General features: G+C 31.9%; 2 protein-coding genes and 1 long non-coding RNA gene across 3 annotated transcripts; all 3 read left to right on the top strand.

The window, feature by feature from the left end:
• Nucleotides 1-26,351: 26,351 nt before the first annotated feature.
• On the top strand, nucleotides 26,352-28,217 carry LOC149492049 (uncharacterized). The gene is made up of 3 exons (XR_016319162.1): nucleotides 26,352-26,958; nucleotides 27,041-27,074; nucleotides 27,866-28,217. It is a non-coding gene; the product is annotated as an uncharacterized LOC149492049 (long non-coding RNA).
• A 198-nt stretch (nucleotides 28,218-28,415) lies between these two features.
• LOC149492050 (uncharacterized) lies at nucleotides 28,416-31,919 on the top strand. The gene is made up of 4 exons (XM_089716905.1): nucleotides 28,416-28,549; nucleotides 29,191-29,293; nucleotides 30,404-30,633; nucleotides 31,312-31,919. Exons 1-4 carry the CDS (start codon nucleotides 28,416-28,418, stop codon nucleotides 31,526-31,528), a joined length of 684 nt encoding a protein of 227 aa, XP_089573031.1. The 3' UTR covers nucleotides 31,529-31,919.
• Nucleotides 31,920-45,551: 13,632 nt separating this feature from the next.
• LOC149492051 (cytochrome P450 76A1-like) lies at nucleotides 45,552-47,603 on the top strand. Its single transcript, XM_089716904.1, has 2 exons — nucleotides 45,552-46,470; nucleotides 46,972-47,603. The coding sequence occupies exons 1-2, from the start codon at nucleotides 45,571-45,573 to the stop codon at nucleotides 47,587-47,589; spliced, it is 1,518 nt and encodes a 505-aa protein (XP_089573030.1). The 5' UTR covers nucleotides 45,552-45,570; the 3' UTR covers nucleotides 47,590-47,603.
• The last annotated feature ends 5,291 nt before the right edge of the window (nucleotides 47,604-52,894 follow it).

A 52,894-nucleotide genomic window follows, 5' to 3' on the forward strand; every position in this document is an offset into this window, starting at 1 on the left:
CAAACTACTTTATGATGAAAGCTATTGTAATTAGAACTTCCTCATAAGTTTAGAAAATTAATTAGAAACTCAAGCAGTGAAATATATTGTGAATAGAAGAACATTAGAACTTGGTATATTCACTTATCAGAATTCCAGAGTTCTAATATTCAGAAGATAAGACTTATTCCAGTTTTTAGAACATTTGAATCATTAACAATTTTAGCATTTCTAAAGTATAAACGAAGTGTAATAAAGCATATCAAGCAAACTTCAGAAATTAAAAGATCAACACAGTGATTTATAGTGGTTCGCACTAACTCGCCTACATCCACTCCCCAAGACTCATCATGAGATCCTCAACTATGCTATCTCTTTTCAAGGGTAAGAGAAACCAACAGTACAAGCATAGATCAACACCGATGATCTACCCTTTATCCCACTAGATTTTCCAAAGGTTCTAGTTAACCTCAACCCTTTTTGTTTTTTGCAGAGTACAGAAACTCAATTCAAGACATTAGAATCTCACACAAGGAGAACGTCGCTTGATAACCTCTTTCACAATAGCTTCTAACCTAAGCTATTACACATAAGTTTAATCAAATAAAAACATGTCTACTATAGATTACAGAATCTAACTAGACAGAAAGAAATGCACATAGGCACAGGAAAAACAGTTTATTCAGATTAGAAAATCGTTTAGAACACAGAACCGTTTTTCAAAAGTAGTTAACAAAATTCTTTTCTCTTTAAAGATAAAAACGTGAAGTGTAAAGATGAAAAGAAAAAGAGGGTAGAGAGTAAGTTTTGAGAGATAAGATGTGATCAATGAAGAATGCTCTTAAAACGAAAACTCTTACTTTACCACCGTTCCAAAGTGAAACCTCCTTTATATAGAGAGCTTCGTGTCTCTTGCTTTTGGAAAGTGGATATTTCATTTTGAAATCAGAATATTTGCTTTCCTATTTAGAAGATACGAAAATCTTATTTTCCAAAAGTTTTATTTTATCGTTTTGGTAAGAAAATAAAAGGCGATTTTACTTTCCTTTAAACAAAAGATTTTCGGCAGCATTTTATTTTGAAAAATATTTTACGAAAAGATGTTCTACTAAAAACGAAAAGATTCTTCCTTCGTTTTAAGGTAAGAGAATAAATGAAGTACTTTTAGATCTTCAAAGAAATTTTCGAAAAAAGATAAGTATGATTATTACCAAAATCATTTAAGATAAAATCTCTTTAATTTTAGGTAATTGAATCATTTTAACTTTAAGAATATTTTTCGAAAACAAATAAAAGAATTTATTTTGAAAAATCTAAATTTCCGAAAAATATTTTTGATGAGAGAAAAGAAAAAAAAAATTTATGTGCTTATATATAATTCTCTCTCTATCCAACAATGTATCCTAAGTACCTAACCACTAGGGTCTTCGAATATCTTCACACACTATGTAGGACTTGCCTTGTACGATTTCTTTCCATAAGAATTTTGCATAAAATAATATTAGCACAAATAATATAATTCAAATTTATTTGTTTTGTTTTAATCATCAAAATCCGAGATTAGAAATGGACCCTTGAGCCAACAAATAGAGATAACTTCTTGCACTATAATAATATTATAAGTAATATGTCTACCTAGAAGAAATCTCGTTTAAATAAGGCCTATTACTTGAGGAGAAAAGCTTTAATTCTATCAACACTACCTTGGTAATTATTTTATATACAACTGAACAAAGTCTAATAGACCTAAATTGAGAAATTGTTGTTGTAGTAGCCACCTTAGGGATAAGACTAAGGTAGTGCAATTAAGAAGGATAAATCACATTCAATTAAAGATATTATGCACTTTGAGTAAACATCAAGTGCAATAATATTATAATATTTTTGAAAAAAGCCAATATGTAAACCATCAAGAACATGAGACTTTCATAGTTTCATGCTAAAAGAGCATCTCAAACTTCAATATCAAAAATAGGCTCAAATAAAGCATGTAAAAGAGAAGGAGATATAGTTAGGTACATACACAATAGGAAAAGAAAGAGAAACCAAAACCTCTTTAGCATATAAAGTCAAGAAAATCAACAATAATCTATTACATAGCCGTAATAGTAACACAATTGCTATTCTCGTCTTATAACATTTCAATAAAATTTTTCTTTCTACGCTTTAGAGTTTTAATTGGAAAATAAGTTGTATTCCTATCCCCACTCCACTGCAACCAATCTACTATAGATTTCTTAAACGATTAATTCCTCTTTTAAAGAACTTTTATCTAATTTCAGCTAAGAGAAAATTCCAAGTTTGAAAGTTGCTAAGAAAATCGAGTTTCATGATGCATGCCCACAATCTAAGCTAAAAGAACTGTGTTTCTATGAAAGACATTCCCAAAGTTATTTTAATTTCATAGCTTGAGATGAATGTAAACTAGTGTAATAGACATATGATTAGAATTCGATCTCTAGAAAGACCAAACAAAAGGATCAAATCCTCATATAAGAGCCAAGCAGCATGGAAAAAAAAACTACACCAATTAGGATTAGGGATATTTATACCTTCAAATTAATAAGAAAGGACCTATGATCCGAATGTCTATGAGACAAACATAACACCTCGCCTCAGGAAAGCAATATGTCAAGAACCATTACACAATGCATGATCAAAACCTTGATCAAGAGTTTCCCAATTCCAAGACCAAGGACCTTTAAAACCAAATCAAGCAGGCAACAATCACTAAAACAAGAAATAAAGCTTATGTAAATACCAAGCCTATTTCAAGAACCACTCTGCCATTCAAAACAAAAAGAAGAGAATTAAAATCTCTTACAATGAGCCAAGGAAGAGCTGTCATTATTAAGAAACTTGAAATGAGACCATAAGACATTGCATAAGCTTTCAATAGGATATATACTTGTAATGAAATTGCAAATATCACAAAAAAATCTGCCACCTACATCTTGAAAATCCAATAAACATAGACATAAAGGAAGCAAAAGAGAGGCTAATCTCTTAGATAGAAATCTCTCCCAGCGTCCTCAAAACTAGATAGTCCTTAGTCTCATCATCCATATAATCGAAATATTTATCAATTGCAACTCTGATTCTAGAATCGCTTTCATATTTCCCCCTAAAGTAGATGACGTATCTATACAAAGATATTCGTAGTTGTAATCTTTGGCAATTGTTGATGATTATCATAATTAACCAACAAGAGGAAGGACGAGTGTGTGGTGGAGTACTATTGCACAGCAGTTGTTCTTGCATATTTACACCTCCAGATTTACCTAACTCAATTTGAGTAACTGTATGACAATTAAGGTTAAAATCGGTACTCTTGCAACATTCTATTGTTCCTTAAAATGAAAAAAAAGAGGTAACCATTAGTTAAGGGTTATTTTCATTTCACTATTCGTAGGTCAAACTGAGTAGCATGCAAAGCCTCATAACCTCCATTAGATTATGTATAGTGGAAGTAACCTCAAAAACATCATTATTAGGTAATTAAGGAGGACAGATGATCAATTCATTTAGTTCTCTCCTCAGTATCATCAACTAAAACAGTATCGATTCTAAGAGTTTCTTGCACCTTACCCTTCCTTGGAATAGGTCTCCTATCACGTCTTATAGCAACCATCCAAGGACCATATATGGGAGCTGCATTATTATTATTTCCTATTCAAGATGATCATGAACTTGATTCTAAGGTCTACCAAGAAGTTGATATTTGTGTTCAATTTCATTAGAGAATTTAATCATAAAGTCATTACCCAGTTTCCAAACTTGGGAATACTATGGTTCCAAAGTGATTGAATCCAAGAACACAAAGCCCTAATCTAATCGACTGTCCCATTAATGAACCACTATAGTCTTCTTCCATCTCATTGATAACTGTTTAGTTAAACGAGAAGAAATCATGATCTTAAGAACATCCTCCTCGTTAGAAACAGTAATATCACCCTTCAAAACTTCAAAGCATCATCATCAAAATTTATATCAATATCTTCATTAAGGCCAATGCACACTTTGTCCCGAAAGGAAATATGAGAATAGATACTAAGTTCATCCTCCGGATGATGGCGTACCTTTGTTACTTGGTCAGATGCCAAAGGTGACATGGGGCTTTAACAGTCGAATAGTATCAAACGTCAAATCCTATCAAAGCCTTTTTTTCCCATTTATAAATTCTACATTTCATCATTTAGTTTGAAAATAGAATATACTAATTTAAAGGATATTTTAGAATAGAATTAATTTATTTAAATTTACTTATTAATGAAAAATGAGGAAATTAGTAAAGTTTACATTAAAGTTGGAGTGAAGTCATAATAGAATTTAAATTTTCACTTAAATTTCATAAACTCAAACACTCTATGACAATCATATATAATCTAGTCATAATAGAAAACTTTGACATCGTGTTTTTTCTATTTTACTAAAATTTTATTAATTTAACAAGAGTTATAAAAAAATTTTCCTTAATGTTTGCTATTTTAATCCATTTAAGTTTTAATAAATTAAAAATGAAAAAGAAGGGTTGATTGGTTGTCCAGGTATGCTATTACTATGCTTATGGATTTTTCGTAGGTTTTTGACTCTCTTATAATTAGTATTTTGTCTTGGCTTGCTCATGATATTTCGGGCATTGCTTACACTAGTTCTTGTGTTAGTTTTCTTTAATTTTTTTTTTTAAAAAAAAACGAAAAAACAAGTATATGAACATAAAAGTGGAAATCAAACCTTTTTTTTTTTTAGTTATGCATGTATTTTCACTCAAAAAAAAAAAAAAAAAAAGTACGTTTGCTTTGTTCTAATGATAATCGAGCAAAAGAGGGGAAAAAGTTAAGGATGGCAGCATATAAAATATTAGTCAAATTTTGATATGGCCATGATCTATCCTATCTTTTCCTTTTCTTTCTGTCTTGGGGAGGTGACAGATTTGGGTTGGGCGGGAATGGAGATATATATATAATATATAATATATATTATCTAATTATTTTTAAGATAAAAAATATAAATATTAAAAAAGCGTTATATATATAATTTGCAGATAATATATGTACCAAAAGGATATTATGCTTATTTTAACTAAAACTTATTATAGTAATCCTAAAAAAAAACATATAGTAAATTGTTATTATCTATTAATATACTTAAAATTTAATAATATTAAAATCATAAAGTCAAATATCAATCAAAAGCATGACTAAATAGGCATCCTCAATAGGGAGAGGGGAAAAAAAATATTCTAATGTTTCATCATGGAAATATGATGCTTAAAATTCTTTAAAATAATAATATGATGCTTAAACTAAGCTATCTTACAAAGCCTTTCCATTGATTAATTAAGGAGAGAAAGAAGTCTACGCGTTTTAATGTTATGATTTGCTTTTGCATTTCATTATTATCAATAAAAAGGGCACTAAATCATGCTTCACAAACCCCACTAAAAAAAAAAAAAAAAAAAAAAAGACGCTGCTCCAAATTATTGCACTGAACTTTGGCATATACGTGCTTTTTTTATTATTTTTTATAAAAAGAATTATATAATAAAGATATTTTCTTTCTCTGCTGACTTGGCTACTGCTAAGATTTAAACTCATATTTTATAGTATTAAAAATGTCATAATATTATTAAATCATTTTTATACTCTTGAAAGTTATTCAAATGATCATAGAAAATTCATATTTTCAATTTTAAGTAGTCACAAAATGTAAATATTTTCATTTTTTTCTTAATAAAAATCATATATTTTGGGTCAGTTTTTTGCATATAGAGATTTTTTTTTTTTTTTTTTTTTTTTTTGCCTTTTCAAAATAAACCTAATTATATGAGAGATGAATATTGGGTCCATTCTAATTAAATCAAATTGAATCGGTGTAAATTGTACAAATTAAATTTCTATAAAAAAAATCAAATCAAACCGAGTTGTTTATAAACTTAATCAAATGAATCGATTCTATTCGCTTTGATTTTTAATTCTAACTCTTTTTTTTTTTTTTTGTATTAATAACTAAATCAAATAGAAAATTCCAAATTTTTTTCTATTAAAACCAAAATCATTGAATTTCTCAAAGTAATATGAATCCAACAAACTAATGGGTTTTGTTCAATTCAATTTGGTTTTTTAGAATTGTACTCACGGCTGCGCTCTAAATATATATATAGTCCTTGGTTACATGAGCATTTAAGAATTTCTACTTGGTGATTTCACTCACTCAAATTTTAAGTGGATATAAACTTGTCAGTTTATTGCTATAATTATGAGTTAACCAAATTAATGAATTAGACTATGCACTCGTAAATTAAATTAATAAAAATACGAATATAAAAAAAAGAAATTAAAAAAATTTTATTTAAATATTATGCTCAATGCAAGTACAAAAAACGTGCCTAAAAAATTATTTTGATGCGCACCTAAAAAATTATTGTTGGCTCCCTGTCCTAGATTTTGGCTCCGCCGAGGTGTAATAGTATGATCTTGGCTTCTTAATGCTCGGTCAGAGGAAATAGTGACAGTGTTTTCTTCATGGCATCTAGCTACGAGGCGTGCAAAGATTTGCAGAATGGATAAAATTATCCGCAAAATTTTGAAACTCAGCGCATTATTGTCGATCGTTGACAGCGGAATAATTTTATTGCACTGTGTTATGTAAGTATTTTTATATAACCTAAAACTTGTCGCATTTTAAATTTTACATTTTTTAAAAAAATTATTAAATTTATTTAAGTTATAATAAATTACTGAGTAAATTAACTATTTTATTTTTAATTTAATGCTAAAAAAGTTATTAAATTAAAATAATAATTATTGGTCAGGGTAAACATAGAAAAAAATATTTATTACTCCTTGAAACCACAAATGTGATAAGTATTTTGGAAAAAATTATTTTCTCAAACGTGAAAAATATTATGAAATGGAGGTAGTAAAAGTCTAATATAAAGACGTTTTAGTGTGTTATAAAGTCAAAAAACTAATGCTCCGTTTGTTATAAATGAATTTAAAATATGGGATTCATTTGTAAATAAATTCAAACTATAGAATTCATTTGTAAATGAATTCTAGTAGAATTCATTTGTGAATGAATAATTCATTTTTGATATGATTAATTTAAAATATGTAATTCAATTGAATTCCACATAATTATGTAGAAATAGATTTATAATTGAAAATTCATTTGCTTTTGTTTCCTAAAATATCTTTAAAATAGTAATTTCATAATAATAAATACCAATTATATTTATGTCACACTAAATGATTTTTTTATATTTTTATTAAAATAACTAAATAAAATAATATAATATTAGTAAAATTGTTGCATTCATTTTAGTGATAAATGGATATTTTGAATCTCTCTTATCAATAGTACAAATGCTAAAAAATGTTAAAATAAAAGATGAAAAATATTAAAATAAAAACATAATAATAAATAAAATTTTAATTGATAAAATTTTAAAAGGTTTTGGCCAAGTTTCATAAAATAAATAATTTAAATAATTAAAAAAAGTGAAAACTTGACTTCATATATAGAAAACGGTAGTTTTGTCAAAAAAAAATGGATTTCTAATGAATTCTACAAAATTTTTTGAAATTAATTTATTGCGAATAAGGGGTAAATCATTAATTACAGTAAATCTCAGGAATGAAATAGTAATTAAGGCAAATTACAATCGCAAGGTGTTTGGTTTAATTGATTTTTTTTCTTTCACTGATGCTTAAATTGTGCAGTAAAACTCTCATGTCCGAGTTTTCCACTTACTAATACGTGTTTGGCATTTAGTTTGAACTATTTTTGACAACCACAGTTGTGCTTGCAATACTTAATGTTAATCATCATTTAAAAAACAAAGAAAAAATCAAACAATTTTTTAAAATAATTTTTAAAATAAAAAATAAAAATAAATATTTTTTAAATTTAATTATGAACGAAACCTTAATGCAGTAAGAATGTTTGTTTTTATGGTGCGTTTCGTGAGATTGGGAGACTTGACTGTTACATTTTATCCTACTATCCATGGACTGGACATATCTATAATATACCCTATTAAAAAAATTTAAAAACAAATGCTCATAAATAAATCAATAATAGAAACAATGACAAGGAAAAAGACATTAGTCTCATGTCCTTTTCACTTATGAAACGTTAATCAAAACTCAATTTGCCTGTTATAGAAGATGAAATTGTTAAATATTCTTATAATTAATTATTGAATTCTTATTATATACTAAAACTTCTAATTAAAATGGAACAGTTGAAACTTTTCCTCCCTTAATCAAAGATCTCAAATGCAAGTGTTGGAATGAAAATTATCACACCGGGAGAATTGCTTTATATAGACTGCAATATTCGAGCCAGATGTAATCAAAGCTAACCGCTTTCAAATATAGGTGGCTACAGGAAAAAAAAATCAATAAGTATTGATTGATATATATATTTTTAGTATTAGATAATTGCACCATTGAAATATGTTTTAAATGATTAAAAATAATTAAGCTATTAAATGATTAAAATATGCAACATTTACGATTAGTCACGTACACATATATGTAGAATTAATACTTTGCTAATAAATTTAGCTTTAAAACTCAATAATTTTAATGGTTTAATTGGATTATTCTGATGTATGGATGACTCATATTTTTTTTTGACATTCGATATTATTTATAATAAATTTTCTACTTGAAAGCCATAATCAAAGAGTATAATTCATTATAAGCCCATCATGTACAATACAACCCACTAAATAAAAAATAGAAATAGAAATTAAATATTACATTGTTAGGAATTGAACTCCGACCTCAAATTATTAATTATGGCTAAAAAGAAAATCAATCTTTAAATTGGTACTGAATTTTAAAATTTATTTGACAGGAAAGAGGCTTTCTTTATATAAGTTATTAGTGAGTAAAAAAAAAAAAGTTAATCAGATGGTGATTTGGTTGGTCTTTTCATTCACGTGAAAAGTGAGAGATTTCGAATTCGAATATTCTAAATCACACTTATTTTCATTAATTTAGTGATTTCTTAATATTTTGGCACAATGAAAGTTTTGAATGAATTAAAAAATAAATGAAATGTTAAGAAAAGACAAGCATATAAACATGTGATCCCCACACTTGCACAAAAAGAAACACTTTCGGTTGGAGTAGTTTCAATTTTGGGATGAGAGTTTGGAATTACCAAATGAGAGCACATGTGAGTGTAGGCCCCACCATACTGTTTTTTCCTCATACCACATGTGAGTTTCAGTGACGCCATCTCCATCTATCATTCCCAAATATTACTGTACTGATCTGCTGAGCTGCTCTTTTCATTCTAGGTTACGTGTCCTTAGATAGAGGACCATCGGAGTTTAGAGGGCACTCCATTTGATTCGTAACAACTTTAGGGTATGTTCGTTGCATCAAATTAGATAAATAATTAAATTTTATTTCCACATTTATTGTTTACTTGTATAGATGGCGGAGGGTATGAATAAGAAGAGAATGGACTTGAAATAGGACGCATAATTTTAATTAATTAGCTCATTTTCATAACATTTTTTTTTCATTTCACACCTTATTTTATTAAATTTCGTGTACCAAATTTAGCACTAGGGTTATTTTCAATTATTTAAAATGTAATTTAAATATTTGATTAATATATATTTAAAAGTAATTTAATATATTAAAATGATAAAGAAAATTTAGATTAATTTAAGTTTCATTTGTTTTCATAAAATAGCTTGTAGGAAAATATTTTTTATAATTTTTTATTATTTGGGGCGTTTAAGAAAATAAGTTAACGATATATATTTTTAAGGACAAAAAAACTAAGTATTTATGAGGAAAATAATTTCCCATTTTCAAAAAAGGAGAACATTTTTTGAATATTGACAAATTTATTAAATTTTATAAATACATATTTTTTAATTTATTAATTATCGTTGATCACCGACGATTTTTATAAATTATCATTTTTTTCATATTTAACACACTACAAAAAAAACGCCATTTTGCGACCGACAATCGGTCGCAAAATGGCCAATATCGGTCGCTAATTTCATGTAGCGACCGATTTAAATACTGGTCGCAAAATAATTTTGCGACCGATGAGACAATCGGTCGCAAATTAGATACCGATAAATCGGTCGCAAAATTGAATAATCGGTCGCAATTTTTGGTCGTGGTTTAATTGGAAATTCAGTCGCAAATTTGGTCGCAGAATATCGGTCGCAATTTTTTTAAATCGGTCGCAAATCGGTCGCAAATAAATTTAATTTTACTTTTGGTATCAAATCGGTCGCAAATCGGTCGCAAAAATGAAAAAAAATAAAAAAATTAAATATTATTTTGAAACCAAAATTTCTGCACCTGTGAAAGTTGACATAAATGCATATATATCACACAACCATTCAAGAACAGTATAAAAATGTAACTTTTATTGTTCTGAACAAATTAAAATATGAAAATACAAATGAAAAAATAAAATCCAAAATCAAATCTATATATGCTGCTGCTCATCTGCAGGATCCGATGTCGGATCTCCCGATGTCGGATCGCCGGGAGGAGTACCTGCTGGATGTGATGTAGCGCCAGGAGGGGTGACCAAGGTATCGTCTGCAGCATCGGGATCAGGAGCCGATAGTGGCTGCTGAGACGTCGAAACATGTCGGTCTGTAGCAGGCGCAGGATCAGAGGAGAAGTACCAGCACGGTGCTCACCGGACAGCCGCATCACATGCGCTCTAAGCTCTGCAATCTGTCTCTGCTGATCAGCAAGCTGAGCCCGTATATCATCATCACAGTGCGAGTCAGTGCTCCGGCTGTCGTGCTGCGCTGGCTGTAGAAGCGTGAGCTGCTGAGCCAGTGTAAAACTGTGATGCCTGAGACCCGATGCCGTATACCTTCCTCTTCTTCTCGCCCCCTACAGCCTCGAGATAAAGCGCTACCTCGTCAATTCTTGACTCAGCTTCGGATTCATCGGTCTGAGAAGTAACAATACGCTCCCGAGCTGTAGTATAGTTCTCCTGAAAACAAAAATTAATTAATCAATGCAATTGCAAGCTTTATTATATTCAACTTTGTACATCTTCGCAATGATTAGAGGGTAAATGTAAATATTATTCATTGTTACTTACATTGACGCTCAGCGCACGTCTGTCGACAAAGGTATTACGATCGTGGTCCTTCGTGTGAGTGTATGTAAACACCTCCATCGGTGTGGGCTCACGACCTAATTCTTTAGCCTGTAATGAATTTTTATGCATGATATATTAATATATATAGTGTCCTTTCATTAAACATCAGTTTCTTGTAAAGGGACTAGTTCACTTACTAATAATCGAGCTGTCTCTATAGCAGATATAGATCCGCCTGTGTGTCGCGAAGGTCCTGCTCCATCACCGCCAGTCTCACTGCGCCTGTTTTGTGCAAATATCTCCCGCTTTCTCTTGAATGCAGGATCCTCCCAAGCCTTTTGCCAGCTCTCCCATATCTCCTGAGACACGCACTGCTGCTTCTTACCGCTTTTTCTCATCCTATAGGTGAAGTCAGCGTATCGATCGGCGCATATCTTCTCCCAGGCTACTTTCAGCATAGCCGTAATGGCCTCGTCCCATATGAAATGTTTCTGCAAAAAAATGAAATATAGCGTTTAAACACTAAGGATATATCTTGAATTGTAAACATTGAATGATGATATAACTTAAACCAAAGAGTACCTGGAACTCCTCCCAATAAAAGTCTCTCGCCTCTTGTGGTACGGCATCCCATGTGTATCCTTCTTTATGCAGCTGTAGCTTGATTATCTTCAAAATTTGCCTCGCTGCTCGAGAATGGATATATGCTGAAAAAAAAAACAGAAGTGAAATATAATTACACGAAAGCATCACAGTTATGAATAAGTACAAAATATAATTACAAAATATGCCTGCAGAAAATTTGAATAAGTACTTACTGTCCCGCTACCAAACTGAGGGTGATACGTGGATCTGATGAAGCTGCAAAAGAAATGACAAATGTTATAAATTTTTAGATAATTAATATATAATTAAAATGACAGTTATGACATTTATGATTACCTTGCACAGTAGGTGACTGTGCAGCTGGTGGAGTCTGTACTGGTCCAGAAGAGGAAGGAGCAGAAGGCTGTGATGGCGGCAGTACTGGACGCTGAGCAGAGGATGAAGCCCCAGACGTACCTGAAGAAGGATGTGATGGCGGCAGTACTGGTCGCTGAGCAGATGACGAAGCCCCAGACGTACCTGACGAAGGACGAGGGATCGACCCTCCTCGTCCACGGGCACTGCGTCCAGGGCCATGACCTCCACGCGAACCACTGCCGGACGCGTCAGAATCAAACGGTCTGCCTCTAGCCATCTGTACTGCAGATATCAGAACCTAGATAAAATGAATTTATACAATTATATGAATTGTAGAACATGTGGTAAATATGAGTAAAGAAAGTTAATACCATTGAAATTCTTCATTAATAATATTAATTACATATACATTTATCAATTTGTAACAGTAAAATTGCTCTAAGTTTTAAGTGTCTTGAATATCATCTGCTTCCTCCTCCTCTTCATCAGCTTCCTCTTCTTCATATTCGTCTTCTGAGGAACCCATGATGATTTGATCTTCTTCCTCTTCATCATCTGATGGTCCTATTTCAACATAAGATCGGCTTTCATCATCCAATCTATCTGTTAAATCTTCAACAACTTGCATCGGTTGCGTTTCAACCCTAACTTCTTGAAATGCCTCCGATACTGCGAGTGAAGAAGATTGTTTCGTTTCAAGTGCATGAACAACTGATCTAGCCTTGATTTTACACACTGCCATCCAATCGCATCTATCTCGTTTAAACGATGGATATGGGACATAGTACACCTGTGCAGCTTGCATTGCCAAAACAAAAGGTTCATACTTTGTATATCTTCTTCTTTGATTAATATCAACCAGATTATACTTAGGATGAACCTTCGTGCCAATGTTTGGCGTAGGATCAAACCATTCACATTTGAATAAGATTGTGCACTTCATTGGTAGGCCTGGATATTCTAACTCCAAAACCTCAACCAATTTCCCATAAAAATCGTTTGACACGTCACTGTAGTTTGATCCCTTTATGCACACACCGCTGTTCATTGTCTTTCTGCTTCTCCCATAACCCTCAGTGTGAAACTTGTAACCGTTTACAAAGTAGCCAGAGTAGGCATTAGCAACCGGTAATGGCCCCTTTGCCAGATCCGTAATAAATCTGTTACGAATATCGCTTTCCGAGCTTCGAGCCTATGGGAAATAGTAATGACATGAGTCAGATTTAATAAATGTACATTCCGTGTTGTGTACATTGAAAGTAACTTACATAATATTTGAACCATTCTGCAAATTCCGTGTCCAGCTTTGCATCAACTGCAGTATCAGTCAAATTGAGATTTTGAAGCCGCAGAAGATTGATTATTTCCTATTTATCAACGAACCATATTAGCATAAGTACGATTTAACAACGGCCCACGTCAAGTTTTGAATGTTTACATTATTTATACTTACTGTACATATGGTGTGATCTCTTCGCAATTCAATAAAATATAGGTTTGAGCCGCTTGTATCTCTGCATCAGTCAATCGTCTTTTTTTTATTTACCAATCGTACGCCCAGGGTAGGTGAAAATTTTTAGATTTCCTTCAAACTCAGATTGAACGCGATCTCCTCCGTCATCGTTACGTGGCACTCTCCGATGCTTGGTGAAAACATGTTGGTCAAAGTAGTGTGAACAGAATGTGGAAGCTTCTTCCACCAAATATGCATTGCAAATGGATCCCTCGACCTTTGCCTTATTGCGCACATTCTTTTTAATTTTCTGTAGGTGTCTGTGATTGTACAATGCCAATATGTAAGTATAAGTTCAAAAAATGATGTAATCATTAGAATGAGATGTTAGTGAATCACCTCTCAAATGGATACATCCATCGATATTGTACCGGTCCTGCTAAACGACATTCATAGGGCAAATGAACCGGCAGATGTTCCATAGAATCAAAGAAGCCGGGTGGAAAAATTCGCTCCAACTTGCACATCACTACTGGGATTTCTCGCGCTAATTGGTCCATATCATCGCATCGGATAACAGTCATCGTCAATTCCTTGAAAAAGAGACTCAATTCTGTCATTGCTTCCCAAATTTTTCCTGGTAATAATTCCCGGAATGCCACAGGGATCAATCTTTGCATGAAAACATGGCAGTCATGGCTTTTCATGCCAAACAATCTGTACTTCCTCATGTCCACACATCTACCCATATTTGAACAGTAGCCATCTGGAAACCTTAATGATCGTAACCATTCGCACAATAATTGCCTTTGGGGTTTATCTAAACAATAACATGCCTTCGGAAACTTACCAGTAAGTACAGATTGCTCGAGTTCTGGTCGACGACAAATTTCCTTCATGTCTGCTCTCGCTTTTGCATTATCCTTGGTTTTCCCTTCAATGTTCATGACAGTGTTGAACAGATTTTCAAACACATTTTTTTCTATGTGCATGACATCAAGGTTATGACGAATAAGAAGTGAACTCCAGTATGGCAAATCCCAGAAGATGCTTCGCTTTTTCCACCCGCTATTCCTGCCAATTCTTGTATTTACCTCATCTGCACCTAACTGTAACTTTCATAAGCCCCAGATCTTCAATTTCTTGTAATATTTGTGCTCCAGACTTCACAGGTGGAGGGGGTTCAACAATAGTCGTGTTCTTTCTAAAGCATTGTCGATTTCTCCTCCAAGGGTGAGATTCTGGTAAGAATTTGCGATGACAATCAAACCAACATTGTTTACCTCCATTCTTTAGTGTAAATGCATTAGTGTTTTCCATGCAGTGAGGACAAGCCAATTTGCCAGCCGTACTCCACCCAGATAACATTCCAAAAGCTGGAAAATCACTGATGGTCCAAAGCAAAGCAGCTCGCATTATGAAATTCTGATTGGTCGAAACATCGAATGTTTCAACCCCATATTCCCATAAATAATTAAGTTCAGCAATCAAAGGCTGCAGAAACACATCAATTTTCTGTTTTGGATTAGTAGGCCCAGGAACAATAACACACAAAAACATATATTCATCTTTCATACACATTGACGGTGGTAGATTATACGGTGTCACAATGACAGGCCATGATGAATATTGCTGTCCTGATTGGCCAAACGGCTGAAACCCATCAGTACAAAGCCCCAATCTCACGTTTCTCATATCAGCAGCAAACACAGGATGAATGTTATCAAAATGTTTCCACGCTTCAGAGTCTGACGGATGAGTCATTATACCATCCTCATATTCATGCAAAGCATGCCATGTCATGTGTTCAGCTGTCGCCTTAGATGCATATAACCTTTGAAGGCGAGGAATAAGAGGGAAATAATACATCTTCTTGAAAGCCTTCTCTTTTGTTCTCTACCAGTCCCTTGACCCCCGTTGATATCTTGGAAGATTACAAAACTTGCATTCTCTGAATTCCGAGTCAACACCCCAGAATATCATACAATTATTACGACAGCAATCAATCTTTTCTACCGGTAGTCCCAACCCCCGAACTAATTTTTTTGTCCGATAAAAATTATCAACCATTGAATGGCCTTCAGGCAACATTTCTTTTGCTAACTGCACAAAATCATCGTAACACCTTTCTGAAAAATGGTGCTCCGCTTTCATGTGTAGTAATCGTGCAACAACAGACAGAACTGAATGATTCTTGCATCCAGGCCACAGTTCACTGTTAGCTGCACTTAGCATGTCAAACAATTGTTGTGCTGCTACGTTTGGCGATTCCTCCATATTATCCCATTCACATTGTACTCTACTCGCATCGATTACCATATCATTGCATTGATTACCATACAGAAATTGATAAGGCTGAACTTCTAAACTTACCGGAATGGAGTGGCCTGACCACTGGCAACTCGAGCTTCACCATGATGTATCCATTCGTAATAATTTTCCACGAACCCATGTTTGCACAAATGAAGTTTCACTGTATCGATGTCTAAGAAGGCTCGATTTCGACACTTCTTGTGATTACATGGACACCTCAACTTATTACCATCCATAAAACTGGGATTACCAACTGCAAACTGTATAAACGCCTCCAATCCTTGCAGGAACTCTTGTCTTAATATCCCATTGACCTCGAACCTCCAGTACATCCAATCTCGATTATTTTGCATTTTTTTTACCTAATTAACAATGTGTTTATAAAGGGTCGTGTCATGTAATTGCATTAGTCTAAACCATCCTTAAAACATGCACCTAATGTAATGTTCAATTTACAATACTTATAAGTAACTAAGGTTATTTCTATAATAAGGGTAACTATATATAAATGTAAAATCACTAAGTTCATTTATTGAATACAAAGACTACTGTAATAAAGGTAAGTGTACTATTCTACATATTGAATTTTTGGGAAAAAAATTCGGCAGCATTTCGGCACAACACAATCAAATCTCAAATACAAAAACAAATCAATAAACACTTCTATATCATACCAACATTCTCCAAAGGCAAATGGCCACTACTAGGCCTCCAATCCAAACTCATCATTCATTTAAGTCAAAAACATATTTAAGAAAAATAACGACAATAATATAAAATAAAGAAAAACACAGCCAAAACTTCTCAAGAAAAGTTGCCAATAATTAAGAACATGTAATAACCTAAACACACAAAAATTATTTATATACATTCCAATTATTCTTCAAAAAAAAAAAAAAATTGGAGCAATTAGTTTTTGTACTTGTTATTATTTTTGTTCAGTACTTTCACAGAGTTAGTTTTTATGCATCAACTACGTATACACTGATTTAAGATATTTACAATTAGTTTTTGTAGTTTGGAGCATATATTGAAAACTGAAAACTCTTAAGTACACATCGCATTTGCATATTTCTTTTATATTTCTTTTTCGATTAACTTGAATAAAATGTAAAATATTATATAATAAAAAGAAAATTGCTTTCATTTTCAATCCCATAATATTTATATTCTGTATATTTGAAATGACACTTGCTTTGAAACTTTGAAACTTTTCCGAATGGTTGCAGACTTTGAAATGGTCTACTAAAGTATCTATCAAAGTTTGATTAAATTTTTTTAATAATTTAATTATTTCGGTTCAATTTTAAACTTTGATGATTTGTGAAAGGTATTTTAGTTTTTTCACTTTGATTTGATGAGAAATTTTGATGGATAAAATGAGTTTATTTTTTTATACATTCAACAATTTTTTTAGTAAATAAATGTTGAAATAAGAAAAACTACTAAATGTTAATTTCACATTTTTCATTAAAAGTCCTAACAAAAATATATATAATAAATCAACCACAATATATTTAGAACCTTTAAAATATTGTTTTTCTCTCCTAATAACAACTGTAAAAATCATTCTACTATATATTTACAATAGTTTTATATGTATTGATTACTAGATTTTATATTAATAAAATAGAACTTTAAAGCAAAAAGAAAATGCAATTTTTAATGAATAAAATGTTTTTTTAGAAAAGATAAATAAAAATAGAGATTGAATAAGGAAAAAAATTTGGCGTTCTCACTAATCACATTCAATTTTGTTGCTAAATTTCATTATCACCATCGGTAAAATTGCAGAAATTAATGTAATTTGAAAATTAAAATTTTTATCGCTCGATATCACTCGAATGTATCTCCAAATGTCGTTCTTCCTAAATATTAATGGCGCGTTCTATTTTATTCGATTCAATTTAGTCAAATTTGTATGATAAAATGATATTTATCTATTTGCTTGGATATTAAGGGTTATTAATTTTATATATAGCAACAATTTTTAAATTTTTTTTCGTTTTTTAAATAAATATGTAACAATATAATTACGGCTTTTTGTTGACTGAAACTCTCAATTTTTAATTTATTTAAGTTGCATATATATATGTTAAATTAAAATAAAAAATAACAACAACAACATTAACAATAATACTAATAATAATAATAACAAGTACATTCACAATAATAATAATAATAACACACAACAACAGTAACAATAATACCAATAATAATAACAACAACAATAACAATAACAATAATACTAATAATAATAATAATAATAACAATCACAATAATAATAATAATAACATTAAGAATAATAATATTAATAACAACAACAATAATACTAATATAATAATACTAATCATAATAATACACAACATAACAATAACAATAATACTAATAATAATATAATAATACAATCACAATAATAATAATAATAACATTAATAATAATATTAATAACAACAACAATATAATAATATAATAATAATAATATAATAATAACACAACATACAATAACATAATACTAATATAATAATAATAATAACAATCACAATAATAATAATAATAATAACATATAATAATATTAATACAACAACAATAATACTATAATAATATATATAATAATATAGAACAGTATAATAATATATAATAACATATATAATAATAAATAATAATAATAATACATAATATAATAATAATATAATATATAGTAATAATAACAACAACATAATACAAATATATATATAATAATAATAATAATAATATAATATAATATATAATAATAATACCCTAAAAAAATTCTAATCGCAACTCTATATACAAAATCAACCATAACTAATACAATAAAAACAAATAAAATCGAAAAAAAAATGGAAAAATTAACGCAAAATAAAACTAACCTCAGATTTTCGCAACAGGCTGACCGGAGTGCAAAGCGAGCGGGCTGGCGCGTCAGGCGGGCTGGAACGGTGTCAGGAGGGGCCAGAGTGGCGCTGCGGACGGCGGAGAGGAGAGGAGAAGGAGAGAGAGAAGAAGAAGAAAGAAAAAGAGAGGGCCCGACGCTTAAAGCCCTAAATTTTGCGACCGACATATCGGTCGCAAATGTTATAACTATCGGTCGCAATTTTTAATGAGCCGACGTCGTTTGACTAGGCTCAAAATTTGCGACCGATTTGCGACTAACTATATCGGTCGCAATGTAGTCTCCAATCGGTCTCAGAACTTTGGCCCATTTTTGACGCGCGAAATTTTGCGACAGAAGAACGCTTAGTCGCAAATCGGTCGCAAATCCGTAGTACATAGGTCGTAAATCATTAACCATTCTCGCGGGAATTTTCAGCGCCAAATTTTGCGACCGATGGCTTATAAGTCATAAAGCGGTCGCAAAATTGCGACCGAATTAAGTCGGTCGCAAAAATCGGTCGCAATTGTGCGTTTTTTTTGTAGTGAGACTATCCAAATAGTTGGAAAGTCAAAGTGGTCTGACCTAATCTTTCAGTGCATGATTTATCAGTGTAATTAATATACCTTCATCATTAATGTTCTGATTTAGCAATTAGGCATAGAGTGTGTTTGCTTTACTAAATCGTGTTAGTTCTCTTAATCTTAGTCATTGATCGTTTGAATAAAATTTCAAATTGAATTTGCTAATTTCATTCTACCTTGTGCAAGAATTTCTTAATCAATACTAGTAAAGAACAATAGAACATTTTCCCTGATTTACCTAGAGTGATGAATACTCTCTTAATTACACAAGTATCTTCATATGGTTCCTAGTATGTCCAAAAAATCATTGCTTATTATTCATGAATGAATAATGTGTATGAAGAATCAAAACATAATCATCCCCATACAAGATAGCTTAGTAATTTCAAGTCTAAGGATCACTTACACAACTATCACTTAAGTATTCCATAGACACAGGTAACTCTCCATATGAAATTCTCATGCAGGTCAATTCAGTGAACTTGTTTAAATAACAAGCACCTATATATTAGTTCTAGATATTACATGTATTTTAGCCTATGAGAACAACGACTTCCCTAAGTAAAGAACATAATAAGTATCAATCTCAACGGCTCTAATCATTGTCCAATAATGAGGAGAACATTGACCAAGAATATTTAGAGATATTGCTTTAATTCAAATAAAAAACTCATAATTATAACCACGTTATAATTTATTTTGCAAAACAGTATTGTCTCATGGATTCTATCTTTCACCAATATTCAAACAATAGAATATAAAAAATAAATAAATGTCTTTTTCTAAATAATAAAATATTTATTATATCAAATATTATATCCAAAATATAATCAATTAAATTGGCTATAGGACATATAACTAACATTCTTTTAATTTAAAAATTACGTGTTGTTTTCTTTGAAAAAGAGACATTGATTTACTCAAATATTTCTAAATAGCCACGTATACTTAATAGTATTAATAGTGTTAGGATGGTTAATATTCGATGCTTATTTTTAGAAACAAAAAATGCGATATGAAATTGAATAATATATTAAAATAAGGATTATATTGATATAAGTTTTATTTAATTTTTTGTAGTTCTAAAAACTGATAAAAATAAAAATAAAAATAAAATAATAATAGCTCCCATGCAATAATTTTCACTACATTCTTTTAGTCTCAAAACGAACTTAATACTATTTCACCTTCAACCTCATGTGGTGTTGCAATTTCATTATTTCATTCTATTCTGATTTTTGTGTCAATTTAATCTTGAAGTTTGATTTGATGTTGCCAGTGTTTGAGAACCGAACCGATTAGTGAACCGGTGAAGATAGGAGTTCACTAAACTGAAGGATTCGACCGGGTTCAATATGGTTCAACTGAAATTTTATATATAATATTTTTAAAATATTTATTAAATAAAATTGAAAATATATGTTACAAAAAAAAAGCTTTAATCTCAAATAGAAAATAGTTTCAAATTTGGCTCTTTTACAAAAAGAATAAAAAATTAGTAAATAATTTTAAATAAAAAGAATAAAATATGAATAACTTTAATACTAATGAAAATTAATTTATTACCATAAAATATATTATTATTTTTTATATGTGGCTTTTTTTTTTTTTTTTTTGAAAGAGGAAAGTGCTTAATTATTATTAACATCAATAAGGAGTACATCATAAATAACTAATAGGTGGACGGTTAACATGTCACTCCCCTAAATCAGACATAGAGCCAAAAGCTCGAGCCAAACTATAAGCAACCTGGTTTGCTGATTTATTAACAAAAGAAAATTGCAATGAAGTATAATCTCGACATAGAGATTTACAATCATGAATAAGACTACCAAAATAAGAATTATTTTCAGCTAGGCTTTTGCTTGTTGACTGTTAAGCAATCCATCTCCACGGCAATAGGACTATTCGCATGTCTCTCCTTAAGCCAACTCAATGCTTAACTCCAATAGTTTCTGCAATTAGTGAACTTTGGACCAGTTCCATTGAACTATACTTGGCCTTTACAAACTGTCCATTATCGTCATGCACTACAATCCCATATCCTGCCATGCCCGTCTCCCCATCATATCGCGCATCCACATTGCACTTTAACCACTGATTTACTAGCCTCCATGTTGCTTGAAAAGGAGCCTCCTGAGAAGAATAAGAAACCTTACTTGCCTTTGTTGCCTGCCATTCATGTAGATAGTCGGTTGCCTCTCAATAAACCATGTCTGCATGTGTTCATTTTGTATCCCAGAGGACACGATTTCTATTATTCCAAATCTCCCAACTCAGCATAATCGCCTCCTGCAACATTTGCTTATCGCTGCTGCTACTGTTGACAAGTTGAAACCAATCTATTAAATCTACAGCAATTCCATTTCAGCCAACTGATGATAGCATCCAACACTCCTTCGTAAAAGGACACAGTATCAAGCAATGCAACATAATTTTCACCTCACCATTACAAATAGGGCATCGACTGTCAACCTCAACACGCTTCGAAGCTATAGAAAAACAAACATGCAAAATATTTGATAACGCCCTCCAAAAGAAATTTAGGATTTATGGTGGAACATTTAGAGACCGAACCCGCTTCTAAACCTATTGCGATATAGAATTTAAAGCTCTATCATGATTATAAAATATTTGATACCCTTGTTGGTAAAAAATAACATCCATTTATCTTCTTGCATTATGAGATTGAGAGCGATCCTCTTAATCAAGTCTATCTCAGTGGTGGTAAAAGCCCTTTCAGAACCTCCATGTCCAATTCTCTCCTCATACCTAACATCAAATCCGCAACACAAACTGCATCCATACCAGATGTATTAGGTGAAGCCATGGGTCATGAAATGCCAAAGTAGATTGACTATTACTAATGTGTTTCATACACCCCTGTTTAAGAAGAAACTGACCATTACAGATTGATCTCCATAGATAGCTTGGATTTTTACCAACTTCAACATGCAAAAAATCAGTTACGAGTTAGTATCGGGCTTTATATAGTCTTGTGACCAAAGCTTGAGGTTGATTCAATAGATTTTAGCCTGTCTTTGCCAAGAGAGTTGTATTAAAGTGACATAACGAACAGAAGCCTATCCCACCGTCTTCTTTTCGCCAACAGAGATTACGCTAGGAGAACCAATGAATACCAGTGCCACCATTCTCACCATTACGCCACCAAAAACGATTCATAGCCTTCTCTACTATATCACATATCTGCCTTGGAAGCAAAAACATTGTCATAAGGTCATTCAGTACTTCTTGAATCATCATTTTAAGTAGAATCTCTTTTCCAGCACGTGATAGGATTGATTGTTTCCAACTTGATAATCTCTTGTAAACCTTATCTTGTATATTAGCAAAGACTTTAGTTTTATTTCTTCCCATAACAAATGGAAGCCCTAGATACTGTCCTAAGCTAAAGACTACTTTTACTCCGAACAACTTGCCATTAAAGTATTATTGCTAAAATAGATTTTCGATTTATGGAAATTTACTTGCTGCCTGGATGCCTTCTGGTATAGCATTAAACAATGCCTAATAACATAAGCTTCAACTGCTAATGCTTTGAAAAAGTAGAAGCATCATCAATGAAAAAAAAGATGTCAAATAGAGGGTGCTATACGGTTTAATTTACATGCCGCGTCTTTCAAATGATTTGAGCAAAGCCTATAAACCCTCAACCACAAATAAGAATAGATATGGTGATAAAGGATCACCTTTGCACAGCCCACAGGTTGGAATAATAGGACCAAATTGCTTACCACCATGATTAATATGATAAACAACCGTAGAAACCAGTCGCATAATTTTTGCAACCCACTCCGTACAAAAACCCAACTTTAACATCATCTCCTCCAAAAAATCCCATTCAACCCTATCGTATGCTTTACTCATATCAGTTTTAAGGCACAAAACCATTTATACCCTGCGTTTTCCTTTTTAAGTAGTGAATAACTTCAAACGCAATCATAACATTATTTATTATAAATCTACCTGGGATGAAAGCACTCTGAACATCAGAAATAGCCACAGCCATACAACCCCACATTCTGTTATCCATCACCTTACATACAATCTGCAATGTAATTGAGCCTCAGATCCAAAACTAATTCTAGTTCCTTCTTCGTTGATATGAGAATTATATTAGTTACATTGTTGCCAGGAGCCATCTTGTTATTATTTAAACAATCCAAAACAACATTACTAATATCAATACCTACAACTGACCAGAAGGATTGATAAAACCTGGATTAAGATCATCTTGCCTAGGTGCTTTATCAAGATACATAGTAAACACTGCTTTTTGGACCTCCTCTATTATAAACAGTTGGCATTTAATCTCTAATGATATCTTCGTTTTCACACATTCCAAAACTGTCTCCATCTGTCCCTGTTGCGAAATGAACACTGCGCGAAACTAATCCATAATTAGGCACTCCAAACCTGAATCCCACATTAGCCACTGCCCATCTGCATTTCGCAACTGTTAAAATACTCTTTTTTTTTTCGCCTTACTGACGCAATCATATGAAAGAACCGAGTGTTATTATCGCCATCTTTAAGTCAATGCTAGCTTGGCTCATTGCTTTCAATATAGATCGTTATGTTTTAGTATCTCAATATATGCTGCTTTGGCCATTCAATAAAGCTGAATATCTATGGGTGTCGACTGCACCTGTAGCGTGCCATTTGAGCTTTACTTTCATGTAATCGATCCTTAAACTGTGCCTTCTTTTTTTTACCCCATTCAATGAGATACTCACCACAAAACTAAATTTGATGATACTATTCCAACCTTTTAACCTTATCCATGCTTCCTTAACTGTCGTAAATGATTCATATGTGGCTTCAAAGTTAGGGCAATTTCATTATTTTAATTAACATAATAGAACTTTGAATTTAGAATAAAAGGGCCCAAAAAATAAAAAATCAGCGGGCCCAATTTTTAAGTGGTCCAAATTTAAAAAAAGGCCAACATTTTATGGAAAAACCTAGAAATTGAATCGAACCGATTTATAACTGTTCGATTAACCTATTTCAGCCAGTTTTATTCGGTTCTTCTACCAGTTCAGGCTGGTTTTTTAGACATTTGAATTTCTTGTGCAACTCAGACTGGACCACAGTCCGGTTCCCTGTCGAACTTGTCAAATTGGTCAATTCGGTCCGATTTCAAAACAATAGTGTTGCAATAGAATTTTAAATTGCAATTACAATTAAAATTGCAAATTAAAAATACTTTAATATGTAATTCACTCCTGACTTTAGGTTAACTTAATCCAAGCTTCCTCGTTCATGGTAAATTTATTAAGTTTAATGTTGTCTTGAACAAATAATATTTTTCCATTCTATAATTATAAATTATAATTGTTGTCCTCATTATAATTATATACTCTTTCGTTCTATTTATATAGAAAAAGTAAAATTTCTATAGGATTAATAAGGTTGATTTTTTTGTGAATTTTTCCTAATTTATCCTTGAAAAGAGAATTAAGTGGTTCCCATATTTCAATAAAAGAGTGGACAGAGGATAAGAGAGAGAAGGAGAAGTTACTTAAACGAGAAGGTTTATTTGCTTCCAAATTCCAAAAAAAAAAAAATGTGGGCTCCACATTCATGTAAGAATATTCACATATTTTTTCTATAAGTGTGTACTAACTATTCTATATGTTTTGCAATACTTTACCTCGTTGTAAGGTAAAGTTGTTTATAGGAAATTAAATTGTAAGTGTGCACAAGCTATTAATATGTGCAAATATTTTGTTATAGAAGTTTGCAAAACTATCTTGCAAATTTGAGCAAAAATCAATTATATTTTGTGGTTATATCTTTTTTTTTTCTTTTTTTTTTTTTTTTTTTTTGCTTTTAACCATCCGCACTAATTTAGATTCGCGCCGGACAAGCCCATAAACAAGTCAAAGTGCTCCCTTCCGAGTGTTTAAAGAGACTTCATACTCAAGGCTCGAACCCAAGACCTTTGATTAAGAGAAAAGGGATTCTGTTATCCCATCCCATCTCTCTAAAGTATTTTCCGATTATTTCATTAATAAAACAAAAAAACATGATTAAATTAACACAAACACAAGAGTTATTTTTGCAATTTCTATTTAAAAACACCATTATACAACTGCATTAACACTTTAAAAGGGCACTAAACATAATTTAAGTTGTCTCTCTCTCCTTAACCATTTAAGAAGTTGATCGGAGAGAATATAAATGGGCACAACAATTTTTAAAAACACTAGAAATTTCCCTTCGTTCTAGAGTTATTAGAGTTGCATGTAAATCTCATTATACGTGCACACTTAATTATTAAGTGTAGGCAGAAATTGTGTACATAATTCAAACTATTCTTACAAATTCAAAAATTTAATTTGTGCACATAATGTGAAGAAGTCCTCATTTTCTTATAACACGATATAATCTGTTTTGGAACATTAATTACCCAACCACAATAATATTTGCATTTTCTTGAAATTCTCCCAAGGTTAATGTTTAAACTAAAACCAAAATAAAAGTATATTGGACTTCTTGCGCATTAGTCCGAAAGTTACCATTTTATACAATTTTCTCTATATAAAAGAATGTCATAAAAGGAAATTTTTATATATAAATGGAATGAAGAGAGTATTATATTTTATTTTGACAAAAAAAAAATCATTAACAATTTCAATAGTTTATGATTCAAATCATACAATAGTAGTTTCATTTTTTTATATGTTTATAATTATTTGAAAAATTTACCTTAAAATTAAACAATAATAATTATTAGTTCATTGTTTAAAGAGTAATCTAATTCTTTTTAATGCGGATGCATTAAAGAAATAATTTAAAAATATTAAAATATAATAATATAGATTTTTTTTTTACTATTATTTCAATTTCCTTTACTCACTTAAATGTATTAACCTAATTTTAAAATTAAAAGTAACTCTATAGTAATGTATTTTTGTTATAATTTAAGTTCTAAATAGTAATTTAAGATGCTATTGTAGTAGAAAGTTAAGGGTGTAATTAATATTAATATAAAAGTAAAATTAGAGTGAAATTACATTAGATCGGAGAATTAAACGTATTTGGCGCAAATGATTCGTAGCCTAACGGCAAGAGTGATGCTTTCGACCTTTCTAGATCCCTGTCCAATCCCTGACAATGTAAATGTCTTCGATTGGTATCTTCCCCTTATTGGGTTGTACTGTACAGGTGGTGGACTTCATTTTTTTTGTTTGAAAGATCAAGTTCGGTTCGGGTCTCTGAGCCGGGTCCTGCCGGGTATTTGATAACACTCTTCCCTGGCTATCAAATCTGCCCTCTTCTCTATCTGCTTCTCCCTGCCTCTCTCTCTCACTCCCTCCCCCATGGCAACAATAAACAAACAACTAAAACTCAAGCCTAAACAAACGTCTCCAATCCAAAACTTTCTGATCTGTATAGCTTTAATTGCATTTTTTTCCTTTTTTCTTCTCTAATTTTAACAAATGGTCCTTCTAAAATCCGAAACTCGATGAGATCCATGAAACCCAAGAGGCTACATTCTCTCCATGACAAGTACTTGTATTGGGGAAACAGAATTGACTGCCCTGGTAAGCATTGCGAGTCTTGCGAGGGTCTGGGCCACCAGGAGTCTAGCCTAAGGTGTGCCCTTGAAGAGGCTATGTTTTTAAACAGGTACCTACCTTTATATGCATTACTTCAGTTTGTCTTTGTTTTTACGTTGTTTGGTGAATTTTTGTGTTGTTGTTTATTTTAGTTACATGTTCTGCTTGGATTCTAGGAAAATTGTGGTAAGTGGATTTGGATTTTTAGTTATTTTTCTTTCCAGATTTGAACCCGTTTTTGTACTATTACTAGTTGCTTAGTTGGGTTGATTCTTTTTTTTTTTTTTTTTTTTTTTTTTAAATCACTGCAATATGTAATTTCCGATTAATTTTCGCTGCAAATAGGAAATTCTGTATTTATTCAAAATATTTACTTTGGAATAAGGAGATCCCGATTTTGGAATGTGACCTCTTTTTCAGTTTTTTTGGAGATATAAATTGTTATGTATCTGTATGTATATTCGAATTTTTTGTTTTTTAAAATCATATCTGTATTGAGAGCAGAAAATAAAATTAATATGAATGTTTCCTAGTTAATTGGAGAAGCACCTATTAGGACTTAATTTGGACAGTCTATAAGATGAATTTATGTAGTCCATTCAGTTAAAAAAAATGTTTCATTCTTGCTTTCAGCTCTTTGCTTCTTGATTTTTATCATGGGATTTGCCTTTGTTTAGATATGCTATAGATGTATCAAATTTATGATGATACACTGGTAAGTAGTACATTCTAATTGAGTGTATTAGCATATTCCATCTCCACATGATTGAATGCAAATTCAACACCCTAATATATCACTATGTGTTCTTACATTTTCTTTGTCAATAAGCTTATCTCAATTTAATCAACTAATCCTGATCCCAATCCAGGTGGTGTCTGATAAATGGATCTTTTCCTCTATTCTACATGGTTTTAGCATCACACCTACGAAAAAACAGTCGGGTCCCTTTATACCTTATTTGATGTTTCTCTTTCAGTTTTTGTTATCTTCTTGCAGGACTTTTGTGATGCCTTCCTCAATTGTATCAGTCCACTACACAATAAGAAGGGGATCCTATATCATTCTAATATGGCAAGTTCAGAGGAAAGGTATGCTTATTTAAGATCTCTCTTGAACATTATCTACTAGAAAATGAAAGTGTTATTCCAAAAACTACAAAGTACAGCATATAGAGCATTAACTCCAACATTGTATTCGTTCCAATACATGTTTGTATTATTCTTCACTTGCAACAATTTACTCTTTAGCTATAAGATTACCGTTTCTAATGACTTCTTGTTTTCGATAGCAGCTGTTCCATTGTTTATATTTGCATCTGTATAGATAAGAAACACAAGTGTTTTAACTATATTATTACATTCATCTTAATTGATAGTCAAATAGAAATGTCAACTGTATAATCAAAACTTATGCATTTTATTTGGTAGGTGGGCTGCAAAATTCTTGTTCCATGGACTCTTTGTATGATCTCGATCTCATATCTGAAACTGTACCTGTAATTTTAGACAATTCAAAAGTCTGGCATCATGTATTATCAACAGTATGAAGTGGGAGCTAGAGGAGTTGCCCATGTTGAAGGAGTTAGTCGGGTTGATCTCAAAGAGGACAATCGCTACTCAAATCTCTTGCTCATAAATCGAACAGCAAGCCCTCTTTCATGGTATCTTAGTTTAATTATCATGTTGATTTCTTCTTGCTTTTTCATGTTGAAGTTGAGAAGAAAAAGTAGTAACTGCGTGATTAAGAATCATTTAAAGTTGGGAGCAATCTTGGTGAAAATGGTCGACATTATTAATTTTGATTAGAATTTGAAGAAACATCGTTTGGTTATAAATAATCAAAACGTTGCTAGTATAATTCCTGAAGTGGGCAGATAATTGTTACTTTTTTCTTGTTGTCTGTTTTATATAAATATTTCATGAAGTTTTGAATGGCACGGTCTTAATGAGAAGATTGGGTATAATTGTTTTTTCCAAGTGGTTTATAGGAAGTTTCATATTTCTAGTTGTTTTATTCATTGTTTTAAAATACATTTGATTCTATGTTTTATATGTTTAAATGAAGCATTCTAATATGATGTTGAATATAATGAGTCAAAATTGCAGTTGACAGTTTCATTCAGAAGGGGGAAGGAACTTTTTTTTTTTAAAAAAAAACTTCAGGTGGGGGGAGAAAAATATTATGGGAGATTGGTTATTATTTATGCAGCTATTTGTCACAAAGTACTTTTCCTTACATTTCAGATTAAGATTATCCTATCTTGCAAGTTTCTGTAAGGTACTAATCATGGTGGTCATTCAGGTTCATGGAATGCAAGGACCGAAACAACCGTAGTGCTATATTGTTGTCATATTCATTTCTTCCTTCAATGGCAGCAGAGAAATTAAGAGATGCAGCAGAGGAGGTCTGTGACATTTTAAATTTTTGACCTTTTAAATCACCATATAAAAAAGTGTCTGGCCGTGCGACATTTAATGTGTAAGGAGTTATTTAGCCATGCAGATGCCTTTTTTTTCCCCAAAATTTACTGCTGAAATATAGTTCTCAAGACGAAATTATAAGAATTTTATCTAATAATATGATTTTAACTGGAGATGAACTGGGGACGTTACACGTCTCTGCTTCCAAAACATGGCATTCGGGAAATGAAGTCAAAAGGAGGGGGGGGAATAATTTTTCATTGGTCCAAATTATTATAATGACCTTCACACCAATTTGGGGTGATATGTTGAGGTGGGCCCAGAGACTACAATCCTCCCAAAATTTTCTCCGCCTCATTTTCACTAGTTTCACAAATAAGTGAAAGTGAGAATATTCCATTATTTTCTCCTACCCTTCTTTACCCCCATTCACTTTCCCCCTTCCTGGACAGTGTAAATGAAAAGTATTTGATACTAACCTGTAAAATAGTTAATAAGTAACTTATGAATTGTTTGTTGAAGTGGCTTGAGGGCAAGGCTGGAGCCATTACAGTTAATAGTTGGAAGCATATTCCACTATGCATCATTGACTGCTTGTATGTGGGAGCCCCATACTGATAACACCATCCTTTGATGTACCATGGTGTTCAGTGGAAATGGAATCAGATTTGTCAAGCCAACTTCAAGTAGTTGGCAAAGCAACATTTTAATTTTTTTGAACCATTCTAAAGTATGTTCAAGGTATATAAAGTTTGCCAAACAATTACATTTCTCAAAATTCACTGGTTCACAGGTCACTACACAGTACAGGTTGTAATAAACAACTAATATTTGTGAGTAGTGTTAATATGCAAAGTGTAATTTAGATTTTTCTGTACTTGATTTTGTTGGTTCTCTTACCTTCTCCACATGCAGTAAAGTTCATGATGGAATCTAGTTTCACAAGACAATCTGCTGTTTTTCAACTTCCTGCTAATTGATCACTTCCCTTTTGCTTTGCGTTATTCCAGTTGCTGCAAATTTTTGTTGAAAATCTTCTCATGCTAAACTTTCATTAATCTTTACAATCTATTTGTAACTATTTTCATCTACAGATTAAGGCACTTCTTGGCGATTATGATGCCATCCATGTTCGCCGTGGTGATAAAATAAAGACTAGAAAGGACAGGTTTGGTGTTGAACGGACCTTGCATCCTCATCTGGACCGAGATACACGCCCAGAGTTTATTCTCCACAGGATTGAAAAGTGGGTCCCACCTGGAAGAACTCTTTTTATTGCTTCAAATGAGAAGACACCGGGGTTTTTTTCACCTCTCTCTTCCAGGTAAACCTTCTCAAGCATGTATAAGATCCGCATGAATTAGCACTCTAGATTTTATTCATTGCATGACCCTAATCATTTGTTACTTTTTCCAGGATATGGAAATAGGATGAGTGTAGGATACAATACGTACACAATTCTTAAAATTTTAATAACATGTGTATAAGCAATAATACACCAACAAATAAATGCATATTTAAATTCTCAATTTAACTTTTTGTTATTTACACACTCCACTTTCTTACTTTTCATTTGTTAAAAGTGGCAACCATTTTTGGTTTATCTATTGTTATCACCTTTGGGCTCGGGGGATTTTAATTTCTTGATTTGTTGTTGATTCACGTCAGCTTAACAATGCTTTACAAATATGAGGGGCTAATAGGAAAAACTAGTTCGGTGTAGCAAATCTTCTGATTCTCTTTAAATTACAGAAATATATTTTAGTAAAATTTTCCTTTATTTTGAAATTTCAAATAAAATTTGCATTGGTTCTTAATTTTTTTTTTTGCTTTATTGGTGTGTATTGTGTGTTTCCACTTTGTTTAGTGAAGTTCTGATGCTGCTGTGCATTGTCACTTTGGGCCATTTGGAACACTTTTTCCGTTTCTAAGGACTTAAAATGTTAGGTAGCGTTTCACTGTAATTTTTTTTATGTTAAAATTTTGGTACTTGAATTTGCAGATATAAGTTGGCATATTCATCTAATTATAGTCACATCTTGGATCCCTTGATTAAGAATAATTACCAACTATTCATGATTGAGAGGCTTATAATGATGGGTGCCAAAACATTCATTAAATCATTCAAGGAAGATGACAAGGATCTGAGCCTTACTGATGATCCAAAGAAGAACACGAAGATGTGGCAAATACCTGTTTATACAATGGACGAAGAGTGAAGTTGATGGCAATGTAGCTAATTACTCCTCTTTTTGGGGTATGTTTGTTCATCTATTTATTCTACCATGCGACAGTACCAGTCACCAGTATGGAACATTGAATATTGGAATCTTGTAGCTTCAGCAGAGAATTGGTTCATCAGGTAGAATGAGAGGCTTACTAATTTCACCAATGTTTATGGGGATGAAGGTGAAATACAGGTTTTATCCGCTTTTTTTTCAAATATATCGATTACTGCACTTGAAAAAAAAAAAAAAAAAGGAAAGAAAACTTGATGGTATTGGTGAATGGACATTGACAAAAACTATTATTTTGTAGATAAATTATCAGTTAATTGTAATGACATTTGCAAATTTTTTTAATTAATGCGAGTCTGTTAAATTCCACTTATTGCCTATTGCCTAGGGTAACTATCTTTGCTTAATTTCTGTATTTTTGTCCAATGATGGTCATTGACAAAGTAAGTTTATGTACCCTAACCCTAGCAGTAGATGCACTATTTTTTTAGAGTTTTATCGTGGAGTCGCTTAGGATTCTTTGCAGTCTGAAATTGGGTTTGGGTCTGTTCAGCTTGCGCCTATCAGCAATGCCTTCGGGATAGGTTGGATTGGAAAAAGAAAGTTGAGGGAAAGAGGAGAAAAGGGGATGAGAAATATAGTTAAATTCTTAGGGCATTCGAGTTGGTTATATTGAAGTAGTGTCAACCCTCCGTTAGTTATATTGATTTAACTATCATTTACAGCAGTGTCAACCCTCCTATTTACTGTAGGTTTTTTGGAATAATGCTCAATTTCCTTCTGGACTTGGGAGTAACATTCAATTTGTCCAAAAATCAACTTTTGTACAAATTTACCTCTTGAACTTGCACCAAAAGAACACAAATTGAATATTGCTCTCAAATTGAGAGGGCAAATTGAATTTTATTCCTAGTTTTTTTTAGGAGTGCATTGGAAGAAAAGTCAATATTCTAAAATGCATATATTCCTATTCTAGTTATACAATTTGCACGGTTTCTGCAGTATTTACACATAAAAGCTTTTAGGCCCAAGTAGGTTATTTTAAGCAAAATATACACTAATTCCTTCTTGGGCTAATATATATTTTTCTTAAATTGGCCCGCATAAACAATGCCCTCTACGCATAGGATGCTTTGGTTGACTCTTGCTAAAATGACCATGTGCACTCAAGAGCCGACCCCGTTTGCAAGCCACACGTGGTCTATATGAAAGGTCGATCCGTTCTTTTTGCTATATGTTTTGATAATCGAAGAGCCACCTCATTGTCTGCCTCGACCACGTGTCCTTGCAATTAATATAGCGCATCCCTTCGTTTCCTGACCTCTCATTTCCTTGGGCCATGAACGGGGGTTATTTGTACTTTACCAACATAGTTTCTCTCATTCTCCTCTTCCATGCCTTGTCTTCACCCAATGGCTCATTCTTAGTCAGTTGATGATGGCCTATAAATAATTTTGCTTTAGCTCCCAAGAATCTCCCACTCGGCTCTGTTTGAAACCTTCCGATAGAATACATATATTTAGTATGTACTTAGTGATAATTATATGCAAATCTCCAATAATTATAGGGAGCAATATGAATATTTAACATAGAATCCTAATTAGAAACATATATGTTTTCCTAATTAAATATTAACTAGGGGTTCAAGAAAAAACTCTATATATACAACATTATTTCTCAAAAAAGGAGATGGATCTCAAAGCAATAAAACTTTAAATACTATTAATCTTTCTCTAAAAATAGTCTATAATATCTTTGAAGCTATCAATTGGTGTAGTGAGCGTGAAACACACCTTCCATGAATAAAAGATAAGTCTACTGAACTTACTTTACACATCAAATTTTACATTAAACACTCTCGTATTATCTCTCTATTCTCTATTTTCTCTTTATTTCTCTCCATATTTTTCTATTATTTTATAACACGTCATCAGCACGATTTGTTGTACCTTCGATTTCGTTTTACTGCTTTAATTTTATTCTCTATATTGCTTATAAGTTATAAACTAGGTTTTTCTGTTTTTTGGCCAAAACGATGGCCAGATATTATTTTTCTTTTTATTTGATTATAACATAATTAGTAACACACTTTTATTAATGATTAGCATATTTATTGTTCTTTTAATCATATCTCAATTTATAATTATTTAATAGTTTTATATTCTTACAGTATTGATGCTATTATTTTACCATAATTGTTGCTATTTATCGATATATATAAATTTTCAAATATAATTTGAGCCTTTTCAGTTTTTATAGTATTTTCAGCTAATCTGTGATGTTTGGTGTTCTGCTAAAGTAATTATACTATCATAATTTTATTTTCTATATTTATAATAGATAAGTTTTGTTTATTATTTAATTTTATCAGTGACTTCTCAAATATAGTTACGTGTTACAAATATTATTCGCTAAATTATTGGACCTTGTTAGTATTTATTTAACTTTTTAGTTACGTAACTAAATTCTTTATTATGATCTTATTATCCAATAAAATTGTTCTCATGGCTTTTAATATTACAGGTTTTTTTTCTTCCTTTCTATGAAAAACACAGTTTCACTTAACCCTCCTTTGGTTAAGTGAACTCAAAAATAGTCTGTGGGTCCCACATATATTAGTATTATATTGCCTAATTTTGACCAAAATCAAATTAGGGCTCAATTTTGACAAAAAATTGAAAATAGGGTGCTTGAGGGGTTAAGTTGATTTTAGGGTGAAATTGTGACAAGACGCAAAATTGAGGGTATAAATGATGATTTACCCATTTTTTGCCACCAATACTCGTGCTTTATCATGAGTCCTATTATGTTTTCCCAAACTAATGCCCCCAATAGCTCCTCTATATATTTTCGCCATTAGTACCATGGCTTCCTTAGGGTCGATACACAGCAGTAATTTGTTGTTAAAGTTCCTTTTGTAGAGTTGTCCATCTTGTTGCCAATAATAGTAGGTAGATCTTCTAACCTTGTCATCCACATTGGTAAGAGGAGTGAGATAGTCCATGATGTGAAGTCTCCAGTCTTGAGAGAAGTCAATGGCGAAGCACTGATCCATCTAGACTTGATTCTTTAGATCCAGGTTCCCTTGAGTCGGGGTTGAAATACTATGGAGGTTACATAAAATTCTGTTAGATATCCAGAGACATGTCGGACTAGTTGTTTCATATAAAAAAATGCTAACTGCGACCGATTTTTCGATCATGAAATATATATAATGGGTCGCTAAAATAAAATTAGTGTTTGAATAGTGACCGAAGAGAGTAGTTTCAATTTATCTTGTCACTGAGAAATTGACGGCCGAATACAACTTTGGTCGCTAATTAGCGACCAACAGTTTTGTCGCTAATATGGAAATATCAGTTGCTAAATATAATTAGATAAATGTATAGCGTCAGTCGCTATTCTATCACTAAAATGTCTATCGGAATAAATATAATTACTATCGTTGTCATTGATTGATGATTATTCTGTCGCTATTTGTGATTAATTATAGTTAATAATCCGTACCAAAACAGTTGCTAAATATGAATTTTTAAAAAATAAAATTTAAATTATTAAAAAATGAAAAATATGTACATGTTAAAAATACACATATAAGATATATATAAATTAAGCCAATCAATCCACAATATGCTTTTCAAACAAGTGAACAAAAATCTAATAGTTATCGTTAAAGCTTGTTTAAGATATACATGTACTTCATACATTATAAACATTACAAAACTTAGAAAATGATGAAATAGTCAAGGATTTACAGAATTAGAAACATGGGATGGAGAGTTAGAATCCAATATGCCAGAGGCTGGAGGAATAGAATGAGGTGGAGGAGTCAAAGAAGCAAAAGTAGATGCTACAGTAGAAGCTAACGGAGCAGGAACTAGAGAATCAAAAGGAGCTAGCGGAGCAAAAGATCACTATCTAGCATACATCTCCTGTTGATGCAACTTAAGCTATGCAACCTGCTCCAATTGTTGCTTAGGCCGATTTCATAGATCTTGGATCTCTTCCGTAATAGCGTCTAGCTAAATTGGTGTGGGTCTACTGGCTGAGGTCCTAGGTGAGTAGCCTTAGAAAACGGATGACTGTGAACCAGCGCAATACACCTTCTTTTTCTTCTTACCTCTTGCAGCCTCGAGATAAAGCTGCAACGCATTGATGATTGGTTGTTCACCAATCTAAGCTTGAGAAGAAGTCGCATGCTCAAAACCAGCAGTGTAATTATTTTGAAAGTGAACATAAACAATGGGGACAATGCAAAATTGTCCAAAAAATTAAATACAAGTAAATAATTATGAACTTACCCTAACAAGCTCCATGCGCTTGTCCATGAATGTCACTCCATTATGTTTCTTTATGTGTATGTATATGAAGACCTCCATTGTAGGCTAACGACCTAACTCCTTTGCCTGTAGTGCAATTGAGAACACCATATTCATTTAAGAGTAAACTACAATTCTAGAAGTGTAATTAGTTCATCATTTTCTCATTAAACTCAGTTATAAATATGGAACTGTTGATGTGTCGTGACGGGTCAGCTCCCTCGCCACCCGTCTCACTGATTTTGTTACGTGACATGATCTCACATTTTTTTACATACTCAGGATCAAACCGAGCCTACTGCCATTTAGTTCAGACCTCATTTACTTATTTCCTATCCTCTCCATCTTATATAGGAAGTCAGAGTACTGATTTGCGCACTGTCTCCCAACCCTATTAAACCTAGCCTAAGTAGTATCTGGCTCCATGTAAACTCCAGTAAGAAATAGAAAACAAAATAATTTTATCAATTTTTTTCACAACCGTGCTGAAAGCTTCCAATTTTAAGTTGGAATGTTTACCAGAAACCCATCCTAATATAGCTGCTTTGCATCCGATGCTATGAAACCCAAAACCTGCCTTCTTTAGCCAAATGAAGCTTGAAGACCCTCGTAACAACTTTATATGCATCATATGATGGGTGGAAGCTGTCATATATAATAAAAAAGAAATAAACTTAACTTTAATTCGCATCACAAGTGTCTTTAAAAGTTATAGTTATAAAAATGTCCAAATGCATAAATATATCCCTGTACTTTATGGAAAAAATCTTATGGCACCAAACTTTTGAGTGGCCTATTATGCTCCTGAAGTTACGAATTTTGCTAACGTTGTATCTCTCTCTATACTAGTAATAAATTTTTTTTGGTGTTTTTGACATTTATGTGCAAGATATTCATTTAACATGTGGTTATTATAATTTTTGGAACAAAATTTTTATAATTTTCAACTATTTGATAAGTGTTTGCTTGATCTATTTCAAAATTTTAAGTATTCAATAGAATAATTTTTTACAAGTTGAATTATTTAATCGGTCACAATTTTATAAATTAAAATGTTCAACAGGTCAAAGTAAAATTAGGGTGCCACAAAGTTTTTTACATAAAGGACAAGAGTGAATTTTTGCATTGAGTTGTCTTTTTTTGTATTTATATATCGTCCATTAACTACCTTCAAGGTTGGATAATTGCTTAGCCGAACTATTAGAAAGCATCACAAAAGAAGACGTAAAAGTTAATAATATTATTTTAAGCATATTTAGCAATTTGTAACATATTTGCATAAAAGATATATGAAGCACAATATTAAACTAGATATTTATCTGGTGGAGGAGCTGGTGGAGAGGGTGCTAGAGCATATGAACTCGGAGATTGTGTAGAAGGAGGTGGAGACAAGGGGGGTCATATGGGTGTACCACTGCCTTGTTCTTTACCTCTTCCCCTTCTTCTTGTTCTTCAACTCATTTTGAAGTACCTAGGACTATGGGCTCCACTTCATCATTTTCGTCTGACATACCAATATCAATGTATGTCCCATTTTCATCATCCAATCATTCTGTTGAATTTTCAACTATTTCTACTAGTAATGCATCAATCTCATCAACTTGAATTGGTTAGATTTTGAGGTTATGATAATAACTTAAATTGAAATTCTTCTACAGTTGATCTAGCTTTGATCTTACACACTGCCATCAAATCCAATTGATCTCGCTTCTTCGATGGATATGGAAAATAGTACAACAGTGGCTTGCATTGCTAGAATGAACTATTCATACTTTGTTTATTTTCTTATGTCATTAATTTCTATAAAGTTATATTTTGGATGAACCTCTATATCAACATTGGGTGTGTGATCGAACCATTCACAGTTGAATAAAGGTCAACTTGGTTAGAAGCTGACAAAGAGCCTGAGCTTCCAGCAATCATTTACCCCACATTTCCCACATTGGGCGACAAATTTGGAGATGTTCTCTAGAGTGAAAGAGTTGTCCTTGCCCGAGAAGAGAGTGAATTTTGAGATCTTATATCCTTTAGAAAAGGATACAGTTGATCAACCCAATCCAAGTAAGGGAGTCTGTAGACTGGTCATGGCATCAGCTGAAATTCTACTCCTGATTTCGCCAAAACCTTAACCAATGCATTCGGGTTATAAACAATGGTAGCTGTCGGCTCAGGCTCTACTATTCTGAGAGGAACTATATTCCTGATTGTATCATAAGTGTAAATCCCTTCGCCCAGTTGTTGCTCTGCAATAGCTAGAGATATGGTTACCTCTAATTATTGCAAGGTGTACGGAGTGGTGTGGTTAAATCTTGAGTGGCCATTACAATAGGACTTGGGTTCCTTCTTGGAAGTGTCCTGGTCAAAATGTTAACACCTTCGTACTGTAAGTTAGGCCGAACTTGTGTTTTCATCCTAGGAGTATCCTGGTGAAACAAGTCACCTACTGCTTGTGCTCGACATCAAGTTTGACATTTTTCTGGATCGATTTGGATAGATGCTGCATGTTGCAATAGGTTTCTTGTTGAGTCTTAGCGTTGTCTACCACGATCAGCCTTAACACGATCATCATCTCTTTGGTGCACATACCGAATGTGGACTAGTTTTCCTTCAATACTTGTCGGTGGATATAGGTCAGGTCAGTCTCATGATAGCACCGTCTACATGATAGGCTGGTTCCCACGAGAGTATTCACTTGCCAAATCTTGGCCTCTAAGTTTGCCATGAACCTACCCAAGTGATTTGGTTGTTCTAGGTTGAGAGTTCTCAAGAGTTTGGCGTGGAATGCCCATTTCCAAAATGACTAAGGCTTCAGTCTGTTGTAACTTATCCTTATTCTTTGTGACCACTTTATTGCTGGTCTTAGAGACATCCTAATATATGAACAAAGCTAAATCGATTCCATCAAGCGTGCAAAAAAAGTTATTCGATCTAAAATTAGGTTCAGATCTCTTAGGCTTGTGTTTGTCAGGAATGCCTCGAGACAAGGTGGATTAGTAGGCTGATGGCTATTAGTTGAAAAAGAAGGGGATCAGAATGAGAAGACTTCAAAAGGGGAAAAAGCAAATATAAGAAAAATATTAGAGAAATGAAATAAGGGTCAATTTTGCCCCCAAAATTTATATACAAAGAGCAAACCCATATTTCATCTTTTAGGGCCAATTCCAATAGCAACTCACACAAAATGGTCCAACTTAACAATCTAGTTATAAGTGACAGTGATTTTTCGCAAGTATACGAAACCGCAACAAGTAATATAGAATGAGTAGAGTATCATTTCCATGAAGAGTGTATACCAAGTACCAAAATTTTGTTAACCTACTATTATTTAAACGACAATAAGGGGAATTATCTTAAGAAATTAACTTCAATAAATAAAAGAGAATAAAAAGAAATCAAGCAAGACAATTATTGATAAGAAGAAATCAAGGAAAAAAAACTACTAGATATTTTGACTTCACTTAATTCTATCCAATTTATTTTATTAGTTTGATAATCAATTTTTAATTGTTCAAGTAGGGGAAACAATCCTAAAATCCCTAACAAGCTCTCCCGATGTATTGTTAGTTATTTTAACCCGGACTAATTACCTATCTTCCAATAGCGTAATTAAACATGAATTAAATCATTAAGTTTTATAGTTTGTTTATGAATTTATAACCTAAGTTTGTTAACTTATGAAAACCCCGCATGAGTCAAACCATATAGTTTCGACATCAAATTATATTCTCATGCAAGTTATTACCTTTCTCATATCAAAAACTCTTCTCCTAATAGTAATTAATGAAATAAATCAATCCAGGGGAGAAACTCTACCTGGAAGCATTAAGTTCAATAATAAATTATAGTTTGAACAAAGAAAAGCAAATCTAATATTATAAATTGGAAAAGAAATTAAGCTACATCAATCCCTAGATGAGAGTTTAGTTTGACATAGTAATTAAATAAAACTCAATTAAACTTGAAAATAATTCCATAATCACTGTGAATAATGAAAAGTAAAAACAAGATTAAGAGTTTATAGATAAAAACTAGTCAATAAATAATTTTGGACGGCTTCCTTGAATCTTTACACAAATCTTAATCATTTGAAGTCTTAGGAGAGAGAGAAAACAATAGAACAACATATGGTAGAACCAGAGATCCTGAAATAATGAATGGCTTTTCTCTTTATATAGACTTCCAGGGGAAAACTCCGACTTCGTTTAGGAAATATAGTCTTTATTGAGTAGGAATCTCTGATTGGAGACTGTTAGGCTTTTAATTTCTTCTCAATTAGGAATCTCTCATGCATCTAAATAGGATTTAAACTTGATTAGCATGTTAGGAAAGTATCTCATGTGGCCCATGCAAGTGGTAGGGACTGTGCTGACGTTTTCGACCCAAAATAGAACTTGATTTTCAGCACGGGCGTGCCATTAGGCACGGGCTGGGCGTGCTGGAGCCTGAGTTCTAAGGTGATCGCAGCACGGACCATGCTTAGGTGAGCATGCTCTAAGATAAATCCATGGCACGGGCGTACTGGTCCGCACGGCTAGGGCGTGCTAGGCTCTGAGTTACCAGGATGGATGCAGCACGGGCTGTGCTTAGGTGAGCACACCTTTGAATCGATATCAGTCTGTGGCACCGGCGTGCTAGGCTCTGAGTCTCTAAGCTGATTTTTTCCTTGAATCCTACACGGGCGTGTTGGGTTGTACGACCAGGGCGTGCCAGCTTCTGAGAGTTTTGCTTACTTTGCTCTTTTCTATATCAAAATCCTACAAATTTCTTCAAGATCAAGTGAATTATTTCAAGGAAACTTTGAACAAAAACATACTAAAGCTGAATAAAAACTAACTAAAGTGATTAAGACTACTAAAAATCCTAATAAAAACTATATTAAAAATATTATAAAAATAACACCTATCAATAAGTCCAAGCATGTATCAAGCCAAACAATAAAGCGATTGAACTGTAGTGAAATACCGACTCTCCTTTTTAAAAACACCAAAACTCACAACTATCTATCTCTGCAACGTGAAGAAGAAATGAAACTCTTCCCTAATTTCTTCCTCTTTTTGTTTCAAAATGTTACCTGTATCATTCTATTTTCTCGATTTAGATTTTTTTCTCCCATTGCCATTGTTAGTCGATATCAGGAAAAAAATCTATGCTTAAATGATATTGTTATTAATCTTCTTGTTTTACAGATGTGCAGTTATTTATGCCGAATCCATCTAGTAACCATCATCAAGACACTAATTATGCATCTTCTTCTTTTAATTGAAAAAATGCAAGTAATGGTTATCGAAATTCTATATTAGAGAGATATAGTAAATTTTGAAACATAACCGTAGAAGAGCAAGCGATACTAGAAGATGGTTAATCAAAGTGATTTCCTTTCGTTTTTTTTTTTCTTTTAATTTATTTGAAGTTGTTTTTTTTCTTTGATTCCATAATTGTAATTTTTGGGGTTTTCTTTTGGGTCATTAATTAGACATTTTTATTACTTTTATTGGATAGAGTCTTCTACGAGAAATATATTCAAAATTTTGTTAGAAATCTTAGGGTTTACCGAATAATTCTTTGTATTTTATGAATTTCAATTTATAGATGAGTAGAGAACTTGAAATATTGAGATATATATATATATATATTAATTGCAAGACTTTCACATGTAGCCAAAATGGATTAAATTGAATTATTTGTGTGAATTGAAAAGTTGAAATTGGCTGAAAAGTTGAATATAAGCTTTTTGCCCTTCGTATACAAGTTTAGAGCATAAATTGGCCTTTTATTCCGAAGAGAAATATAAGAAATTAGAAGATTGGAAAACCAAGAGATTAAATATGTCTTGAACACATTAGAAAATTCAATTTGTTTGGATAGATTCACATGTTAATTATTATGAAGTCATTCCGTATTTACAGGAATTATATGAGTACACGCTAAGAAAGAAATATTTTAAAACATATAATATTTTTAGCCTATACGAAGTCTAAAATACCTTATATTTGTAGGATATTTATAAAATTGAACTCTAGATCCAAGGGATCCCCTAAGACATGTCTTCTTTTCTATATTCTTTAGGCTTTTATAGTTTAGAGCTACTTATTTGGACCTTGATAATAGACCCGCCTCAACAAATAAATAAAATAATATATTTAATTTTCAGTGAAAAATATCTATTAAATGAATTTCATTATAAAAAACTTTATTAATTAGAACATTTAATCTATTTAATTATAAATTCTTTACTGTTTAATTACCAAAAAAAAAAAATTAAAAATTGACGCACCTAGCTAATTTACAGCCGACCTGATTGACTGTTGACTATTGAGTATTGACACTTGAATATGGAGGGCCGGCAGAATTTAAATATGATTTTCTCTCACAGCCAATTTTTGGAATCATTCATTCCCCCGACCCACTACTCCTATTAGCTAAAAAACAAAATGCCTAAGTCTAAAAACAGTGAAAATTGCATTCATCAACGGTGTAAGATTATATTAAAAATTATAAATTCAATATCAACACTCAATAATGTTAATATCGGCCTATTGAGATATTATTCAAATCAAATCCGCTTTACAGATTTTAAATTGGTTTTTTTTTGGGTCAAACCTTTTAGACAATATTTATAATAATATATATAAATTTCCCATTTAAAATTTGAATTCAAAACTTTTGAAATTTATAAATCGGATATTAAAAGAAAAAAAAAAAACGGAAGAAAGGATAGATGGTGCACATAATTCAGTCTCCAAGCTTATAGTATTCATCCTAAGATAGAAATGTTAGGATTTAAACTTTAGCACACGCATTATATTAATTTTAATATAATTTAGTTTCGATTAGAGTGTAGCAATTTAATAAAATTTTAAGTGTGATTTAATCAAATGTGATGTATTTTAGTTTTAATTTTAATTTAATTTAGTATGTGTACTTTCATATATATATATATATATATATATATATTAATATTATTTAATTTCAATTAGGGTGTTGTAATTTATAAAACTTCAAGTGTGATTTAGTGAAATTTGATTTAATTTAATTTAATTTCAATTATGATATCTCAATTGAATAAAATTGCAAATGTAATTTAATCAAGTTTAATTTCAAGTGTAACTTAATCAATTATTACTTAATTTAATTTTAATTCAGGTATTAATTTAATTGAATTTCAAATGTGACCAAACGTGACTTAATCAAGATGATTTATTATTTAAATAGAATTTGAAATCAAGCGTGACTTAATCAATTGTTATTTAATTTAATTCATAATGTGATTTAATCAAGGATGAATTTAAGTCAATTAGAATATCTTGGATTTAATTGCAGTGTTCCGATTGATCTAGAATCGGACTGTGGCCGGGCACCTTCACCTGAAGGGACTCGATGAGTTGTTCGGCCTGATGCCGGCGGTGAGACTTACCGTCCACCCTTTTAATTTTTCTCTTCATATTCGCCTGAACGAGGCAAGGAGCAGTTTAGTGTCATTGAAAACGTACCTGCTCTGCTAAAAACCAGTGATAATGGCGTGAATATCAAGGCCATCCCATCTCTCTAGAAGATGAGTGCAATTGGATATTTTCATTGTTTGGTTCCTCTTTTTTTTTAGTTTTTATATTTATTTTTAATGAAAAAAAATGGAGACTTTAATGAAAAAGAGAAATTTATTTAAAGATATTGAATCCTTGTTTTTCGTATAAATAATAATTACTTTGTGCTATGAAGTATTTAAACAATGAAAGATATCTTAGGGGTATAATAAACCGCAGTTGTTTATGTTTTATTTTATATTTTTCAAATAAATTACAATTTTATTTTATTATTAATTAGTTAAAATTTTGTTTAGAAATTGAACTTTATATTATATATGTTGACTTTATATAAGTTGAAGGATATTATGTATAATTTTTATCCTTTTTTGTAAAAATTATTTCATATTTACAAATCTTATATTTTAATTGTATTGAAAAAATATATTTTAAAAATATTAAAATAAAATTCGGTTGAACCGTATTGAATCCGGTCGAACCTTCTAGTTAATAAACCACTGCCTTCACCAGTTGAATGATTGGTCCGGTTCTCAGAACATTACTTGAAACTAAGTATAGCTTAATCAATTATTACTAGTTAATTCTACTTTAGGTATCTTAACTAATTTCATTCCAAATATAAGTTAAATGGATCTAATCAAAGTTGACTTAATTAAATTTAAGTTTGAAGTGTTTTAATTTGATTCAATCTCAAGTTTGAATAGGTATAATTTATTTTAATGACACTTAGTGTGTCACAATTTATTAAAATTTCAAGTGTAACTTAATTCAGTTCCAATTACAATGTTTTAATTTCAATTATGATATCTCAATTGAATAAAATTTTAAGTATAATTTATCAAATGCAATTTAATTAGATCATTTTAGTTTATTTAATTTAATTTCAAATGTGACCAAGTGTGATTTGAACACGCTACAACCACAATCATAATACCTTAATTTAATTTTAAATGTGCCTAACTCTAAGTTAATCGAGTAAAATTTAACTTAATTTTAATTAAGGCATTTTAATTTAAATCAATTTTTATTTCAAATATCATCGAATGTGATTTAATGTTTAATATTTACTATTCTAAATCCTCCATGTAAACATGAAGAGAATACATTTTTATTTTGCAGCTCACATCATTCTTCCCACCTTAGCATAAAATTACCAATAGACTATTTTTTATTCTTTCAGGGGACTATATTTTTAATCGTTCCCTGGACTATATAGTTCAAGTATATATAGAATGAAAATGATTTTCAAAGAGAATTAATGATAATATTTGCATGTTTGACATTTTTCCTATTGTATTTAATATAATCTAAACCTATACATTTTACAGTGACATTTTAATTGGAATTCTCCAAACTATATGAGTAAATATACATATTTTAAACTTAATTTTCAATTTTCAACACATAATATTTGACAAAAATAATATTAATATAGAAATTCTAAAATCACTAATGATTCGAATCAAAATCATCTATAATATGATTCATTATGAATTAAAAATCTTTTCCGTCACATATATGCCTCCACGCTCTACGAGTGTTCCAAGAGTGGCCGCTCTTTTTTACCGGTAGATAAAGTTTGTATGGAGGATTTTCACTTTGGTCGGTCGATTGGTTATAAATAATTGTCTATTTGTACTCGTTGAATGGGTGATTTCTAGGAACCTTGTTCTGTACAAACTACAAAGTAAACAAATTATGAATATTGATTCCTCACCTAAAAGTTCGGAGTCGTGTCTATCTTTGACTTGGTCCATTTGTGCTTGCTGGCACATGAAGATGCTCGTCACGCTTACTTGAATATTTCCTAATTAATTACTGTATTGTCTAAAAAATATAGTTTATTTTCATATATATTAAAAAATATGATTAAAATAATTTTATTTATATAATTTTTTATTATGTCGTCTTAAATAATATATGAGTTGAAATGATAATTAATAATTAATGGAGATAACTGAAAATAATATAATTTAATAAAAATATAATAGATAATTTAAGAATTAAGTACAATAAAAAAAAGTGCAGCATTATATTTTATGACAAAAAAAAAAAAAAAAGATGACATTTTTTTGGACAGAGGTAGTTTAATGTTATTTCTGTCTATATGTGGATTCTAAACAAACAAATTAAGAACATAGAAAGTCAGAAGACCCGATTAGCAATGGAGTCTCTCTTTCCAACTCTTCTTGTTTCCTTAATCATTCTTTCGTTATCAACCCTTTTCTTCCTTTTCGGCAGCCGTAAAAACCACCGGTTTCCTCCAGGACCTCCAGGATGGCCAATTCTTGGCAACCTCTTAGATCTTGGTACTATGCCACACCGTACTTTAACCAAGTTAAGAGAAAAATACGGGGGCGTCATTGGTTTAAGGCTAGGCAGCGTGAACACTATGGTTATCCTCTCGGCCAAGCCAGCTTCCGAGTTATTCAAATACCATGATCTTTCATTCGCAGAACGCAACATAACCGAAACCATGCGTTCTCATGGCTATAATGAAGGTTCTTTAGCCATAGCCCCTTATGGTTCCTATTGGCGTGTATTGAGACGGCTAGTTACAGTAGATATGCTTGTAAACAAGCGTATCAATGAAACTGCCTCTATAAGAAGAAAATGTGTTGATGATATGTTGCGTTGGATAAAAGAGGAGACTTATGAGGCTAATGATCATGGTATTCATTTAGCACGATTTGTCTTTCTGATGACATTTAATTCATTAGGAAATCTCATGTTCTCGAAAGATTTGGTCGATCCAGAATCGAAAGAGGGCTCAGAATTTTTCACAGCAATGATGGGACTAATGGAGACTTCTGGGTATGCAAATGTTGCAGATTATTTTCCATGGCTTAGGTGGTTAGATCCTCAGGGGTTGAAGAGAAGGATGGATAAGGAGCTTGGTAAAGCTTTGGAGATTGCTTCTAAATTTGTTAAGGAAAGAATTGAAGAGAAGAAGGTTGTTGGAGATAGAAGGAAGGATTTTCTTGATGTGTTGCTTGAGTTTGAAGGAAATGGGAAAGATGAACCAGCTAAAATATCAGATCGCGATACCAATATTTTTATCCTGGTATGTGATTTCCAATTGGCTATAATTAATTCTAGCACAAAATTTATTTTTTATTTATTTTTGAATATTTGGGAAAGGAAATTCGAATTTGGACCAATTATAATATTGTATATGCACTTAACACTAGGTTATATATCTCGGTATACAACACAAAATTTATTTATTTTTCTCTAATACCAAATTAATTGTTCATTAATAAATAAAAATATTCATTTCCCGTTATTTGGTAGCACTTATTTTAAGATTAATTATTAATTTTATGTTAATAATTATTTTTAATTAAAACAAGTACGTTGACCTGTTCATTGGCTGAAAACGGATAACATATTCAAGTCGAAACAACAAGTTCGATAGATCCAATAATCAAGTTTAATAAATTTTATATTACGGACAAATTCAATTTTAGAAAAAAAAAATTGAGTATATTCTCTGTAACTATTTAATTGTATTTTCCTTTTGGACAGAGCTTCTAATATATATAATTGCAAAAATGTGGTGCAGGAAATCTTTATGGCCGGTTCAGAAACCACCAGCAGCACCATTGAATGGGCAATGACTGAGCTTCTCTGCAACCCTGAGTCAATGACAAAGGCCAAAGCTGAGCTTGCCTCAGTAATAGGACCAAACAGAAAGGTTGAAGAGACTGACATAGACAACCTTCCATTCTTACAGGCTATCGTCAAAGAAACTTTACGATTACACCCTCCTATTCCATTTCTGGTTCCGCGAAGAGCAATGCACAATACTAAATTTATGGGTTACGAAATTCCAGTAAATACACAAGTTCTTGTAAATGCTTGGGCTATAGGAAGAGACCCAAATGTGTGGGACGAGCCATTGTGTTTTAAGCCTGAAAGATTTATAGGGTCAAATGTTGATTATAAAGGTCAAAATTATGAGTTCATCCCTTTTGGAGCTGGAAGAAGAATGTGTGCAGGAGTAACTTTAGGGCACAGAGTCCTCCACCTTATCTTGGGGTCTTTGCTTCACCATTTTGATTGGGAACTTGAAGCCAATGTGAATCCTGAGAAAGTGGATATGAGAGACAGGTTGGGTATTACCATGCGCAAGTTGGAGCCACTAATAGCGGTTCCTAAAACAGTGAGATTTGAAGATTAATTAGTTGAAATGAATTTTTTATTAGCGGTTTTTAATTTATTAGCAATTAGATAATGATTTATAGGTGGTTTTAGTATAGTAAATAATTTCTTTATCACGCGCACGTTGTAGTGGATAAGTATTTATACAGTTAAATAAAAAGATTGTGCATGAATTTAGATTAAATTAATTAGCAATTATAAAGAAAAAATACAAGTAATAATAAGGCATATTGCATTAGCTAGAATAAGAAAAATTGAAGGAAATTATTATAACTTAAATTTAATGTTCAATAATAAGTTATATTAAGATATTTGTAGCTTATATTTTTCTATTTAAAAATTTGATGATCCTTGTTATGATTGTTGTGCCAACATACAAAATTTATTATTATTACTTTTATTGATATTTGAAGATGAATGATTTGAAAAATAATTCTATATTTATTACAACTAATAGTGTATTATTTATTTGGTATAATTATTTATAACTATATATTTTTATTTTTTACAAATAATTATACAAATAAAAATGATAAATTTCATAAATAAGTAAAAACTATTATTTATAATTTGATTTGAAAAAATAAATTTAACTCAAAAATCTTATTAAACCATTTTATTTTTACATTTTCGATTGTTGATTGAGTTGTAAGGTTTATCATATTCGATCATATGGTTATCTTAAAATTTTAAAATAATATTATAATTGTTAAAAAAGACAAGTTAATTTTGATATTTAGTTCAAATATGTGGTTCTTAATTTTTTTTTATTTTGCATTTGATTTAAAATTTTTAAGGGTGTCCAATGCAAAACCATGATTAATTTATGGCATGTTTGGTTCAACAATCATATCATTTGATATCTGAAAACGGTTGCTAATAGTTTATATCTGATGGTTGATAACGGTTAGCTTGTTACTATTCGTGTTTGTTAAAATTTTGACAGTAGTTGCTGTTAAAATACAAAATGATTATTAAGGATATAATTCTTTTCATATAGTATGATGTATAGCATATATATATAAACTTTTCTAATTTAAGGAGAATATATTATTTTTATTTTTATATAACTATAGATAAAATGATCGCAAAAAAAATATTAATTTGAAAAAATTAATTTTATTAGCAATTTATTTTTATAAGGTTAATGAAGTCCAACTGAATAAGATAAATATAAATTAGCTAATAGCTGATACAAAAAAGCTATAAAATGTAGCTGATGGATTAACAGCTAATTGAGATTTCTATGAGCTATTGATTAAAGGCTTACCAAACACCGGAAACGTAGTTAAATACAAAACAGCTATTACTTGTATATATCATCCGAACCAAACGTCCCTTAAAGAGATTAACATTTGAACATGTTCCTTGAATAACCTTTACATTAGATAGCCAAAGGTGAGGTGTTCATGATTAGAAGTGAGCATTTGGTTTGTTTGTACGCCAAGTTTTAAATAGAACCGAATAAAACTAACTGAACAAATTTAAAACCAAAAAATATCAAAAATCGAATTTTCAATAACCAAACTGAAATAGAGAAAATCGAAATATATATATTGCGTCTTTGTATCAGGTAGAAATATCTAATCAAACAACAATAATAAATGATCTAATTTTTATAGAAATAAATTAGAAACTGTACTCTAATTTCTTACACAACAATAATTATTCATTAAGAGAGTGAGATGAAATAAATTTCTATCAAATAGTTTTATCTATTTACCATAGGTTGGCAATGTTATTATTGGAGATAAGAGTTAACATACATTGATAAAGTTTGTTTAGGTTGTTATGGATAGATAATTTCTGTTGTAACTTATTTTGTAACCATATACTATTTAGTATAGGACTCTTCTTGTATTTAAACAGCATACTAATGACAATACGATCATCTCTTCTTTTCTATAGTCTTCTGTATATGGTATCAGAGCACAAAGCTTAAAAGGCTTTTTCCGATCCAATCTCTGATTTTCTTTCAATCTCTTCCTCTTTACTTTGATATGGCTTCAGGTAGCGGCACTGTTGTTCATTCTTCTGGGCATTCTCTTGTAACAATTAATGGTGCACAGCTGCCTCTAAAACTCACTGCTACGAATTATCCAACTTGGAGGGCTCAAATTGTACCACTGTTGAAAGGACATAGCTTGATGAAATATGTCCTAGGTACGGTACCTGTACCTTCTGCTACTGTTGCTGATAAGGGAGGTGTACAGATTTCAAATCCAGATTATGAATTTTGGGAGTGTCAAGATCAATTGATTCTTGCTGCTATTCGAGCCTCCCTTTCTTTTTCGATCATGAATGATATTGCAGATGCTGATACGTCGCTGATGCATGGAGAAAGCTACAAATGTCCTATGCCAATAAGTCTGCCACCAGAGTTTTATCTCTGCGAGAGAAACTTGCTAGAACGAAGAGAGAATCTCGTTCTGTTTCTGAATATTTAACAACGATTAAGAGTATTGCAGAAGAGCTGTCGTTGTGCGGGAGTCCAATGAATGATGTAGATCTTGTTGTTCAGGTTCTTGGTGGTGTCGGATCTGAATTCGGTGCAATCGCAGCGGCAATTCATGCCAGAGACACAATCGTTAGTTTTGAAGAACTACAAGATAAGTTATTAGCTTATGAGATGTATTTGAAGCAGGTTAATTCAAATTATGATGTTCTTCCTGTTACTGCTAATAATATTCGCAAGACTGCTGCTGGAAGGGGATCTAATTCACAGGGCAATTTTTATCGTCAGTCTGGTGGAAATTCCTCTGGTGAACGTGTTTTAGATGTTAAGACGCAGTCTCAGTTCTCTGGATCCCGTTCTACTGTTCAATGTCAGTTTTGCGATCGGTTTGGGCATGTTGTTAAAGACTGTTTTAAAGCCAAACGATACTTTGCAAATATTGCTAGAAAAGCTCAAGCTAATGCTACAAGTGTGCAGTCCCAGAATTCCCAGCCATGGTTGCTTGATTCTGCAGCATCGCATCATGTCACTAATGACTTGAATAACTTATCTCTTCATTCGGCATATGATGGACCAGATGAGCTACAGTTAACTGATGGGTCAGGTTTGTCCATAACTCGAACTGGTTCTGGTATTGTGTCCTTACCATCGAAAAAGTGTCTTCTTCAAAATGTCTTATATGTGCCCAAAGCAAAATCTAATCTTATTTCTGTTCCTCAGTTCTGTGATTCTAACCAAGTTTCCATTGAATTTTTCTCTCATTTTTATTTTATTAAGGATCAGTTCACGGGGGAGATCCTGTACAAAGGCAACCTTGATCAGTCTTTTTATAAGCTTCGCAGTATGGGCTCTTTTGAAAGTCATCATGTTCGGTTATCTTCTGTGTCATGGCATCAACGGCTTGGACATCCAAGTTCGAAAATTCTTCATTCTGTTTTGTCTAAACTTAATATTCCTGTGACTGTTATTAAGGATAGTGTCTGTGATCCTTGTCGTTGTAATAAAAGTCATAGGTTACCTTTTGGAGTATCTTCTTTGGGTTAGTAGCAAACCATTAGAACTTGTTTATACTGATTTATGGGGACCTGCACCAGAATTTCTTTGGATGAATTTCGATATTATATTATTTTTGTTGATCACTTCACAAAATATATCTGGCTGTATCCATTAAAACAAAATCTCAGGTTATCGAAATTTTTCCAATCTTTCAAAAGCTTGTAGAAAACACCTTTAACTCCAAAATTCAAACTATATATTCTGATGGGGGGGGAGAGTATGTTGCTCTTAAAAAATATTTTCAACAACAGGGAATCAATCACTTGCAAACTCCTCCTCACACACCTCAACATAATGGTGCGGCTGAACGTCGTCATCGCCATTTAGTTGAAACAGGGCTTACTTTGTTACAAACAGCCTCTTTACCCATGAGTTTTTGGAGTTTTGCTTTTCGTACTGCAGCTTACTTAATAAATCGGTTACCTACATATCTTCTTAAACTAGTCTCTCCCTATGAAAAATTGGTTGGTCAAAATCCTAATTATACCTCTTTACGAGTATTTGGATGTCTTTGTTATCCATGTCTCAGACCATACATGAAAAATAAGTTTGATAATCGATCACTTCCTTGTGTATTTTTAGGATATTCACCAAACAAAAGTGCTTATCTTTGTTATCATATTGAATCTGGGAAAATTTTTGAGTCTCGACATGTTGAGTTTGTTGAAAATAAGTTTCCCTTTTCTGAAAAAATTCGGCTACAGATTTGTCTGAGACTAGTTGGTATGATTTTCTACTGAACCAGTTACTTCTATTGTTCCTTTTCTTTCGCCGAATATGTCTGTGGATGAGTCTATTTCAAGTTCTACTGCTCCTGTCTTTAAGTCCAAACACCGATTGAGTCTATGCCTACTAGTGTCGACATACAGTCATTTCCAACACCTGTTAATCTTCATCGTATGGTCACACGTTCCAAAAATAATATTTTCAAGCCAAAGTTTTAAATTCAGTTACCAAGCATCCTTTACCTTCATTACCAGAACCTAGTTCAGTTAAACAAGCCTTAGCTATTCCTGATTAGCGACAGGCAATGACATCAGAGTTTAATGCATTACTTGATAATAATACTTGGGTGCTTGTTCCATATGATTCTGCTTATAATCTGGTCAGTTGTAAATGGATTTTTAGGGTGAAGAAAAATGCTGATGGATCTTTGCAGAGATACAAAGCAAGACTAGTTGCTCGGGGTTACAGTCAGCGACCTGGTGTTGATTACAGTGATACATTTAGTCCAGTTGTCAAACCAGTGACAATTCGGTTGGTGCTTACTCTAGCAATTACTAAAGCTTGGCCAATTGTTCAACTGGACGTGAATAATGCATTTTTACATGGTCCTTTGACAGAAGATGTTTATATGCAGCAGCCACCAGGTTTAAAGATCCAACAAAACCCACACATGTTTGTAAGTTGATTAAAGCACTTTAGGGTTAAAGCAAGCACCATGTGCTTGGTATCAAGCTTTAAGAGCTTTTACTGTTGCCTATGGTTTTCGATTACCGGCATGTGATCATTCCCTCTTTTATTATATTAAAGATGGTGTATATATTTTCTTGTCTATGTAGATGACATAGTAATTACTGGAAATAACAATGGGTTGTTTAGAGTTTTGTGCAAGCACTTGGGAAGCGTTTTCTCTGAAAGATCCACAACCATTGTCATTATTTCTTGGTATGGATGTGCGACAAATAAATGGAGGGTTTCTTAACTCAACATCACTATATTCGGAAATTGCTTGAGCAAGCAAAGATGGATGGTGCGAAGGAGATTTCTACTCCAATGGCTTCAGATATACAGCTCCAAAAATCAAAAAATG

The sequence above is a fragment of the Jatropha curcas genome, unplaced genomic scaffold, assembly GCF_041381405.1.
Source record: "Jatropha curcas cultivar XTBG-Jc1 unplaced genomic scaffold, XTBG_Jcur_1.0 HiC_scaffold_138_pilon, whole genome shotgun sequence".
Lineage (NCBI taxonomy): Eukaryota > Viridiplantae > Streptophyta > Magnoliopsida > Malpighiales > Euphorbiaceae > Jatropha > Jatropha curcas.

Excerpts from the sequence above, each read along its gene's own strand:
- LOC149492050 (XM_089716905.1), top strand. The coding sequence starts at position 28,416 with ATGTATTATCAACAGTATGAAGTGGGAGCTAGAGGAGTTGCCCATGTT. Across the intron at positions 29,294-30,403 it reads TAAGAGATGCAGCAGAGGAG|ATTAAGGCACTTCTTGGCGA; the intron begins GTCTGTGACATT and ends TTTCATCTACAG. Across the intron at positions 30,634-31,311 it reads TTTTCACCTCTCTCTTCCAG|ATATAAGTTGGCATATTCAT; the intron begins GTAAACCTTCTC and ends TTGAATTTGCAG.
- LOC149492051 (XM_089716904.1), top strand. The coding sequence starts at position 45,571 with ATGGAGTCTCTCTTTCCAACTCTTCTTGTTTCCTTAATCATTCTTTCG. Across the intron at positions 46,471-46,971 it reads ATACCAATATTTTTATCCTG|GAAATCTTTATGGCCGGTTC; the intron begins GTATGTGATTTC and ends AATGTGGTGCAG.